This window comes from Protopterus annectens, chromosome 2.part2, assembly GCF_019279795.1.
Source record: "Protopterus annectens isolate FY-2018-M chromosome 2.part2, PAN1.0, whole genome shotgun sequence".
Lineage (NCBI taxonomy): Eukaryota > Metazoa > Chordata > Ceratodontiformes > Protopteridae > Protopterus > Protopterus annectens.
Genome location: NC_056730.1, coordinates 333015523 through 333087611, shown reverse-complemented (window position 1 = coordinate 333087611; position 72089 = coordinate 333015523).

The following is a 72089-nucleotide window of genomic DNA, read 5'->3' as shown; positions in this document are numbered from 1 at the left end:
TGGAGTTAAACCTGCATACATAGCATGGATTATGGAGAAGAGTGGGATTAATTAACTAATATTAACTATAAGCAACAGTTTTGATTGGTCTTCAAAGACATGGACACTGACATCCCAATATAGACCTTGTAAGCACAACCTCTGCTGAACAAAATAGGCTGCTTCATTGACCCTTGTCATCAATGCTGTTAATTTGCCATACCCTCCACCAGTCCATTCATGTAGTACCACCAATACTTGGGCATTTTCTTTTAGTAGTCAAACAAAATGACCATATCCCTATGCTTATTTTCCCCCTCAAAACCTGTAATATTTTCAACTACAGTTATACACCTTAGTGTTTATTATCGTTATATTAAAATAAATCTGGAAAAATTTAAAAAAGTAGTTGAAAGTAGGCGTGAGAACAAGACAAAAGCAAACACTTTTTCACTGAAAGAAAACCAAAAGCAAAACCTGTTTCATACATATGTAACAACTCATGATATGCTAAAAATCTCAGTCATGTTATGATAACATGTCATGTCATAAAGGTGGTGCCTCAATGAATCCTGGAAACTATCGCCCATAAGCCTGACTAGCTTGGTCTGCAAAGCTATGGAAAAGATCATCATGGACCTCATAAATAAAGATATTGGGGACCTACAAACACTGGATCCTACCCAGTTTGGCTTTGTTAAGGGCAGATCCTGCCTCTTAAACCTGGTTGATTTCTTTGAAACAGTCACCAAGGCCATTGACGAGGGGAAGGTGGTCCACACAGCCTACCTGGACCTCGCAAAAACCTCCGATACAATACCCCACTCGGGCATTATAGATAAGCTCACCAGCTTAAATATAAACCCCTATGTCACTAGATGGATTGCAAACTGGCTCAAGGACAGAACCCACATGGTTAGAATTGCTGGAGCCATGTCAGACTCCAAACCAGTTACAAGTGGTGTCCCACAAGGCTCAGTCCTGGGACCTCTCTTGTTCGGTATATATTTCTTGGAGGTACAGGCCAACACGGAAGGACTGTGGCTGACCAAGTTCGCAGATGACTGCAAACTGGGCGCCATAATCGACTCTCCAGCCGACACAAACATCCTCCAAAAGGGCCTCATAGAAACAGACAACTGGTGCCAGAGCCATGGCCTCAAGCTAAATGCCAAAAGTGTATAGTCATCCCTTTGGCAAAAACAAAGTGCCCACAAATTACCACATAGGTGGTAATCCATTAAGTACAGAAGAAGTAATTAGGGACCTGGGGACCCAAGTTGATAGCAATCTCTCATTTGACAACCACGTGGCCAAAGTGGTTAGAAAAACATTTTATATAGCCCACCTAATCATGAAGGGATTCACATCTAGATCAGGGGACATCATCGTGCCTCTTTACTCATCCCTCATCAGGCCCATAATTGAGTACAATGCCCCTTTTGGGATGTACCTTACCAGACACCTGCAGCAACTGGAAAGACCCCAAAAGTACCTCACCAAAAGGATCAAAGGACTCAAACAGATGCCATATGCTGCCCGGTTAAAGAAACTCCAGCTCTACTCAGTGGCATACCGCCTGTTCAGAGGCGATCTGTGCCTGACGTATAAAGCCATGTCCAACCCAGAATTAATGGACATGCTGCATGTCAGAAAATCCAAATCCCATCGAGCTACGCGCTCGAGAGACTTGAACCTCAGCACTGAAATAAATAGGACATGCTGGAGGGACAGATTCATAACCCAGAGGCTCCCTTCACTCTGGAATAAAATCCCAGTCCAGGTTAGGCAGAGTCCCTCATTGACTCTCTTCAAGAGGAATCTTGATGAGTGGATGGGAGATCGTAGGTTTACCCCGGGTATCACTTCTGTGTCACTGTTAGACAGAGGCACAGTATATTAACCTCGAAAAAGGGCATAGCAAAATAAATTTAAAATGGGTGGCGAAAGCCAAACACATTCTGGCTAGGCTTATAAATGCCCTAGGGCAGATAGCCTAGTATGAACCTATGAACCTATGATTACTATCTATGGATAACACCTTTGAAGTAAACAAAAAAAAATAAATGGGGAGAGGGAAGAAAAATATGGCAAGCAATAGGTTCCTGTGTCACAAGAAATTAATCTGTTAAGATTCATACTTGGGCTATGATATTTAGGTAAGTAAATAGTCATCTATATATATGATCTTGTCCAATTGTACCCAGCTCATTCCCACCTTTTATTGACAATACAACCCTCTTTATGCAGTTGCTGTATTACTTCAGTTCTTTCCCTTAATGTTTGATATCTTTTGAACTGGGAAAAAAACACAGTCTGTGGCCTTGTCCGTCCATCTCCTCTTGTTGCTGGGGCAAATCCTGTTCTTGTGGTGTTTCTTCTATGGAAAGAGTGGTGGTAATGATAGGGATTAACTTTTCCTCCAACCATTTTTATGTCTGTTATGCATCTTCGCTTGTCTCTACAGAAATACGTTTACAGGTTGCAGGGTATTGCAGATTTATCCTAATTCCCTTATAGGTTCATAGGTGTGCACTAGTCTAATGACCACAAGGGCATTTTTAAGCTTAGCCATGCATCCCAAATCTCTGACAAGTTCTGGTACCCTTTATGAGTGTAAGCAAGGGCTTGGGAGATGAAACGTTTGCAAGCAGGAGCCTGAGAGATGAACCATTTACTGTCTTGGCCAGTGTGATTACTGGCAAGAAAGTCACTTGGTTCTTCCTGGTTGCAGTGAAAAAATACTGGTCTATAAAGACCAATGTAGTACCATACTGCCACCATTACCAGGTTTCCACAAAAGGGAAATGCTTTCCTTTAATTTGTAAGTATTGAATCAAACTATAATTTGTTGCAGGTTATTGTGTTTCCTAGCATACCATGTCATCCCATTGGCCAGTTCAGTCTGGATTTCTGATTCCAGTATTGCACTCCACTCATGAAGAGCTTCACTATAAATATTTCACAGTCTCTCCCTTCTCCACCTTCTGGACTTCTGGTTAATAGAATATTGTTCTCTCCAGTCTATTTTGTTGATCTCAAAATATTTCCATCATATCCAGTCTAGCATCAGAAGCTTCTACAGAAAAATGCAGCTGGATTGAATTGACATGATTACTCTGAACATTTTCAGACTCATAGTTCAAGTTTGAGTCTGTGCCATAGTTTTTTCTAGGGTAGAGCTCACATTCTTTAATTTCTGTAGGTCATCCTTTAGAGTAATCTTTTCTGCACTGTCTTTCTCTGCTATGCTTCTCATGTTCTTGGACAGTGGCTCAGTTATTTCAAGTATCTGTGCGAGACTTTTAACTTTTCTCCTCTGTTTTCCCTCTTTTCATCTTCAAAGTGTTATAAAGAAACCCAATTTCTTATTTTCATCTTGTTGTGTTCTATCTTTCTTGCAATAGAAAGGTACGATACCCTTTTTTAATGTTATTAGTTATACTTTTCACAGAGCCAACATTGAGAATATGGTTTTCCACTATGGCGCCATACTGGAAGTCTCTATTTATGCAAAAGCTACGTGTCTACACATGCTTACCATGACTTATACATACTGACTAGAGATACCCAAACTAAATGCTCCTAGGTCTTTGACACTTTCAGGTACAGTGTTACCAACATTTTTATTCATAAAGCTTTTTACACAAATTTCCTTCTACTATCTGGTAACACTCTATCTTAATATCTTAAGTCTGTGCATAATTCTTTTACCAGATGTACTGCAGCCCTTCACAATGTATATACTCTTACATTTAAAAACAACTAGGCACTTGAATCATAGCTTTTAAATGATCCTGATATCAGTTCCCTTAGTAATACTGTCATTTCCATTGCTACTTATTTTTAGTCATATGTCCCTCATTTCCTTGTATTATCTTTTAACAAATAATGTTAACTATCAACTTCCCCCCAAGAGGATACGTGAAAAAATATAAATTTGCCTCACAAATATAGTTGTTTGAAATCCCTTGTAACGTTAAAAAAATAACTTTTCTTGCAAGAAATCATACATATGCTTATGTGTAAAGAAATCTAGTTGTAATCATTGTGTAGTGTTTACAAGTGGTAACAATTTTTACCATAACTGATTTTGAACATGTATCACAAATTATCGCTACATTGACTAATATCCTTTGCAAGAATGAAGATTTTCATATAGTCCATAGTCCCTCTAATGTTGGAATTCCTTGTTTTGTCTTATATTAAACTACTTTCTATAACTTTCTGACACATTAACCTTAAACTAAGATGTCACTAATTGAATTTTACTATGTAGTAGAATATATTAAGTTCCATATGTGTCAAATTAGCGAGTGCTAGTTACACAAGAGTCAAACCGGGAATCTTCTGAGTAATAGAGTTAAACATAATCCATTATTGTAAATCTAAAATATACTTTATATTATTTGATGCCCTAGCAGTACAATAGCTTGTTTTTGTTTAATTGTTCAGATTCTTGTATAATGTAAAAAAGTAAATATTAGTCAGAGAAGATTGCTTAGTTAAAATTTAAAATCGTGTGAAAGTATGCTGATACGTTCCTTACTGCATTCAGGACTACTGTTTTAACTGTCTTGTATGTCAATATGTTACCCAGAACTCACCTATTTTTCATAGTCAATGTCCATATCTGTTATACCTAACTTTACAAAATTATTACAACTGATGACATTTTTATATACTTCCACTCTAGATGTTCTGTGTATCCTAATTATACTGTCTTAATGGATCTTAGCATGTTGCAAGTCTGTAACCCAAAAATCCTTCTCTTTTTGGAGTCAGCAAGTGCAAATTTACTGTATAATTATCACATAAACCTTGCTACTGGATAGACTCAATGTCATCTTTTCAGTGGAAAAGCAGAAAATAACTGCAAACTAATATCTGTTTTATGTTTAGCGTTCTTAAAGGTATACTCTATCTAAAATGGTATTGTAGGGAATGGTGCTTATTGCTGTGTCATTGCTGAAAGATGCAGGTTATATGTTAGAAACAACTTGCTTTGTGTTTTCAATACATCTTATTTAGAATACACCTCAAGGTCTATTTGCTGTCCTTGTCCAATTGTTTTTGAAACACTAGCGACTCATTTGTTCTGCTCGTTCCCTTTCAAGGAACGTGTATGTGATACAACCTGTGTAGAAACAATTTAAGTTTGATTTAATGTTCTGTTATAAGGTTTTATAAACACTAGCGACAATGTGTTTTTAGAAACGCTAGCGATCACCTGTATTGTTTGTAGTCCTATCAGGTATGTGTTTTTAGTATAACCAGTGTAGGCAACATTTAAGTTAATTTCAGGTCTGGGGCTTTGAAGCTTTTATAAGCGTTAGCGACTACTTCATTCATACCACCTATAACCAGTGTAGGCAACATTTAAGTTAATTTCAGGTCTGGGGCTTTGAGGCTTTTACAAGCGTTAGCGACTACTTCATTCGTACCGCCTCCCACATGGACCGTGGTTGCGCAGTTGTTGAATTGTGAAGCTCTGCTCCTTCACTGTGCATGACTTGTCCACTCATTTATTATTTACTTGGTTTACACTGTTAAGCCCCTCTTTATCCCACCCTTTTCTCATGATATAGATTACAAATGTCACTAATAATTATCCTACATGCAAATCTGACAAGTGCTTATATTTAGCCCATTTGTGCTTTATTTTATGCTATCCCGCCCATTAGCTCATCCGTCTATACACTGAGCACTACCTTACTATAAACTCTCTATGGTGTGCCTACCCCTAACTCTGTATTGCTAGCACGGCTCGACGAGTACTTTAATTTAATGGATTTCCTAACATATCATTGAAAGGTGTCCTTCGCTACATCCTTAGCAGAAACCATATACTTTTTCACCCAACTATGGAATGTAAGCAGTCGTAATTAGTGCTTGGGAGATACTTAATAACCCTAATAGCTCCTATTAAGCAGTATCTTGCCTACCCTCTGTTGGACTTACTATCAATATACCAAGTTGCTGTTCGTGCTTTTATGAGCCTCCCTAGGCATTTACCTCACACAAGTGCTATTACGGATTGTGTTTTTTTTATGATATTTGTAACCTGTTGATGTCTACATTGATGAATTTGCTGTTATAACTTTTGCAATACATTAGCCATTGCTAACTCCTTTGCACTGATTTCCACTGTTAAACTTCATATTTTATTATATCCCATGTCTGTACCTGTGTTTACAGTTCTATGATAGGGATTGCATTACTGACTAAACGCCCTAACCTAGCTTTTTTAGTACAGATGACTAATGTTCACAGATGTATATTACTACTATTCTAATGATGCATTAATAGTTTTGTAGTTTATTGTTTCCTATACTGTTGGAATTTCTATTCTAATTAGTTACTAGAGCTACTTAATTTTGCCTCATCATATTAACACCCTCTCCTTACCTTATTACCCTCCTAGCTATCTGTCCACTACTCTGAACTAAGGAACCTACCTGGCCACTAAGAATACCATCATCTTCATCAAGCCCTGCCTATTTGGATCTACTTTTGTGCTGTCCAAAGACTTTAATACTGCTTGAGCAGCATTTTACAAAGTACGTTTATATCTTAACACTGTTGATAGCCACTCTCAGCTCTGCTTGATAATTTGTACTAAATTTTGGCCTCTGGATCAGGAACGCTAGCAGCCAGACTCCTCTCCATGACCAGTAAATTCTAATACTTTCTCTCCCATCCCACCTAACGTATTCCTTCCTAACCTGTTTTCTTCTGCCCTTAATCACCTGTTGCAATACCCCCTCTGAACACTAGGTGGCAGTCTAACAGGCCTTAACCCCTACCCTCCTTCTACTCTTACTATTTTTTTCTCCTCCCATGTCTGGTTGCCCAGCTAATTCCCCTAGCTCTGTCTGCCCCTAACCGGCACTCCTACCTCCTTCTACCCTTAGACTAGTAATTCATCTATTTTTCACCTTCCCAACCTTGTCTTAAACTTACCTACTCCCCTTGAAGCTACTCACCTGCTTACCTTCCCTAACTGGGTTGCACTGCTCACTGATTGTCTCCTTCACTACTTGCTCTATCCCACTCCATTCGCCCTGCGGGCTCACTCCGCTCCCCTACCCTACCCTCAAATCCCACACACCCCCAGTGTCCCTATCCTTATACTTGCCAAGCCACACCCCCAACCTATACACCTCCTATCATATTTCCTGCCTCATTCACACATTCTAGCACTCCACTCCCATCTCAGGACCACACCCCACTTCCCACCATCCTAGTACTACGAATTATCAACCTTGCCAAATTACCAAACCGAGTATGACCTTGGCTTTTAAGCTACTCTACTTATTGCTACTCTTCAATATCCTTCTTATATACTACGCCCTTACTTCCTATGAAAACCATATCCTTAGCAGATCTCCTAGTATAGCCAAACACACAAACACTGTCCCTCTTCTAGCTGAACAAACCTGTATTAACCTCCTGTCATCCTGCCCTTACCTTCCCCCGCACTATCACAGAGTACTCCATAACAGGTATCACATTACTAGAAAGCTTTACCTAATACCCTCTAAAACCTCAAAAAGATATCCACTCCCACAAACACTCTTGCTAATACACGAGGGCATTCACCCCAACCCAGGTCCTGACAATTCCCTTCTCCACACCCTCTCAGACCAATCTACTAACAATTTAAGGTCACCTTTCTCTTCCAACTCCCTCTCAATAGCACACCTAAATATTCGTAGTATTAACAATAAAATCACACAGCTCCATGCATTAATTGACCTCTACTCATTTGATATCCTCTGTCTTACTGAAACCTGGCTTAAACCAAGTACCAAGAACAATGAAATTACTCCTCCAGGATATAGCATTTTAAGGCATGATTGTCTAAACAAAAAGGGTGGAGGAGTTACATTACTTTATAAATCAGAACTGCAGGTAGCCTCAATTAACTCCCTGCCTCCTTCCCCTGCCAATGCTGAAATACTCTGTAGCAAATTCCAAGTAAATAAAAGCAAAGCCATATACATAATATGTTGTTATATCCCTCCTGGCAATAACGTATATACACTTGAAAACATCCTTAGCTGGCTCTCATCTACCTTTCCTCAGGAAACCATAGTCTTAGGGGACTTCAACATTGATGGGAACTCCTGCATATTACTTTTCAACAAACCATAAACTCCCCAACTAGGATATACAAATCTACCAATAAACAGACCATCTTGGACTGGATATTGGTCAACAATAATCCCCTCTCATATAAAACTGGTATACTCCCAGACAATATCAGTGACCATCTTCTTATCTATATCACTAAACATAAAAACAGTAACCACAAACAGGCTAACTATCATACTATACAGAACAAAAAAAAACTTCATCCTTCAAAACTTCCTTGATGAACTCAAAGGATGTAACTGGTCAGCCCTAAAATATCTTCCACTTGATCAAACAGTTACCCATTTCAACAACGCATTCCTCCAGATTCTTGACCATCACGCCCCTTCTCAATTAATTAGAACAGGATCCAAAGCTGCACTTTGGCTTTCTAAAGAAACCAAGCGCACAATGCTACTAAGGAACAAACTATGGACAAAATGGAGAACTACAAAAAACCCAACTGACCATCAAAACTTCAAGTATCTTAGAAACACTACAAAAAACTTACCCTTCTCGATAAAAAGAATTTCTACCTCCAATATCAACAAAATCAAAGTCATAACCCCCAAAAATTTTGGTCAGGAATCAATAAACTGCTCCATCCTGGGAATTCCAACACCCACTCCAGGTAACTTAGCTCAGACCCCTTCCAACATAATAGCCAATACATTCAACAATTTCTTTTCTGATACAGTCGCATCTCTAGCAAACACTATGGTTCCCCCCACTTCCCTTCCAAATACCACTCCGCATAACAACACCCTCACTCTAAAATTTAGTACAGTCTCTACAACCTATATTCATAAGCTACTCTCAAAACTTAAACCATGTACTCCTTCACCCGACCAGCTACCAGCTGAATATCTGCAGCTAGCAGCAGCAGTACTAGCATACCCAGTCTCCATCCTAATTAACAGAACTATAACCGAATCTACTATTCCTTCCCTCTGGAAAGTTTCCCATATCATTCCACTGCATAAAGTTGGAAACACTAATGAACTTTCTAATTTCCGCCCTATAGCCTTACTATCACCGCTATCTAAAATTATGGAACATTGCATACACCATCAACTTTTACATCATCTTCTACATAATTCATAGGTTCATAGGTTCATACTAGGCTATCTGCCCTAGGGCATTTATAAGCCTAGCCCAGAGTTTTGTGGCTTTCGCCACCCCTTTAGTTTGAAGGAAACTATGCCCATTATTTTGCTGTGCCTCTGTCAAGCAGTGACACTCAGGTTATCCCTGGGGTATACCTGCGATCTCCCATCCATTGGTCAAGATTTTTCTTGAACAAGGCCAGTGAGTTGCTCTGCCTCACATGAACCGGGATTTTATTCCACAGCATAGGGAGTCTCTGGGTGATGAATCTGTCCCTCCAGCACGTCCTATTAATAGCCGTGTCGAGGTTTAAGTCTCTTGCCCTTGTAGTTCTGATGGATTTAGATTTTCTGAGGTGAAGCATGTTCATTAATTCCGGGTTGGACATGGCCTTGTATGTCAGGCACAGGTCACCTCTGAGCAGTCGGTAAGCGACTGAATAGAGCTGGAGTTCCTTCAGTTGGGCAGCATAAGACATATTTTTGAGACCCTTTATCCTTTTAGTGAGGAACGTTTGGGGCCTTTCCAATTGCTGCAGGTGTCGGGTCAGATACATTCCAAATGGGGCATTGTACTCACTCATTGGTCTGATGAGTGATGAGTACAGGGGAACGATGACCTCCCTTGATCTAGATGTGAATCCCTTCATGATCAGGTGGGCAGTGTAGAAGGTCTTCCTAACTACTTTGGTAACGTGAGTGTCAAATGAAAGGTTACTGTCAACCTGGGTCCCCAGATCCCTGATAACCTCTTCTGTGCTTAGTGGATTGCCACCTATATGGTAACTAGGGGTAACCTTGTTTTTCCCGAAGGGAATGACTATGCATTTTTTGGCGTTTAACTTTAGGCCATGGCTCTGGCACCAGTTATCCGTTTCTATGAGACCCTTCTGAAGGATGTCTGTGTCAGATGGGTTTTCAACTATGGTGCCCAGTTTGCAGTCATCTGCAAACTTTGTCAGCCATAATCCTCCTGTGTTTGCCTGTACTTCTGAAAAGTAAATGCCGAACAAGAGTGGGCCCAGGACTGAGCCCTGTGGCACACCACCTGTGACAGGCTTGGAGTCTGACATGGCGCCAGCAACTCTGACCCTGTGGGTTCTGTCACTTAGCCAGTTTGCAACCCATCTTGTGACGTATGGGTTTATGTTTAGGCTGGTGAGTTTTTCAATGATACCCGAGTGGGGTATTGTGTCGAAAGCCTTTGCCAGGTCAAGGTAGGCTGTGTGGACTGCCTTGCCCTCGTCAATGGCCTTGGTGACTGTTTCGAAAAAGTCAACCAAGTTTAAAAGGCATGATCTGCCCTTGACAAAGCCAAACTGGGTTGGATCCAACGTCTGTAAGTCCCCCCCTCCTTTCTTGGTGTTGTCTGGATTTTGGGGCCGGAATGCATGATATGAGGTAAAACCTGATAGTGCCGGGGTGCTCTCAGGAGCCTTGAACCAGGTTTCAGTCACAGCACAGACATCGATGTTCTCCATACTGAGAAGGGCTTCGAGTGCGTGCATCTTGAGGTTGAGACTTCTGGCATTGAGCAGCATTACCCTTAGTTTTTTTCCTTTTTTGTGTTCTAGGGTGGTAGGTTTAGAATTTGAGCCCTGCCTAAAAAAGGCACAATGGGGGTGGTAAGAGCCTTTGCCAAAATCCGGAAGCCCAGGGGTGACAGGTGCAAGCCGTCCCTTGCGAAGCAGCGTGGCTTGTCCAGCATGTCATTCCAGGCAGACAGACATTGGATCCCCTTTGAATGACACCATAGTTTAAGCCAATTATTAAAGCAGATCATCTTGTCTTCGTATTGTGGCATCATTCTTGGTGAAGGTAGGATACTGCTCAAGGTCAGGGTCATACCTGCCTGGGCTACATAATCAGAGAGCTCCTCTATGTCTCTTTTCATGTAGTCCAGGGAGTGCGTCTCAGGTCATTCACACCAGCATGGACAATGACTGAGTCATACTTGTACCTGCAGTTGAGTGACCTGAGTGCTTGCGTTATGTGGCGGATTCTAGCGCCCGATAGGCAGCTTACTGTGACCTTCTCCTTACTCAATCTGGTGAGCGGGACGTCAGTGTGTCTGACTATGGAGTCACCAATGACGAGTGTGTCTGGCATTGTGTTTGGCCTTAAGGGCTGTGACTGTTTGGCACACTGACTCTGTGGTCTATGTGTTGCATGTGCTGTGCCCTGTGGAGGCAGTTGTTTGGGTGTCTGCTTTGTTGGCCTCTGCTGTTTTGGTAGGTTTTTGATCAGAGCCTCCGAGTATGTCTTTGTGTGTTTATGTGTATGATTTGAAGTTGTGATAGTGCTATGTGAGACTGGGTTTGTGGTGTGTGTGGTTACCTTCTCCTCCTGTCTGGTCTTGCCAGTCCTATGTTGAGAGAGCTCAGCCTCCAGTTTGGCTATATATTTGCATCTCTCATAATCATAATCATAATCTCATAATCTACTGGCAGACACCCAACATGGTTTTAGACCTTTCCATAGCACGTCCACTGCTCTTCTCTCTTTTACAGACTCCATTAACAAAAATCACAATAACAACCTATTCTCCTCTGCTTTATTTCTCGATCTCTCTACAGCCTTTGATATGGTCAACCACCACCTTCTGCTGGACACTTTGAAATCTCTTTCTCTTGATTCTTTGGCATTGCGCTGGTTTAACTCCTATTTGAAAGATAGAAAACAATCAGTCCTTTGGGGCAACCATCTATCCTCTCTGCTCCCTGTCACAATCGGAGTCCCCCAAGGATCCATCTTAGGTCCCCTTCTCTTCTCCATATTTATAAATAACCTATTTCCCTCCCAACATCCACATGTATTCAGTATGCAGATGATTCAACACTCATCTGTACTGCTGCATCTCCAGCTGAACTCCATTCTTCCACCCAAAAAGTCTTTACAGCAGTAGAAAACTGGTTTCAACAAATCTGTCTCCTCCTCAATCCCAAAAAAAACAAATCATTACTTTTTTCTCCAACCCTTAAGTCTGCCCCTTTCTCCTTTTCTATTGTCTCTTACAATGGCACTATCATTACACCTGACTGTTCCACTAAACTGCTAGGGTTTACAATAGATAATCAAGTAAACTTTGATTCCCACATTGACCTAACCATCAAAGCAGTTAATAAAAAGATAGGTGCCCTCTAAAGACTTAAGCCCTTTCTTACAGCAACTACCAGGGTGTCTCTAGCCCAAACTCATCTCATCTCTACATTATTGTATGCCTCTCCATCTTTTATCAACTTATCAAAATCTAACCTTTATAAACTAGCCACATCCTACCATAGCATTGCTAGGTTTGCCACAGGTTCCCCATTTCGTACCCATCATTGTGTTAATCTCAAAAACCCTGGCTGGCTTGAACTTCAAAATCTTATTTTTCTACATCAATTAGTTATCACCCATAAAATTCTCTACTACCCCACTAATACACCCATACTGAACAACCTTGTAGCCCCTTACAGGAATCTTACTTCCCTTCGCTCAGCTAACAAACTGCTAGTAGCAACTCTCAAATCTCACAATAAATCTGGTGACTCCTTGTTCACAAATGTTGTTGGCTCATACTGGAATAAATTTCCCTCAGAACTTACTACTTTAGTCTCATCTCAACTTTTCAAGAAACATTTAAAGGACCATTTCAAAACTCACTGGCTTTGCCCTTGCTCAAATCCCGACTGACCCCAGCATCCAACTTATATATTATACTTCTCTTCCAGTAAAGTTCTCTCAATTCCCTACTGTTATACATCCATCTCTTCTACTTGTCTCTCTCAATATTACTTCTCCTCATCTGTAGCTCACCTGGCATCTACTTGGACATTACTATTCCTACATCTGTCTCTTTCTCTCTATACTTGATATATTACTCCAACCTGTCATCTCATCTACTATCTAAACCTTGTTTGTTACTTCTTACTGTGTAATTCTGGGTCTTATAACTATTTGCTCATGCACAAAATGCTCATCATATTTGTTAATACTGTAAATATTGTATAGACTCTAGTGTTTGTTTATTTTTTATTTCTGCATCCAAATTCCTGCATCACTCAGATTGTAGGGTTAGGGATCCTCGTTGTATTTTTTTTCTGTTAAATTGATTCCATGCTGTTGTTATGCTACTTTTAAATAGTTCTGTAGCTTCTTATAATTTGTTGTTTTATGTCAGTTACTAGTATATATTAGTGGAGCTTTTCTCCTCGGGCCTCTGCTGAAAATGGACATATATCCAACCAGACTAGCCCGGTCAACAAATGTAAAATAAAATAAAAAAAAATAATGCACACAAATAAATTGTTCCTTCCTTGTAGTGCAGGTCCTTAGAAAAAAAAATGTTTTTATAATGTTTAGTAAGCATGGATTCAGGATCACAGTACCTCAAAATGCATATTATATCAGTCATAGTCTGTAAATCCATTTCCCTTTAAAACTCCAGTAAGTACCCGTATTGTCATTGTTCTTAAAATCTCAACTGTATTTTGCCACTAAGAATCTTCAACTTGATCTGCATATTAGCATACTCTGTGATGCCGTTAAACTTCATAAAGCACTTCTCACAATATGTCTGAACTGTTCTTACTCCTTTTAAGCTTGGGTTCAAAACTCCATGAACATTATAAGAACTTGTGTAGATCAGCTGTGTAATTGCACATCTGAAATAATCACGTGCATTAGTATGCACTTGTATATCCATTGCTGTGTCAGATCTACATTTGTCAAAGCAGAAAAAATCAGTTCATGTATTTATCAAGATATACAGCTTTAAATGTCACTTCTTTAAAAAAAGGTACTTTTCCATTATTGGGGCAACAGTTCTAAAGCGCTAGCATACACTGATCGCACAGCTGTTAGCCATGAAGCGGTTGTTAAAGAAAGAAAGAAATGAAAAAGAACATGGGGATGTATAACCTAGATGAAAGATATGGTGAAATGGTACCACACAAGAAATACACACAGTGAGCACTCTGATCACAAAACAAATGATTGCCCTCCAATAGTCATCAGTCAACTTAATTGCACTTCTTTTTGAATGTTAACTTCATTGTTTAACATGACCCGCAAACCCTTGTCTGTGATTATCCTGTGGAGCTTTTGCCCCTTGGTCACCTGTATAAAAAGAAGACTAATTCTTTTCAGATTTGGCATGCCAAAAGCTGAACGTGATAAACGCACAAACAGCTAACGAAATAGCACATTTAGTTGAGTGTATGTATAAAGATTACAAGGTAGAATGGATCACTGATTTCCGATATATGACTTTAGATGATGCAAGTGGACTTTGTGTTATTTTGGCAGTGGGCATAAATTTAAATATAGATAATTCATGGCTAAATAAAATACAGTATACACAGGAGCCAAGAAAAAATGTCACATATGTAACCATGCATTCACATTGGAAATGACAGATAACATCTCCCTCCCACAATCCCCTTAGCAATGCAGGCTTGTTCAAGGCAACATGTCAGTAGTAATTTATAATGTCCACAACTTGAAGATACCATTCTTCAAAGTACAAGGTAACTTCAAATGCTAGCTGCCTTGCTCACTTGTATAATTTCTGACCTTCTGTAGCTGGGGAGGTAAGGCAATGGCTGGTGCTGATGTGCACTTGCGCTTATATGTATGCATAAAGACGTTGTCGTCTGCAACATCTTCATAGTCCTATAGTGGGGGTATTTTACCAAAAAGTGAGTTTCAGCAAAACATGACAAGCCCGCAAAGGGTCGTGATTCCTGTCTGTTCTACAATGTTTGCTGCTTCTATTGATGCACATTATTATATGAATGAGCCTTAGAACTGTTGCCCCAATAATGGAAAAGTACCAAAAAAAAAAAACACACAGACTAACATACAATAACACTGTTTTAAGAAGAAAAATTCCAATGTATTGACGTTCTGTAGCTTTATTACTGTGTTTATGTCTGGGGGAGGGGACCATGTTGAATAAACTCCATGGATTGTTTGTTTTGTCCTGACCTGTGTGCTATTACCCTTAGAATCTGTTATGCTGAACTATATACTGGATTAGACAACACTGTACTATCTTCATTGTCTTTCAAATACCACAAAATATAAATGTTATTGGTTTTTTCCCCCCTAAAACTCAGAATCAACATAAACAGTTGTATGCATAGAAATATAATTTCTTGTTGGTACTTCTAGAAGAAATGTGCATGTAATCCACACAAGTAATTCTGCTGGAAAACTGTTATATTAGTTTATGCAGAAATACTAAAACTGTCATTCATTTTGCGGTGGTGCAGCAGTAGCGTTGTCGCCTCACAGCAAGAGGCTCTCCTGTTCGATTCTCGGCTGGAGCGCCTTCTGTGTGGAGTCTGCATGTTCTCCCCGCGGTCGAGTGGCATTCAAAAGACATGCGTGAATGGGCGTGCCTTCGTTGAAGGTTGGGCATCGGGCTGGCAACTCAGCACCATAAAAATCTACTGCCAATCATTAGCGAACCGGAGTTCCGCTGTGGTGACCCCTAACCAAGAAAAGCTCTAAGAAAAACAACTAAAACTGTCATTAACACATTCTTAATTGAAATGTACTTCTGCAGAGTATTGTGTATTGTCCCAAAGCTTTTCTAAACTTGAATTTAAATGTGTGATATGGAAATTACTGAATAACAATATATATATATATATATATATATATATATATATATATATATATAAAATGTTTAGATTTTTCCTTACGAGAGACACTGTGAATATTAAAAATAGTAAAAAGTATGTTTCTGTAATGCCTAATTAATTTCCATTTGATAGCTACCAAAACATTGCTAGTTGCACAGAAAAGCAGTACAAATTTACAACTATTAGTAGTTCTCAAAATATTTACCTTGAAAATTACATGAATACATACTTCTTATAACATTTACTTCTGAAAATGAATATAGATAGATAAATAAATAGATAGATAGATAGACAGATAGATAGATAAAGTCATTATTGTGATAGGCTTGTGTTTGGAACCTATTGTCTGTCCTCTTTCAATCTAAATTTTGCTGTAACAAAAAAAATAAAATAAAAGAGGAGAAATCCAGCCATAATTGTATCTTAGAAGAAGAATGGTGTCTTTTTCTGTCTCCCTTTTTCTTTTCCTTGCCTAGAGATGCTATATTGTTCCTGGTATACAGTTATGAAGAGCATAAATCATGAAGCTCATTTACCTTCAAGGAGAAATGATTGCATCACCCAGACTGTCTGAAAAATATCTTCATAGTATGTATGCAAACCTCTGAAATCAGGTCACTTAAGAATAAGGATTTTATTCATTCATTTCAGGAAGTTATCTGTCTTCTTTCCTCTGGTAAAACAGGTGTAAACAGAAATCACACATTGCCCATTAATGTCACTATGTTAACTCTTTGTATACAGTTTTAGCTTCAAAGGACATGTACTCAGTTTTGGTTTGTGCCAAAGGTGCCATTAAAGTAATAAACAAAAAAAGTTATTTTCAGTTATCTGATGTTTTTACTGGACACCACAAATCATCTCTATGCAGCACAGATATGTGTCCAACAGCAGGTGATGAGATGTCATTCTAACTTTTTTTCTTTCTTTTTGCAGTCTCCAACCATTCCACGAAACTGAAGTATGTCACAGATACTTAGAACTTTCCTGGAATTCAGTTTACTGCCATTCAATTTTTATACTCAGTTTCAGCCTTTAGCATACTGTTTTGAAAAATGAAAAATTCTGGATGTATTGTTGAACATTTTATCTCATCTCATTCTTTCCTGAAACATTCCTTTAGCTAAGGAATGAAGCTATAATTTTGCAAAAGCAGGCACTTGAAATTTATATTTCACTTCAGCCATTCTTAGTGTATTCATGTGAAGATCAGAAGTGTGCTTGCTATGCATATACCTCAGACTCCATAGACACCGTTTATTTTATAACTGCATCTTCTGCTAAACTAAAGGGAGTAGCATAATGGTTAAGGTGCTTATCTCATAGACAAAAGGTACAGGGTTTGATTTTCACTACGGGAAAATGCCTAGGCTTAAAATGGCCCACAATGGCAGCTAGCCTAGTACTTACCTATGAACTAACAGGTACATTAGCCTAATTTATAACACATCTCACTTAATTTGTTTCTTCTGAAAGTTTCTTATGGAGTTTTGATAGCATACATGTTTCATTAACTTTACATTTCTTTACAACACAAATGCTTTGTAACCTATTATTAATATCATCCATGCAGAATATTGCAAAAATAAACTAATCACCCTAACCCCTAACAAACATTCATATTATTATACAACCTGCACAATCCCTGTACTGTCTTAGTACACTACACTAGTCCTGTAAATTATCAACAATGTCACTAATCCAACTAATAACAGAGTGGCCAAATTACATGGGCTGAAATTTGCACCAATTGATGTCATTGGCAGAAGTATACAAAAAAGATTAATGTCTAGTATAGCTGAAATTCCCTGTGTCACTTGGAATTGTCTCTAGTCAGAAACACTGCTGAAACCAAGAGACCTAGATAAACCATTTTCTCTACCAAACTAATATGATTAAGTGTAACAGTCTGCATAGAAGTAGAAAGCTAAGTAAAACAATGGCAAGGATTCAAGCATAAAAAACAATAAAGTGACAAGCTAACAGTTCCTTATTAATGCTATAACAACAGGCAGATAGAATAAAAATCCTTTACTGGGACATCCTTACCTGCTTCCTGTCAGACACACATATTATCCCATAATCCAGAATGTAATTCATATTTATGAATATAAAATCTGGTTCAGCTAACCTACTTTCATTTGCCTATGCATATATCCCCATAAGGCTGCATCTGTTGCTAAGTATGCCTTACACTGGCTCTAAAAAAATGCCAAGTCGTGCTTATAATTATTGGCGATTTTAGCAGAGACTAGAATTGGCTCCAGCATCATCCTGCTCTCCACCTTTTGCTCAGATCATTATTCTACAATAATAGGTGAGGTTAAGAAGGTGGATATTTGTCAGTAACTCCAAAAAAATCCAGTCTCATTGGTAGCCATATTCCAATTTTTATGGAATGGACTTTGGCAAAAGTCAGTAAATGCAAATGTTATAATTCTGTAAAAATACAAAAAAAATCATATCTGATGCTTTCAGTAAAGCCTACAAAGCTATTAACTGAACAAATCAGTTTCATACTTCAACTTGGTTTCCACTGATAACCTGAACAAATTTGCCTGTATACATAAAATAAAAATTAAGCTTGCAACCATCTCCTAGATCTCTTTCTCTGTTAGAAACATGATGTCCCATAGGTGCCATCTATTGGTTACCTATCATAAACCCAAAGATACAGTGACCTTATCGAATTCAAAGAAGCTTGTGATCAGGTAAAAGCTACCATTCTACCAGAAAAAAGCTTACTGTCAAAATTGATTAGTAATGCATGTGAATAGCCTGCAGAAATTCTGGAAATCATTAGAACAGATTCATCAACCATGACACTTTCAAGCTTCTTTGCCCTTTACCCAGCTAGAAACTATGAGACTGCTCAAGAATATGTTCGTTTTCATAACCGAGTTCTCATACTTATTTCAAATAATCAAAAACCTACCTTCTTTATGCATGCTAGTCAAAACCTAGAATGTTGTTCCACCCAAGGAAGCTAAAACCAAGTTCTGTACCTACTGAAAATCCTTTCCCCCACAATTCTTAAGTATTGCTACCAATACCATCTGTGTCCCATAATTATATTTAATAGTTGCATTATACAAGGGACCCGCGGTAGTGGTGCTGCGGTAGCGTTGTCGCCTCACAGCAAGACATTGTCCCATTCGATTCTCAGCTAGAGCGCCTTCTGTGTGGAGACATGCATGAATGGGCGTGCCTTCGTTGAAGGTTGTGCATCAGGGCTGGTAACTCGGCACGTAAAAATCCACTACCAAACATTAGTGGACCAGAGTTCTGCTGTGGCAACCCCTAAGCCGAAAGACACAACAACAAGTTGCATTATACAAGGATGGGAATTGACACGCTGGAAACAAGCTAATTCTTCCTTTACATAAAGGAGACGCCTCAATTGCACTGGCTAACTGTAGGCAATCGTCCTGCTTTCTAGTATCTCCAAAGTATTGCAGACATTAGTACACAAACAGTGCTTCGATCACTTTATCAATGGCACCATAATCTCAGACTCAAAATGGTTTCAGGTCACATCATAGGAAAGACACCACACTTCTTGACTAGTGGAATATCTTCAGTCATCTTGATAAAGGCAGAATTTTTGGCACCACACTGATAATTCTGTTCAAAATCTTTGCACAGTCTGTCATTTTAGGCTAATGGACACGCTACACTGCTTAGGTCTCATAAGCACAACAATCTGGTAATGAACTGCCTAGCTAATTGCACGCTAGCTGTCATATGGAATATTGCTACCTACTTCTTTTCACCCAGTAGATGTTAGAAGTACCTTAGGGGTCTGTGGTAGTGCTTATGTAATTCAAAATTACTTGTGAGTGACATGGATAATAATTATAGAAAGTCTAAAATCATTCCTTATACAAATAACAGTCTAAAATCATTCCTTATACAAATAACAGCATAACTGCCTTGGCAGATTATTCACTTGACTCTACCAATACAGACATTTAAATCTGCTTTTATTCCCTACAAAACTAGCCCTGATTTACAGGACTTCATGTCGGTGCTTCAAAGACAAACCTGATGCTATCCTCTCCCAAACCAACAATACTTGTGGCCCAAGACTTGGCCCATTCCAACCCAATTGGCAATCCATGACCTGTAACATATGTATCACTGGCACTGGATTCAGTAGTCATAAATTACCTCTGCTAAACTCTTCAGCTATATAACTAATAGGCAACTGAAGTCTGATCTACACATTAAAAATGTAGCTATGAAACCAACAGAGTATACTGTAATACTGTAATATAGGCATTGTAATAGTACCATTACACAGAGAAGGAAAGGTAAGTGTTTTCATTTCTTGATCAGATTTTAAATTAATTTTAACAGTCTGTATCTGCTTTAGCTAAGGTCTTTAACACTATATTAGTAATTCCAGTACACAGTTGCACTGCATTTTTGCTCTTTAAGTGGTCTAACTTGTTATTAAACTCTAGTTTCATTCTTATGTACAGTGTGCATGTCAGATTAATTCAGGACTTGTCTTTGCATTAAGGCAGTTCCAGGCCAGTCAGCTCAGAGCTAAGGGTCTAATTGTTTTTACCTTCTACTCAACCTGTTGTAGTTGGTTTCTTAAACCCACTGTATCTTTTGTTGCCTGGCCCTTACGATAATTTAACAACATAAATTCCTCACTCTCTCCGTTTATTAGCTGTTGACAATAGACACATATGTATCATTTTGCAAAGTCTCTCCCATTAACTCCCTCCACCTAATGGAACTGTGGAAGTCTGTACTGTAATTTCCACTGAGAGGAGCCTAAGCTTTTTGATAAAATCAAATTATGTCTTCATATTTCAAACAAATGTTCATATCTCTGGAATCACAGGTGTTACTAAATGAATGTAAATGGCAAACTCTTCAGCACAAGCTACTTTTATAGTAGTAGTATTTTTTAGGATCTAGGTTTTAAACTGGATTTTATAAGACACAATAAACACAGTAAGGATTACGTTTCTAATGTTTTGTAAACAGCTTGCAATATCTCAGCAACCACTCAAGTTATACACATACTGATAGCAATACTTTGTTCATCCAGCTGAATGCTTTCATATGAGCAGAGCCAGATCCAGCAGTAGACAACATAGGCAGTTGCCTAGGGCCCTGAGTCTGGGGGGGGGGGGTCCGACTCTGGCTAGGAGGCTTTACTGATTAAGAATTAAAAAATAAATAAATAAAAATAACTATTCCACTCATGAGCGTGGAGTGTGTTTACATCCACGGTGGCAGCGTCTTCTGCTTTAAGGAGGATCATGCGCCAACGCAGATGTAAACACATTCTGCACTTGCACCCAGCATTTAAACTAGCCGTTCCACTGAGAGAGAGAGTGTGTGTGTGTGTGTGTGTGTGTGTGTGTGTGTGTGTGTGTGTGTGTGTGTGTGCGTTGTGTGTATATATAAAGAGACAGCCCATTATTGTTTTTATTTTAGTAAAATAATAGAATATATCAGTTTACTGAGTATGTTCCTAACTTCAAGGCAACTTTGGTCCAATTAGTGCCAGAAAGTATTTTTTCATCAGATTACAGTTTAGATTGAATCAATTGTTGCTTGGTAGAGATACCAATATAAGCAGTTATGTCATGTTCTATGTATATGCTGTTTGAAGTCTTTTAGAGATGCCCGGCCCCTATGACACTAAAAACTACATTTTGAATAGTCATTACCTACATTACTGTTGCTTCCATAGTTCATATTGTACATAGGGCTTCTCTTCCACAGGCATTGTGTTTGTTTGAACTTTATAAGAGAGGCATTTCTGTATTGACAATGCATTGTTTTCACTTGACAGTTTGCTGAGGTAAATAATAGGCTACTAATCAATGGCTTGACATGCCTTTATGATCACATTAAACACTTTTATCTGTTATATATAAAGATACTCTCCAGGAATATATGTAGTTGAAAAATTCACTTGAATGTCTGTAATCCACAGCTGTCAGACATCTACCCCCAAAATGTGGAGCATTACCTTACCTTCTGTAATGAGGAACAAATGGGCAAACTGTGGAACAGTAACAATTTCAACCAGGGAAGTCACATGATGGTTAATGTTACTTTATAGTAATAGAAAGTAATTTCGGTGAATTGATATGATTTTGTATTATTTACTATGGGTGTTAGTTAAAAAAAATCTTTAAACCAAATTTGTAACAGAATAAGTGTGGAACAATTGTATGTGCCTCAGTGCTCGTGTGTGTGTGTGTGTGTATATGTGTGTGTGTGTGTGTGTGTTGAAGTGGGAACTGCCCTTTATTTTATACAAAACAAAAATTACTTTTATCTTAGTACTATCTTAAAGAAAATGGAATTATAGCTATACCATTCATTTTCACATTGAGAAATGGAAAAAAAATACACTTGTGAGATTGTGAGGATACAGAGTTATGCTAATGTACATAGATGACAGATTTTCTGTCAATCCACACACCTTGAAAATTGAAGACAGTCTACCTGTCCCATATATTATGTGACTTTTTTCTCTGAGCTTTCCCTCCTTCTGTAACCCAAGGCTAATGTTGATCTCTTGGTGCTCCAGTCAGAAAAATGAGAAGCCATTTTCTCTGTTTTCACAATAATTGTCCACCTTTTGCCTCACCCTCTCAGATTCAGGAAATGGTAGTAATTTGATATGTGTGTTAATCATTTTAAAAATCTGTGTACATTATGCAGTTTATTTTCAAGCACTCAAACCACACACACACACACACACACACACACACATTCAAACAGCTGATGCATCTTTAAAGATCTGGGACATTGTCAAGAAGCATTGCTTTATTTTTGCTCCAACAAAAGGGTGGTGGGGTCAAACAGATGCTGTATTACAAATAATGCAGTCATGTGATTATTTAAGAAATTAATTTTTAAATGTTTTAATCAAATAAAATGTATGTTTATTATACCAAAATGTTAGGCAGTGAGTTTATCCATTTTGTTTCATTGCTTACTGGAAGAATGTTCAAAACTACAAATTAAAAAAAAAAAACACTCTAACAAGTAAGTGGTCAACTGGATAGAAGGAACTTGCCAAAGAATCACACCGATTACTTGCTAAATGACTTTAATTTGAAACGCTTTTCATCTTGCTCTAAAGCAAGACTTCTTCAGATAACAAATACTCACAATATAATTAATTATATACAGATTAAATTAATCATGTGATTAACTTAAGACCAATAAAACCACACACACAACAACCCTCCCATATAATAGATTCTGACATTTAACCCTTCATTTCTTACTGAAAAGGTGTCATATAAAAAGTTCCTTTCCAGCTAATCACATATAAAACATATATTGTATACATTTTTTATATATTTCTTTACATTTTTTATATATTTTATGAAAACAGGTGCATACATATAGTGATGTTACTTGGACAAAGTCCAACTTTATCTGCTTAAACTTCTCAATTATTTGACACCAGTCATTTTATTGGGGGCATAGCTTGGTTAAGGGTGATCAAGCCTTTACAAGCTTTCTGTTTCTATTGGGCACATAGGTAGCAGACCATGAGTAAATGTATGGTCCCCCTTCACCTCATCCAAGTTACACTTGAATAAGTGCAGGGAGGAATTCTTCTTCACAAGGATGGAAAGCCTATTCCAGAGAAGGGGTAGTCTCAAAGATACATATTTGTCCCTCCAACAAGTTTTATTCATTTATTCATTTATTTATTTTATTTTTCCAACAAGTTTTACTTATGTTGCAAAATAGATTTAGATCTATAGATCAGATATTCCTAATGCCATTTGTTTTGTATATATGCATCAGGTCCATAAGAGCTGGATCAGAGGATCCAGATAGATAATGTTGCTCCTTTAGGAAGTCCAAAAGAGGGTGTCATAAACACAGAAAGCAGTATGGACACCCTACAAATTCTGCAACAACTGATGGGGGAACAGAATTACAAAAAGTGACAGACTTAATGGGCAAACAGAACTGCGAGAAGTGACAGACTTAATATATATTTTTGCGCATGAGTTAACTACTGATAAGAAAATTTTGTTAAAGAGTGCTGCTGCTGCATTTGAGAAAGCTGTAATGAAAGAGCTGCATTTTGGTCAATGTATACAATGTTTTGCTAGACAAAATCTTAACAATAAAGAACAGATGTCACAAATGTTTTTCATTTGATAAGAATATAGTAATTTATATCAGCCACAATATCTACATCTGCACCACGATATGTGAAGAAGATATTTGGATGATTGTTGGCTGGAATGGACATCAGACTGTATCTTTATTCAGGAATTTGTGGATTATTTAAACAGTAATAAGTGAGGCATAACTTTGAGTTTTGAAAGTCATCAGAACACTATGGCTTTTTTTGCTGTGCAGGTGACCAAAAATCAAAGTGGTACAGTAATAACATTATTTAGGAAATCATTCCATAAAAAATCTTTGTTGGAAGCTAATAGTGTGCACCTCAGATATGTTACAAACAATATTCCTTTTTCACAGTTCCTTAGAGTGAATTTTTCCCAACATTTGACACAAAGCTTTATACAAATGGGTTTTAAAACTAGTTTAGTTAAGGCAGCACATGAAAAGACTTATCAGAAAGTTAGGAGTGAGTTACTGGAATATACTGAAAACTCTAGTAAGTCTGAAACTACTGTTAGATTTGTTACCACTTTTGGATCAAATGATAAAGCACTAACATCTCTCATACATAAATATTGGGACATTCTTACTGTGGAACAAGGACTAGCAGAAATTTTACCTGCCTGTTGCAAATTTACATATAGAAAAGGAAAAGCTATTGGACAATGGTTTAATCATTATAAACAAGCTATTGATTATATGAAAGGTCCCAACCGGTTGAACTTCCAGGGAGAATCCTTAAGGGAGTGCCCACCATGGGACATCGTGCAGCCTGTAATGTAGTAAATAAAATAAAACATTTTTTCTTCTGGTAACACACCTGAAGTTTTTGATATTCATAGCTTGATTACATGTCAGAGTGAATGATGATTTATTTAGCTATGTACACATGTTCAGCATTCTAACTTCTAGACATTTTAAAACCAGAATCTATAAACATCATACTGACATTAGGGATTACTATCAAAATATCGAAGTTCAGAAAACTGAACGTTCAATACTACGAAAATGACATCAGACTTCTGGCATATTAATTAGGTTATAATGTCAAATCTGTTGATTAAATTCAACATATTCAACATTTATGTCGAAAATCGGCCATGATGGCAGTGTAGGTGCAAACGTAAGTGAAACACCTACACTGTCATCCATGTTTTAGCAGGGGGGGCAAGCCCCCCTGTACCCCCCACACCCCCTGCAAATTAAATATTCTAACTCTGAGATCACACTACAGTGAGGGAATGGATACATTTCCCTTTCTGCACTGTACCGCGACTCTACTCACAACATTGAGTTACTATCACCGAATGCACACTTGCATTCACTGATATGTAATGTCGATCTCCTAACATTCGACTTTCCCCTTTCACTGAACCAAATTTCAATATTTTGATAGTAAGCCCTGACATTAGATGTAATAAACAAACAAGCTCACTTTTCAAATGCTCTAAGCACCCTAATGCTTCTTTTAGGTTTACAGGAATAGACAGAATATCTATAAAAAGTCCAAATAAATTAGGCTGGGTAAAGATTTTGGGCAAAACAAATAAAATAACTTGTCATGTTGGGTACTTTGTTTACACCTGGTTTAAGTTAATATTTTTAAGGTTCATAAATTCATTTATAGTTTTAGTTGTACTTATCTCATGTATTTACACATGTTGCATTTATGCAGTGAAGTATTTATTTTGCTATTTATTTTTATACTTTGCACTTTATTTTGTATGTTTTGGCCACTGTTTGATGATGACATCATTAGTTAATTATATAAGGCAGTCTTTTTGGCCTGAACAGATTAGATACTGATGAAGGCATTGTGCCAAAATCACTTTATCTGTAAGACTATGCACCAAAAATAAAATCAGTTGCAATGTATATGAGTGCTGTGCTGTGTACTTAGGTGCCGCATACTGTTTTTGCTTTTGTTTGATTTCCAAGCACTTTACATGTCTGAGGAACTGCATTTATGAGCTTCTGTTTTTGGATTTATAACAATGTGTCATTTTCTGGCAAATTGTGGATTATGGTCATTAAATAATAGCAGACTTTATATCCTTTATAAAATATTTGCTAATGCAAAGCTTGTATTCTATTAACTTTCTAAGTAAAAGCAATAATTAAAAATCTGTCCCTGAGTATGCGTCATAGTGATTCTTGAGCTAAGAAGTTGAGGAAGTTGCAATGGTTATGTGTGGTTCTGACAACAGCAAGATGAAGTACATTCCTAGGCCATTATTTATTTATGTTTTTATGCATTTGTCTAATCTCAAGCATATGTTTAAGATATTCACAGTCATCCAAGTGGCTATAATTGCTGATCACGTATGTTTGAGCATACATGTGCAGATGGCATAGCTTTCAGCTGTTTCAGATTTTGCCTCATATTTTTGGTTTAATCCTCATAAAATTGTGACTTCCTGGCAAATTACTGTTGACTGCGGTTGCCAGAGAATGACAGACATGAGTTTCAGACATCATATCTTTCAGGAGATACTAATGCAAGACTTGTTGCACTAACAACTTTCTAATTGTTTATGAGTAATATTGAAAATCCATCCCTGATTTTGGGTCCTTACTTCTGATTCTTGATGCCAATCCTTAGCGGACCGGAGTTCCGCTGTGGCGATCCCCTAACCAGGAAAAGACGAAAGACACAATAACTTCTGATTCTTGAGCTAAGTGGTTAAGCTGACACGGGAGGCTCATTGGGTCACATTGTATGGTTTAGACAGTAGTGATATGAAATACATATACAATGGCCCAGAAATATAGTTATTCATTCATTTGATCACAAGCAAACATCTAAGGTACACACAGTCATACAATCATACAAATGGCTGCAACTGTGTGTGTGTGTGTGTGTGTGTGTGTGTGTGTGTGTGTGTGTCTGGATCTTCACCCTAGCTATGCAAATTTATACATATGCAAATTTTCAGTGCTCTGATTGTGAACCATCTGCTATAATTTTTGATGGGCCCATGCTATGACTTTGAAAACTGAGAGGATGAGAGGTATGCAGGATCCTCATCTAATCGGCATTCATTTTGTGAGCATCCTGTCTGTGCCAGGAAAAAAAACAATAATTTCACATATAAATATTGAATTAAATTATTATTTCTTGATTTAGAGTGTTTTTAGTGCATCATTGGTAAAGTACAGTTGTGTGAGATCTTACCATAGGTTCATAGGTGTGTACCAGGCTAATGGCCCTGGAGCCTTTACAAGCCTAGCCCATAGAAGTGCCTTGGCATCATACAGCCCAGCGTTAGTTCCCAGTACCTCTATCAAGTACAGCCACTGGAGTGATCCCCGGGGTGAACTTTCTATTTCCCATCCCCTCATCAAGATTTCTCTTGAAGAGGGCCAGTGAGGTGCTCTGCTTGACATGTATGGGAAGTCTATTCCAGAGCATGGGCAGTCTCTGGGTTATGAGCCTGTCCCTCCAGCATGTTCTGTTGATTGTGGTAATGAGGTTGAGGCCTCTGGAGCATGTGGTGCTGAGGGATTGGGATTTCTTTAGATGTAGTATTTCTAACAGAGCTGCATCAGACATGGCTTTGTAAGTCAAGCAGAGATAGCCTCTTAGTAGACGATATGAGACAGAGAATAGCTGGAGTTCTTTGAGACTGTCCATGTAGGACATGTGTTTAAGGCCTAGGATCTGCTTCGTGAGGTACTTTTGTGGCCTTTCCAGCTGTTGCATGTGTCTAGTGAGGTACATGTCAAATGGGGCATTATACTCAATGATTGGCCTAATGAGGGAAGAGTAGAGAGAGATGATGACCTTTTTCTTCCTGGATGCAAAACCCTTGCTAATGAGATGTGTGACATAGAAGGACTTTCTGACCACAGTGGCAATGTGGTGGTCGAAGGAGAGGTTGCTGTCAACCTGTGTCCCCAGATCTCTTATAACACCTTCAGTGTTCAGTGAGCTCCCATCGGTGTGGAAATTAGTGGGAACTGAGTTTTTCCCAAAGGGGATGACGACGCATTTTTTGGCATTAAGCTTAAGGCCATGGTTTCAACACCACTCATTGGTCTCAGTGAGCTATCTGTAGGATGTCTACATCATTTGGAGAGTTAATAATGGCTCCCAGCTTGCAATCGTCTGCAAACTCGGTCAGACAGAGTCCCTCCATGTTGGCCTAGACTTCTGAGATGTAGATGCCAAACAGGAAGGGACCCAGGACTGATCCCTGTGGAACTCCACTCGTGACTGGTCGACAGTCTGACTTGGAGTTCGCTACTTTCACACTGTGGGTTCTATCTGTGAGCCAGTTTGCAACCCACCTAGTGATATAGGGGTTGATGCCTAGTTTGGTGAATTTATCAATAATTCCTAAGTAGGGAATGGTATCAAAGGTCTTAGCCAGATCGAGGTAGGCTGTATGAAAGTACAGTTGTGTACACTTACCATAAATGTAGATGTTCAAGTGGATTCACTGGTGCAGTCAGCACACTTGGGTTGATTCCCAAAGCTGAGGAAGGTTGGAGGCAGTCAAGAAGTGTTGGGGCTGGCTAGCAGGCCTTGTAAGACTGCTGTAGCAAATCCAGCTCTGGATTTAGAAAAAAATAGGTAAGTGGTAATGCTTGGTGAAGGTGTGTACAGAACTCCAGGTTCTGGCTTCCAGGATGTCCCCGGTGGGGACCCCCCCTGAGAAATGCTGTAGAGGTTGAAGTAGTTCTAGTGGAATGAGTTCTGATCCCCAGAGAGGTAGGTTTTCCATGGTGCTTGTAGCAGAAAAGAATGCAGTGTGCTATCCATTTGGAAATGGTTTGCTTCGAAATGGCCCTGACCTCTGCCTATGTAGCAAAGCTGACTAGTAGCTGGTCAGATTTTCTGAAAGGCTTAGTCATGTTAAGGTAGAACCTGAGCTGTCTGTGCACATCCAGGGAGTGCAGGATCCTTTCCCCTCTATTCTGAGGATTAGGGAAAAAGGTTGGTAAATGGATAGATTAGTTTAAAGCCATACTGGATACCATCTTAGGCATAAAGGAAGGGTTAGTCCTGAAGGCAACCCTGTCAGCATGAAAAATAATGAAGGGCTTCACTGCCATTAGTGCCTGTAACTCAGACACTCTTCTTGCTGAAGTAATAGCTAGAAGTAAGGCTGTTTTCCGAGAGAGGAATTTTAACTCTGCTGAAGCAGCAGGTTCAAAAGGGGAAAGTGTGAGCTTTTCCAGTACAAAGTAAAGGTCCCAGGCTGGGGTGGGAGCTCTCCTAGGGGGCCTTAAATTTTTAGCTCCTCTCAGGAACTGCTTGATGAGAGGGTGAGAAAAGAGAGGAGGCTCAGTATTATAATGAGCCGAGATGGCAGAGGCATGAATCTTAATGGATGAGAAGGATAGGCCTCTGTGGAGCAGCTCTGCTAGATAATCAAGGATTAGAGGTAAGTTGGGCACAGCTGTGCCCTTTCCTTGAGACTGACTCCAAGAACAATATCTTTTCCACTTTTCAGCATAGTATTTCCTAGTACTAGGCCCTCTGACCTCAAGGATGACGTCCAGCACTGGTTTGCTGTGGGATGCCGGTGGTGTATTCATGGGATAAGCCAGGCTGCAAGGTTTAAGGTTTGCAGCAGTGGATGCAAAATCTGTCCCTCCTGCTGAGACAGCAGGGAAGGTGTCTGATGCAGGTGCTAGGGTGGCACTGCTGTCAAACTGCACAGGAGTGGGTACCAGTGCTAGTGTGGCCAGTCTGGTGCAATACAGATTGCCCTCGGCCTGTCTTGTTTGATCTTAAGTAGTACTTTTGAGAGGAGGGGCAGAGGAGGAAAGGCATAAATTGAGAGGTATTCCCATGTAAAGGATTAGGGTGTCCACCTTCCAGGCTCTGCTTTAAGGGGTCCTGGTGCAAAATTTGTTCAATTGGTGGTTTTGTGGGGAGGCCAAAAGTTCCACCTCCGGAGTTCCCCAACTCTGGGTTAGAAGTTTGAATGAGTTGGGTTCCAGTTTCCACTCGTGAGGGTCCAGTAGATTTCTGCTTAAGTCATCTGCCAGTGAATTTTGCTTGCCTGGCAGGAATTGAGCTTGTAGGTGCACTTGGATGCTCAAGGCTGTGTTCCACAGAGCCATGGCTAACCTGCAGAGTGGATAAGAATGAGTCCCGCCCTGCTTGCTTATGCACCAAATAACTGTGGTGTTGTCTGTCTTTATCAGGAGCTGTCCTGGAAGGATAAGGTATTTGAAGACTGTCAGAGCATTCTGTACATCTAGCATTTCTTTTAGATTGATATGCAGGGGAATTTGTTCTGGGCTCCATTTGCCTTGAATGCATTTGCCTGCCATGTGAGCCCTCCATGCATAGTCTGATGCATCTGTTGTCAGGGTTTGGGCGGCGAGGGGTTGAGTGAAAGGAAGTCTCTTGTTGCGGTTGCATGCTTCTGCCCACCAAAGGAACTCTGCCCTTAGACAAGGTATGATAGGAATCACTGTTTCCAGGTCATGAGAATGTTAACACCAGAGACTTTTTAAGTACCATTGAAGTTTCCTCATGTGCAGTCTTGCATATGTAATTAGCAGAATGCATGCGGCCATGAACCCTAGGGCTTGCAGTATTTTCCTTGCAGATAGCTGGGTTTTGTTGGCCATTAGTCTGAAATAGTTTGTCAAATGGACCTGCTTTTCTGGAGTGAGGAATGCCATCTGAGAAGTTATGTTCAAGCTTGCTCCCAGGAATACAATTTGTTGGCTGGGCACCAGTTGTGATTTATTTTCATTGATAGTGTATCCCAGTGAAGTTAGAAGTCTTTTTACAAATGCCAGGTGCTGAAGTAGCAATTCTTGACTGTCTGCCTGAATCAGGAAATCGTCCAAGTATGGGTAGATTTGAATATTTCTCTGCCTGCAGTATGCAATGGCTAGAGCCAGGCATTTTGTGAATACTCTGGGCTCAGTAAATAAGCCAAAGGGAAGTGCAGAGAACTGATGGGGATGTGCAGATAAGTTTCTTTTAAGTCTGGGGTGACTAACCAGGCATCCTTGGCTAGCATAGGAAGAAGCTGTTGCAGTGTAAGCATTTTGAATTTTGGGACCACCAGATAGGTGTTGATGACTGATAGATCCAAGATCGGGTGCCAAGAGCTCTCTTTTCTGGGCACCAGGAACAGTCTGGAGTATAAACCCTGTCCCCTTTGTTCTACTGGAACAGGTTGAATAGCCCTGATATGGGGAAGGGAAAGTACTTGCTTTTGAGCCTCAACCCACTGGTTTAGAGGAAGGTTTGGCAACCCACTTGGTGTTGGCAGTGAGTGGAAGTAGAATCTGTGTCCCTGGGATACAATGTTTAGAACCCATTGGTCCTGAGTAATGGACATCCAGTTTTTTGCATGAAGGGCGAGTTTTCCTCCTAGGGGCACAAGTACTTAGGCATGGCTGGGAAGGATAATTGGAAAGTCATTGTGAACTTTTTCCATGAGGGGGTGGCTCACCACTCCCTGGTTTTGAGGTGGAAACACTCCATTGTTTAGATCTCTGCATACCCTGAGACTGTAGCCTTGGTGGTCTGTTTCCCCTGGGTTTGGACTGAGAAGGCCTTAGAGGGTCTGGAAAGGACCAGTTTTTTGAAGGCCAATGCCTACTAAATCTAGGTGGCTGCACCTCTAAGAAATCTTTGACTGTTTGCATAGATTTAACTTTTTCTTCCATCTTTTTAAGAACTTCTTCTGCTTTTGTGCCAAACAAATGCTCCTGATTTAATGGAGCATCTAGTAATTTTGCTTTGACATGGTCAGGCAAGACATGTTCTTTTAGCCAAGCATGCCTTCTCAGTACAGACCCAGTGACAGCAGGCCTGCAAGATGCTTCTAAGGCATCAAACCCACATTGCAAAGTATGTTTACTAACTTGGTTTGCAGAACGCATTAACTCTTGTAAATCTTTATTTTCTGCACAATTTGAAAGTAACACCAGTTTTTGTTTAATTAGTTCCATAATATGTTGCTGGTACTTCAACATGTGAAACTGGCAATTCAAAGCCCTGATGGCAAGAGTTGCAGAGGTATATACCTTCTTACTCCATCTGTCTAAAGCTCTAGAATCCCTGTCTAAAGGGGTAAGGTTTCTGGCTGTAGTAGCCTTAATGCCTTTAGGTCCCTGGGAAATGGTCTCTGGATCCACAGTAGGATTTTTAAAGAGAAATTTGTGAGAATCAGGTACTCTATAGTACCTGTCAGGTTTTCTAGGAGCTGTTGGTAAGGTGTCAAGAGTAAGACTGGACTCCAAGAAGACATCATCTACAATATCCAGGACAGAAGGTATAGCTAGAGGCCTGTGCTGAGGCAAAACTAAAAATTCCCTGAGTCTCTTTTTGGACTGAGGATAGTCCTGGCATTCCCAACAGAAATGCTCTCTTAAGGTATGCAAGGTTTCACCAAAAGAGAAATCTCCTGGAGGGGAGGCAGAGGGAATGGATTCCTCTGCATCTGAATTCTCATAGGTAGATAAGGTTATGTCCTGGTAATCAGAAAGGTCAGAGTCCTCAGACTCCTGATCTGTAGAATCAGAAGGAAATTCAATTCTTTGTCTTTTGGCATGGGAAGGCTGGCTTCCCCTAATTAGAGTAATAAGGTCTTCAGCCATTCTAAGCATTTGTTTTTGTGACATGGGAGGATGAGCATGCACTTTTGATGGCAGTTTTCTAGGCGTAGTGCAAACTCTGGGCCTGAGAAACTCTGTAGTTTTAGTAGGAAATAAAGTTGTCTGTTTAATATGAGTATCAGTAGGTCAGAATACACCCTCAGAAGCCAGTGCCTGCACAGCAGCTCTGGATCTATGCAAGGTAGAGACATCCGCAGGTTCCATAGTCGAAGAAGCATGTTGTGGCATACCGGACTCCGAATGGGTCTCAGCAGAGGCCTGAAAATCTGTAGAAGTGGACATCAGGGGCTGCAAAGGCACCTCACTGAGTACCAGTGAACTGGCGACAAGCTTAACGGAAGCGTCATCGGCAGTTTTTGACCTATGCGGTCTGTCTCTGTCTTTGTCTTTGCGCTTTTTTGGAAGATTGGTAGTTGGATGGCTTACTGAAGCCATTTTGGAATACGGAGAACGAGAGCGAAAGAATTAGCCCAACGACGAATGGTTCGGGCGTTAAACAAGGCACACAACCAATAGCTAGGGACGTCATGGTCTGGGCCTAAACAGGTGACACAGTAAGAATGAAAATCTCTGTGAGGTATTTGCTTTCCACAGGCAAGACAATTGTTAATTTTTTCTGACATCGGTTAGAGCAAGAAAAAAGAATCCCCAATGGGGTACTTAGCTTTAGAAGACTTTAGGTATGAAACTCAAAAAAAAATGAACATTTCAGGTAGCGGCCAACTGGCACTTGTGAACTGCTTCTGCTTCAGGCTCCTTCTTGGCAAGAAAGACTGATGTAATGGCATCGGCTGCATGTTTTATACCTCTGAAGACCTGACATCATGGAAGAGGCGACAGCATCCAAAGCAGAAATCCCAAGACTCTGGTATTTGGGCCGACTGAGGGTTACCTGCAGGCAGATAACCCAAGTGTGATGACTGCAACAGTGAAACATGAACAACATCTGCCTTGCCCTCATCCACAGCTCTGGTGACTGACTCAAAGAAGTCAACCAGGTTGAGCAGGCATGATCTACCTTTCAGAAAACCAAATTGTGTGTTATCTAGAATTTGGAGATTCCCTATATCCTTGTTAATTAGGTCCATGATGATGTGCTCCATAGCCTTACATATCAGACTCGTCAGGCTAATGGGGCAATAATTCCCAGGGTCTGTAGTCGCTCCCCCTTTATAGAGAGGGATGACTGTAGCAGTGCACCATTCTGTAAGGACAAAGCCTGATGTGAGGCTGAGACTGAACAGGGCACACAGATGTGGTGCCAGTTCACTTTGTATGTAGTTCATGTAGAACCCATCCAGGTATATTGTTGGGTCCCATGGAAGCTGTATTCTTGGCCTTGGACAACGCAGCTTTAACCTGTGCTGCAGTAAAGCTAGGTACCTGGCATTCCTTCAGTATTCTTATTGGTCCTTTAGGGGGGAGAGAGGCGTAAACTTGGCACTGAATCTGTCGGCCAGTATGTTGGCAATATCTGTTGGCTCAGTATAGGAGGTACCATTATGCAGTAACTCAGAGCAAACCTGGGTATTGCTGTGGAGATTCTTGATATAACTATAGAAAGCTTTGTGGTTGTTTTTAGTGTCTGCCACAATTCTGCCTTCATAGGTGGCTTTAGAGGTTTTGATGAGGGATCTCAACTGTTTATTGAGGCTAATAAGGGAGTTTTTCCAGTCTTTGGACTTAACCTTTTTCTGCAATAGTTTCTTCCTTCTGTTGTAGAGTTTATTAATTGCAGGGGACTACCAGATTGGCTTCCTTTTTTTTGGAGGAGAGCATCTTGGTTCTATTGGGTATGGCTAGTTCCATGCATTTGTGTACGTGTTTGTAAAGTGCATTGGTGTATGATTCGGCAGTCAAGCATCTATTTTCCATTAACATGGGTGCCATGAAGTTATCCACCTCTGTTTTTAGGAGCTCAAAGTCAGCTTTGGAGAAGTTTTTCATGGTGGTTACCTTTGCAGGGGGTGTGGGTGAGATGTAGATTTCCATGGTGATTAGTTTGTGGTTGGATCTAACCAGGGAGGAATTGACTGTTGGTGTAGAGCAACGGTTGACCATGTTAGTAATAACCAGGTCAAGGATGTTGCTTTCTCTAGTGGGGGTAAGAATGAGCTGGTCCAGGGCAATGGAACTGATGAATTCCAGGAAGTGTTGGGCCAGTGAATTGGTGTATGAGTAGTTTTCCCAGTTGATGGAAGGGTAGTTGAAGTCACTTAGTATGAGAGTGTTGGGTTGGACCCTAATAGTTTCCAGGGTGCTTAGGAACTTGGAGTGAGAGTCTTGGGACATGGTTGGGGACCTATAGCAGGCTATGACCTGAATCACCATCTTACCCAGTGTTAGTTGTACCTGAAGTATCTCAGATGCATTATGCTGGGCTACTAGTCTGGAGGTGTGCATATCCTTTATGAATATGAAGACACCACTGCCTTTGGAGCTTTGATCCATGTTCTGGGGCCGAAAGGTGTGGAATAAGTTATAGCCTGGTAATGCAAAGGGGTGCTTTCATGCTTTAAACCAGATCTCTGTTGCAGCACAAATGTTGATGTTCTCCATTTTGAGTGTTCGAGCAAGTGCCTCATGAAATTTAGACTTCTAGCGTTGAGTAGCATGACCCTCAGACTGCATTTATTTATAGCTGTTATGGTGGTAATTTGGTCTTTGGAACATCACCTAAAAAAAGGCACTGTAGGAGTGGAAAAAGCCTTAGCCAGTATCCAAAAACCCAGGGGTGACAGATGCAGGCTATCTCTGGCAAAGTATCAAGGTCTGTCAATCAAGTCATCCCAAGCAGACAGATACTGTATCCCATTAGAATGACACCAGAAACTTAGCCAATTGTTTAAGTCAATTGATTTTCTGCTTGTACCACGGTATCATTCTGGGTGATGGTAGGATGCTGCTCAGGGCTATTAGATGTCCTCCTTTTCGCTGTTGGAGTATTCTTCACCTAAGGGATCTCCTGCCAAGAATAGCCCAACATTTGGCCAGTATACCAAAGCCTTCAGTTCTTATAGGTGCTGTACATCACATGTATGCTCCCTGCACATGATGTAGGGCATAAAGGTGATGTACGAACGCAAACACTTAGAACTGAAAAAGCCTTAGGAGGAACAAGATACCCTCAGGAACACAGATGAACATGTGCACCAAGAAGGAAAAACTAAAGATGGAAGAAGGGAAAGGGGCCCTTTGGCTAGGAGAGAAACAAAACCAAGGGCAAGAGTCAGGACAGAGGGGAAGGAAGGAGGGAGCAAATACTTCAACAGTGAAAAGAAGGACACCTACTGTTATGGTAAGATCTTACACAACTGTACTATGTCCTTCTGTATCACTGTTTCAGTATTCTTCACTTAAGTGAGAGTAGAAGAGCTCAAAAGGAAGCCTTGGAGGAAGAAGAAAACACAGAGGAACCCTCCACAAACTCACACAGAATAGCTCTGGCAAAGCCCGCTCTGACCCTGGAAATGACACCCAACTTGTAATGTTTAGTGAAACTATGAGCACAGAACCAAGTATCAGCCTCAAGGATAGAAATAGTACCTAGACCCTTGAAAAAGATACCAGAGGAGGCAGTTGCCATAGTAGAATGTCTCTTTGCAGATGAGGAAAGACATTTCCCATAAAAATAACAACAAAAGGAAATGGCCTTAGAAATTCAAGAGGAGTTGATTTGCTTAGAAACAGATGAACCCAAGGTCTTGGGATGAAAAGAAACAAAAAGCTGCTCATATTTGTGAATAACTTTAGTTTTATCCATATAATGTCTGAGCTGTCTATGCATATCCAAGGTGTGAAGGACCTTCTCACTGGCAAACTATAGAGAAGGGAAAAAAGGGAGGAAGATGAATGGACTGATTGAGGAACAACTCATTGACCACCTTAGGCATAAAAGAAGGATTAGTATGAAGAGACATCCTGTCTGTGGAAAACAAAGAAATGAGGAACAGCCACGAGTGCCTGAAGTTCAGACACTCTCTTGGCAGAAGCGCCAAATGAAGAACAGTCTTCCAAGTACAATATTGTAAGGAAGCTAAAGAGGAAGGCTCAAGAAGAGGCCTGGGTCAATTTTTCAAGTACAAAATCGAGGTCCTGAGAAGGTGAAATAGGCTTCCTGGGGGATCTGATATGATGGATGCATTTAAGAAATTGCTTGACCTCAAACCTAGAGGCCAGATGAGGTTAAAAGGGCAGACAAGCAGAAATTGCTGACAGGTGAGCTTTAAATGAAGAATATGCCCACCCAGAAAGGAGCAATTCACACAATAAGAGAGAACCAGAAGAACTTTCACAAATAGGAGAGTGGCACCAGACAAAAAAAAGTCTTCCATTTGGACATACAGGATTTTCTGATAGTGGGTTTTATGGCTTCCTGCAGAACCTAGAGCATGTTCTCAGAAAAGAGGCATCTAAAAGGGATAAAAACCCTATCACTGACAGTGTTAGATGAAGATTGTACAGGTGAGGATGGAGAAGAGATCCCTTGTCTTGTGTGAGAAAATCCACCTGGTGAGGTAACTTGTGATAACTGCCCCTGGCCAAATGAAAACGAATGGGGAACCAATGCTGTCTGGGGCAAAAGGGAGTCACCAGCAAGATTTTGGGAGAGTTCTGCCTGATTTTGTGCAGAACCCATGATACTAGAGGAAGGGAGGGAAATCATATAGAAACATCCCCTTCCAAGGAAAAGACAGGGTATCCACTTTCCAAGTCAAAGGACTTGAGACTCTGGAACAGAGTAGAGGATGATGTCTGTTCTGAGGAGGGGCAAAGGGATCTACCTGAGGAATACCCCAACAATGGACAGTGTCCAGGAATATATCTCTGCAAAGTATCCATTCGTGAGCTTGATTTCTGGATCTGCTCAAAGAGTCTGCCACTAGATTGTGCTCTGAAGGAATGTAAACTGCCTGAATAATCACCTGATACTGGATATTTAGATCCCAGACCTGAACAAACAGTCTGCAATGAAGACAGGACCTCATGATCCCTGCATGGTGAAATAGCACATCACTGCGGTATTGCCAATGAAGACTTTGAGGGGCCTTGGATGAAATAGGGAATGAAAAGCTTGTACAACCAAAAGCAGAGCTCTCAGCTCTTTTATATTGATATGATCCAACCTCTGGTGAGAAGGCCAGAGACCTTGGACCTTCAGGGGGCCACATGAGGTACCCCACCCTCTGTCTGAGATGCTTGTAAAAAGCTGCTGAGTGTGAACTAGAGCTTGGAAGGGAAGGTCTGGATTAAGAGAGAGACAGAGTTGATGAATCCACCTCTGAAGCACTAGCTTGAGACAAGGAAGAACAGGAACAGAGAACTCCAGGGGCTTGCAGTGTTGAAGCCACACTGATTTAAATTACCACTGAAATTTCCGTGTGGAGTCTAGCAAGAGGGATCATGGTAATGGTGGAAGCCATACATAAATCCCAGGACCCTGAGAAATTCCCTTGCCATGACAAGAGGACAAAGGAAAAAGAGAATGGAAAAAGGATGTCAGAGACAGAGCCTTGGGGTCAGGGATAGATCCCAGCATGAAAATGGTATGAAGCCTGCATCCAAAGAAAACATGATTCTGGGAGACCATCAAAACTGATTTCTGGAGGTTTATGGTGAACCCCAGACTGTTTAAACAGAGGTGGTGAACTGGATGTCCTGTAACAGTATGGTGGGAGGAGGAGCTTGAATAAGCAGATCATCTAGATAAGGAAAGATCTGTATACCTCAAAGCCTGCAAAAAGCAATGATAGGATCTAGCATTTGGGGAACACCCTGTGGGCAGTAGAAAGGCCAAACGGAAAAGCAGAGAACTAAAAATGCAAGGAAGAGACAGAGAAATACAAACATTTCCTGGAAAGAGGATGAATAGGGATGTCAAAGTATGCATCCTTGAGATCCAGAGACACCAAAAAGGCCTGAATAAGTAGAAGAGGAAATAATGTCTGAAGGGACAACATTCAAAAACAAGGAATCTTGAGATGTGTCGAGCATAGAAAGATCCAAAATTTGTCTCCATGATCCTCCTTCTGCGGAACCAAAAACATCCTGGAGTAAAACCTCTTCCCCATCAGGGTAGGAGAAACAGGCAAAATGGTGCCCTTATCCCAAAGAGACAGAAGAACCTCTTGGAAATGAGGAGCTGTTCACGAGGAGGTTGGGGAATGCCTGAAAAGGGAGGAAGGGATTTCCAATCCATGGAATATTATTGACAGATAATTGACAGAAACCAAGAGTTTGAGGTGATCTGATGCTAATTCAGAACAGACAAGGAGAGGCAGAGAGACAAAGGGACTTGGCCAAGGTGAAGAGAAAGCCAAACATCAAATAGAACCAGGCTTATCCTGAAAAGAAAGTTTCTGGGAGGAAGGTGTCTGAGTAGACTTAGCAGGATGAACATGTCTAGAAGCCTTTTTACACTTAGGAGGGGGGTGGTGAGTCTCTCTATGAACAAAGGCAGACTTGGAAGGATAGTTACTCTGAAACTTGGGAAGAGGGTAAACAAAAACATGCTTAAGTTCTTGCAAGGCCTTACCCTTATCCTGAAGAGACTTAAAAAGTCACCAGCAGTTCCAAAAAGACCTCTGTTATCCAGAGGAGCATCCAAAAGTTTGGCCTTGATATCATCCTGCAAAGCCTGAGGATGTAGCCAGGAATAATGCCTCATCACTGAACCAAAGGCAGCAGCCCTGAAAGAGGTATCCGATGCATCATAGCTGCATTTTATTGAGTGACAGGCAATTTGAGAAGTGAACCCTAACAAGGACAGAGCAGAAGCATTCCATTCAGAACGGGGGAAGTCATATACCTCCTTCAAACATGGGAATGGAGGGCCAAAACATACTTAGTCATATGAGTCTGGTAGTTAATGGCCTTAAAGGACAAGGTGGCAACAATATAAACCTTTTTGGCCAATTTGTTTTCTATAGCTCGAATAACCTTATCAGAAGGAAGCAGTTTAGTAGATGGCAGCAACTTATGAGGGTTTATCAGAAGAAACTGATACCACTTAAGGATCAGCAGAAGAGCACCTATAAAGAAATTTACAGTCATCAAGCAACTTGTAGGACTTATTGGGCATCTCTGGTGCAGGGAGCTGAGAGTCAAGAGCTACAGAGACTGCAGAGAAAGTATCCAAAAGGGCAGCCAGAATAGGAGGGACAGCTGATGGTTTGGCAGACTCCATCTGCAGGAGCTCATAATACCTCTTTTGAATGTCCAAAACTAGGAACAGTCCCACTTAAAATAGTCCATCATGTGGACAATAGTATCCTTTAAGGACAACTCTTCCAAAGGGGAGTCTGAACTCAAGGAATCTGCTTCCTTCAAACCATAGTCCAGGGGGGATGGTTGGGAAGAGTAAGTCAGATTCTTCTCCATTATCCAAATTCTCATCTGAGGAATCTAATTCCATAGGCCTCTTAACAGGAGTGGAATACCAGGGAGGAGCAGGGACAGACACCCCTTGAGGGCCTTCAAGGCCATTAAAGCATTAAACAAACCCTGACTGAAATACTACCATTCACAGTGGGGATTCTTAACAAGGTAAATATGTTTAGTCTTCAACGAAAAAACCTCATAGCGTCAGACCCTTGATGTAACTCAGTGGTGGTAGGAATTTCCTCCTCCACTAAAATCTGAGGAATGCCCCTCAGTTCCTTGGATATTATCAGCTGAGGCTCCCCCTTAATGTCAGGTGCAGACAATGGAAATATTTCAGAGGATGTGCGATAATTTGGATCCATGCTGGCCTCCGATAGGGTTGTGGCAGTGGAATCAAAAGCAAGCACTGGAAAGGTCCTCAGAGATTTCAATAGTGTCTAGAGGGACATCTGAAGAGAGGCTGCATAGCAACTGGATCTGGCCTAACTTTTTGGCCACCTTCTTGATAGACACATGGCCCTCAGGATGAGACAATTCCACCATAGAACCCTGAACTAACAGCTTAAGTCATTGGTTCTAAATCTATATGGACAAAGAGGAGCGGTGACTACATAGGGTCTTACACACAAATAATATAGATAGAAAATGATGTATGATCATGGGAAACACCCAAGCAAAAAATGCACTGATCATGATGGTCTTTATGTGGAATCTGCCTCCCACACTGACATTTTCTCTTCCTGGATGAGATGAACACAATACCAGACAATAGTAAAAAAGAAGAGAAAAAACCCAATGGGACACTTATCTGAAAAAAATGGCTTGATAACCAGCTCAGCAGAAGGGCGTTCATACCAACATATGTTAGTGGTGCTTGGACTGGTGGCAAAGTTCTGGGTGTTTGCATCTATATGTCACATTTGTGCCCTGTGTCTTGTGCAGGAGCATATGTGTGACGTACGGTGCCTAGAAGAGTTAAAGGCTATGGCATACTTGCTAGACGTTGGGCTATCCTTGGTAGGAGATCCCTTAGGTGAAGAATACTCCAACAGTGGCATGGAAGGACATCTACCCAGCAGCATTTTGTTTTGGTTCATGGTCAAGTGAATATATTTTGCATTGTGGTTTACATACTAAATTTCTGCCTATTTTAAAAATGGTCTTAATATTACATAAGAATCAACTTTCCCTCTTATGTCCTTACACAGTAAAAGCATCAAAGATGTTAGTTCTACAGAGGGGAACATCAATTTATGTAAGATCATTGGTAATAACCAGTTTTCACCCATAAGAAAATTATGAGTATAAAAATAAATTACAGTATGACAGTTACTTTGTTTCCAGTGCATATACAGAAAAAGGAACCTAAAAGTGTGGACATTGTGAGGCTTGTTGGACCCAACATGTACTTTGAATATTTGAGAAAAAGCACACTGGACCAAATACAGATAAGACTGTCAATCAGTGAGTGTGGTTTGTGTATATCAATGTTCCCAATGTACAGCATTTTACGTAGATATGACCATGAGAAAATTGAAAGAGAGAGTTAAAGAGCACTTATATTCTATTACACATGGTGACTGTAATAATGTACATTTTAAACATTCCCAAATATGCAATGGTTTTAAAAAGCTTTTATTTTTTATTTTAAATAATTTATCATTTTACATTAAAGGAGTAGATTATAAAAGTCTCATAGAAACTAGTCATTGTGGTAGCTCAGGTTAGAGGGAGATAAGAATCCCAATTAAATGAACACATTCATATCAAATGTGTTTTAAATGGAAGGAGGTTACTGAAAATATGAAAATGAGCTGGCTGGCATCAAATATATATATATATTTTTTATTTTGTGACATCATATTATTGTATTATAGTTCTTATATGTTTTTTATAATGATGTGCAAATTATATGACTTGTTAGATTATGTGATGAATTTTATTTGGAATCTTTCTATTATGTGATTTATGTTAGATCATAGACAACAAAATCCCCTGCACGAGAGCTGATGCACGGCTCCAAAAATTGAACCCGAAAACACACAAGAAAAAAGAGCCAGCAAACAGTGACTGGATACCATAATGTATTAAAAATACATAACAGCAAACAGTCCGGTTTCGGCTGGTAGCACTTTACACAGCCTTCTTCAGTGTATACAAATCAATCAAATCAAAGCTGTTTAAATAACATGAAGTCAGAACCCATTGGTGGATGCCCATAAATATTCATTTAATCCAGGGGGAAACAAGCCACCAAGTTTGATGATCCATTTCTTTTCTTTACCATTTAGTCAAGGGAGCCCGCAGGATTTTTTGCAGGGGGGTGCAAACCCAGAGCCCCACCCACATAGCTCACCCCGCCCCCTGCCAACACAGCCCCGCCCAAGTCCACCCACCCCCAAGCCCCGCCCACACAACCATTCCAGTGTCCCATTACTTGGCTATTTCTCCCCATTTACTGTAGACACTGTTCAAATCTGTGTGCATACTGTTTTATGCTTTAGTTCTGCAATGATTACAGGCAGTTGGATTTAATTTACAACTTTTATTTCAAACATTATAGCCCAAACACTGAGACATTTACTAAACCTAAACAAAGCAATAGTCTTACAATGAAAACAGACTTGGCATTAAAGCTTCTCTACTTTTGAAACTCACATTCAATGAAACAGCATTGAAACCCACATTCAAAGAAAATGCATCTGGCCAGTGGCAGGTTATTTACCTTTGAACTGTTTTCAAGCAATAGGCTCATTGCACACCGTTAGGGCCATGCAAAAGTTATTTGATTTACCTGATTGTATTAATTATAATATATAATTGAATTATATCCCTTGTATTATACAGCAGCACTTGTTTGAGTGACTCTGCTGAAGTAAAAGTAATCTGAATAATTCCACATTAAAGATATCTGAAACTAATGAAGATGTTGTTGCTAGAAAACAACTGTATATTTCAGTGTTTCATCTACAAATTCAGTGCCTGTTGTCAAAGAATAAATTGCCTATGTTAAATTAAAAATGGTAAGCTGGTATATTGCAATAGAAAATGGATGACAAGCTGAAAAACAGGTTCATAGTTATTAGGCATCTCATCCAAAGGAGGACATCCTGAGGACTGCAGCATACAAATGTATATGCTGTAGGAATAGAACCTCAAGCCTTTACATTAAGATGCAAGTATTCTACTTGTGGTGCTACTAACATAGCTTTAAAACTTTATACCACAATAGAGATACCATTTGCTAAACAAAACAGTTGCACATTGTAAATAGACTTGGCATGAGCAGCAGTGAACTTAGCTTCCTTAAAACTCACAGTTCCTTGAAAATGCACTTGAAAATTCCACCTGTTAACTAACTTGGGCATTTCACTTTCTCACAAACATACCACACCCTCAAGGCCTCAACCTTAGTGCAAGAAATCTGGACAAAGCCTAAAATAAATAGGGACAGATTATAAATATGGCTCTCAGAAACTTAGAAAATTGCAAGAGTAACAGGATTTGTGTTGGTATGCATTTTCTAAATGACATGACATCTAAAACTGAAATGTCTCATTTAGCAACTTCAATCCTTTTTAGGAGGAATATGGGGCAAAAATCTGGACAGCTGAGGGTATGCTACCTCCCTCTTATACACACACCAAATAATTCTGGTCAGACAAATTAGTTCTGGGAAGGTTGCACTGAACGGCACCGTGCTTGAGCTGAAGTGGGTGAAATCCTGGTAGCCAGTGATAACTGATCTGCAGCTCAGCAATGTGGAGCATTAAAGCATTTTTAGCAGAGCATTGTTTCATCACTACCTATTGTGTTTGCACATAAGCTGTAGTTATTTTAAACATTTGCCTTTTTTGATTACTACAGAGTACATTTACCTACCAGAGCTATTGTGTTTTGACTTCAGTGTGGAGCTAGTTGTTGCAGGGCTTGGCTTTTAAATAAGGTAGCAATGCTTATTTACCATATACCATTAAAGCCACCCTGACCCAACTACAAGTGTACTAACACACAGACACTGCTACAAGACACTGGTCTGCAATAAAATGTAATGAGCTTCTGAAAATACTGTAATCCTGTCCTTTTATTATAATGAATATAAAATACTTTGAAATAAGGTAGTGAGGCTCATAATCTTAGACCGACAAAACTACTTTTCCACACTTCAAAATAATAAAATCAAACCCTCAGAAATTTTGGAAAGGTATCTCTACTCTACTTAACCCCAGCAAACCAGATACCCCTACCCCAGACCCAAACGCTCCTGACCAAGACTTGGCTACCCAATTTAACTCTTTTCATTGAATCCATTTCCAAATTAACGCCATCTTTCTCCAACACCACTACATTCTCCAAAACTCCCTTACCATCCCCAACCATCTCTACCCCACTCTGCTACTACTTCCTCATTCCCATCTACTAACTCCCATCCCTCCACTCCTCCTACTACTTCATTCATCAGCTTCATCTGCCCCTAATTCTCCCTCTTCACACTCCTTTTTTCTCATTTAAACCTATACCCACTTCTACTATAAAGAAATTCCTTATGAAACTGAAGCCATGCACCAATGCTCCTGATAACATCCCTTCTTACTTTCTTAGCAAAGCTGCTGAAGCAATCGCTTACCCTATTAGCATTTTAATCAACTGCTCTATCCAAGAATGTATAGTACCCCAAGTCTGGAAAAGGGCCTTTATCATACCTCTACATAAAAGGTGGCAACAACAATGTTACTAATTATCGCTATTCTGTCCCCCATCTCTAAACTCCTAGAAAAGTGTATCCAACTACAACTCCTTCCACATCTCTTAGATAATCACCTACTAACTCCCACACATGGAGTCAGACCACATCATAGCACTATGACCGCCCTCCTCTCCTTCCTTGAAACTGTAAATAAAGCCCGCGACTCTGGACAAATTGTTTCTACCCTACTACTCGACCTCTCTAAGGCCTTTGACACACTCTCACAGCCTGCTACTAACTAAACTTTCTAAACTTAACCTATCTCCCTCCTCCTTGAACTGGTTCTCCAGCTACTTATCTAACAGATCTCAAGCAGTCAAATGGAAAAGGCCACCTCCTCATTTCTAAATACTCCTACTGGGGTACCCCAGGGCTCTATACTGAGTCCCCTTCTCTTCAATATATTTATAAATGATTTAACTCTATCCCATTCTCAGACATCATCCAATATGCCAATGATTCTGCTATTATCTGCGCTGCCACCTCTATCCCTCACTCCTAAAACTGACTCAAGATGCTTTTACAACAACTGAGCAATGGATGAAAAGGAATCACCTAGCACTCAATGCCTCCAAATTAATGTTATTCACCCTCTAAGGCAAATTCTTTCAATATAAACACATTCCACATCTCTAGACAAAATAATCTACCCCTGGAACTGGTGTCCGAGACCAAGTTACTTGGGGTCCAAATTGATAACCACCTCAAATTCAACTCCCACCTACAGTTAAATATCAAGAAAACCCGGTATGCTTTACCGACAAAATCATTACCTTACACCTGCTACCAAAAATCACCCTCTACCTCATTTCTTATCCCCTCCCTTCTCTATGGAGCTCCACTCCTAACTAATCTACAGACCTCTCTAAAAACACAACTTTCCTCTTGCTACAACAACAAAATTGCCAAGTTCGCTACCAACCACAGGTCCTCCACCCACCACTGTTCCTCTCTCCAAAAACTAAAAATGGCTAGAGCTACCCAGTTATCTCACATACTCAACTAAATCTTGCACATAAGCTCATTTTCAACCCCTCCCTTTGTCCCTCCCTTTCATCAGCCTTTAAAATGCACCTTCCTGCAAGAGTATTAAGGTCCAACAATCAAAATCTATTAGAAGTATATAAACCAACTAGTCCCCCAGGCAAAAATCTTCTGTCTTATAGCCTTGCATGCCTTTGGAACTCCCTACCACCTTCCATTCGCACCACCCCCAACCATTTTATATTTAAAAGATCTCTTCACTCACATCTAGTATCCCAGTGGGAATGCTCTTGCTCCCACCCCACATAACTAACACTTGCAAACTCCATCTTCTTTCTTCCTCTGTTTCCTCCTGCAACTTTCCTAATTACCCACCCTAACTCATACATATTATTATTCCTACAATAATCAGAAAGAATATACTAGGCCACACTTCCCAAGTATTGCTTCCCTAATACGTTATTGCTTCTCAGTACTTTTGTGCATTGCTTCCTAATATGTTATTATTCCTCAATATTGTCATGAAATGCTTCCAAATATGTTATTTCTCAGTGCTTTTGTGCTAAATTTCCCTTTAGTCTGTATTACCTATTAATTTCATCACTAGATTGTACTCGCTCTAGTTGTATTATTTTCAAATTGTTATTTCTTGTATGATTAACTTCTGTGTAATTGTATAATTTGTATATCTATTAATAACCTACTTAGTTTTGGAGCTTTTCTCCCAGGACTCCATTGAAAACGGGTTCATTTGGCCCAATGGACTATCCTGGCAAACCAACTGCAAATAAAATAAATAAAACTGTCATATGCATTTCAATACCCAAGGCTTATACATTATCTAGTCATGTAAATATTCTCTGCATGGCAACAACGAAAAGGCTTTCAATGCTGGTAATTCTTTAACAATATACTTACTAAAGCTTACTTGCATCTTACAATATCCGACAAGCTTACTAAAGCTTACTTGCATCTTACAATCTCCGACAAGCTTACCTGATGTTCATTAAACCATGGCTACTTAAACAAACAGAGCAACAGGGCACTGTGACAGCATACAGTTCCAGAATAAGAAGCATAAATCAACAGTACAAAAATCTGATAGAAAACCAGAACATTTTGCAAAATCAAGGACAGATGAAAAGCCACGGTCGATTTGTGATCTACTTTGGATGGGGGAATACTCTGCACACTTACACTGCATAACTGCTCCTTGCCTTCCATGGACACATCCAGAGCCACTACAATGGGGAGTGGGGTGCAATAAGTAGGTCACAATTTGAAATGTCTCTGGCTGACAGTGATGGATCTGACACTCATACCTCTCAACTTCAGAGCAAGAAATCTGGACAAAGCCATACATAGAACTAGAAGTGTGACAAGCCCAAAAATAAGGCCAATTTTTAAATATTGCTCTTATAACTTAAATAGAACAGGTAGATCTTGCATTAGTACAAGTTTTCTGAAGGGTATGAAATCTGAAACTCAAATGTCTGCCATTATTTTCTAACTTCAATCTTTAATGACTTGCCACTAATTTGCCAGAAAACCACAATTTTATGAAAAACGGACCAAAATGTGATGCAAAAATACCTGTCAAAAAGGGACACCTTTTAATATTAACAGTTAACTTGAAGCAGCTAACAAAATAAGAGCATCCACATGCATTTCTGAAATAAAGGTAATCTATAAGTGATCATTACAGTTATATATAATTGTAAACCCTCCACATTTTCTTACAAAATTGCCATTTTGGAGGAGGGATTATTTGGGGAGAGCAACATTTTGAGCCAGAATTGGGGACAATTGAGATGTTTGGATATTCCTAATCTACAAAGTGATTTGCATGTACCTCTCAACCTCTTAATGCAGGAAATCTGAACAAGGCCAAATATATTGGGGAACATACAAACACTACTAAAAATTGCTCTTGTATAAACGTAAAGACAGTCTTGCATTAGCATGCATTTTTCTGAAGGTTATGACATCTGAAACTCAATGTCTGTCATTTAATGGCTTCATTCCTAAATGATTTGCTAGAAAATCACAAATTTGAGAACAAACCAAAAATAAGCAGCAAATATCTATTCATTCTGCAAAGATATGGACAACTGAGAGGTATAGTTCAACCGGGGCTGTCTGAGCTTGCTACCTCCCCTCACAAAATCATGGTCAAATGGAGCCTCCCCCCTGCAGCCATTCCAATGTCCCATTCCTTGGTTATTTTGCCCCATTTATCATAAACACTAATGTGCATACTGCTTTACTTCATGATGATTTAGGATTTCATTTGAAAGTTTTATTTTGCATTTTACAGCACAAACCCTAATACATATCTGTTAAAGCAATGCAGTCTCACAATGAAAATAGACCAACATTAAAACCTCTGCTCTTGAAACTCGCATGCATTGAAACAGCACTGAAACCCACTTTCAGAGAAAATACATTTTGCCAGTGGCAAATATTAACTCTGGGCTGTCTACAAAATCATAGGCCCCTCGAACATAACATACACGTGCTCTTTGATACACCTTCCTGACTGTATTACATTATATTCCTTGTACAATACAGTAGAGTTGTTAGAGGGCATTTTAAATTTATTGTTTTGAACATTTTTCCAGTAAACAATGAAACAAAAAGCATCCACTAATGACAAAACTGCCCAATTCAGAACATTTCCATCATAAAAAGTCTACTCAAGTCCACCAGTATCAGTAAAAAATACACAATCTCTGAAGTAGTAAACTCCACATTGAAAAATTTGTAACTAATAAAGAGGTTGCTGCTAGCAAACACTTTATATGTCATTGTTTAATCTACAAATAAAGTGCCTGTTACTCTTGAAGAATAAATTGCTTTGTTGCATGCAATAAAAAATGAAAAGCTAGTAATACCGCAATAGGGAATGGATAGCAAACTGTTAACAGGTTCATAGTTACTAGGTATCTTTGCCAAAAAGACTGCAGCATCCACCTCCTTTACAACACAATACAGCATCAGCAATGCATTTACCTACTGTGGGAGTAGAACCCACAGCCTTCAGCATCTAAAGCAAGTACACTATCTGTTGTGCTATTAACAATGCAAGCAGACTAAACACAAGCAGCACTAAACTTTTGCTCCCCTGCAGCTCTCAGCTCCTTGTAAAATCTACTCGACACTCGGCTGTATCTCTGAACTTTTCAGCACAAGAAATCTGGAAAAAGCCAAAATTTATTGGGGGACAAAAGGCCAAAACCAGGGACACATTTTAAACATTGCTTGTATAATGTTTGAAAGTTGCTAGAATAAAATGCTGCGTTACCACCATACATTTCACTGCCACGTCTTGAACCCAGGGGACCCGTGCAAAACAGTCAGAGCAACATACCACTACGCCAAATCAACTGTTTTGTGAAATAGGAAGACTGAAACTTAAATAGCTACCATTTAGTGAATTCAGTTCTCACCATAGCACAGCTGTCAGCCTCTTAGCACAAAAGACCTGAACAAAGTCAATAATGGGTGACTACTACAACCACCAAACATTCAGTGAATTCACTTCTCACCATAGCTCTCAACCTCTTAGCAAATAACACCCGGACAAAGCCAGTAATGGGAGAATATAGCCCCAAACATATTCAGTGAAATCAGTTCTTACCATAGCTCTCAACATTAGCAAAAAACCTGGATGAAGCCAATAAATACCTGAACAAAGCCAAGACTGGGTGAATACAGCCCTCAAACATATTCAGTGAATTCAGTTCTTACCATAACTCTCAACCCTAGCACAAAACCTGGATGAAGCCAATAATGGGGGGAATACAGTCCCACACACTACCTAAACAAAGCCAATACTGGGTGAATACAGCCCCCAAACATATTCAGTGAATTCAGTTCTTACCATAACTCTCAACCGTAGCACAAAACCTGGACGAAGCCAATAATGGGGGGGGGGATACAGTCCCAAACACAGGGATACATTTCAAATATCCATCTTGTACACTTAGAAAATTGCTAGAATAAAAGCTTTTGTTACCATGCACTTTCTGAAGAATATGAAGTCTGACAAGTGTGTCCATTTTTTTTAACTTTTGTTAACCAGGAAAGTCTGACTTTGGAAAAAAAAAAAGCTAAGTTTTAGCAGAGGCCCAGGGAGAAACACTCCAGACAGCCAAGAATAAAACCAGAGAACTTGTAGCTGTCAGGCAACAAGGACACAAATGCAGAAACCACAGATTTTATGAGGAACAGAAAAAGTATGAGGGAAAATCCTGCAACATTTTTACAAATGGTGGTGGGTAGGGAATTCAAGCTCTTGCCACTTGGGCCCAAGGTACAGGGTTCAAGCCTTATTCACTACCCACCACCATGTACACCTGGGGCATTACACACACACACACACACACACACACACACACACACACACACACACACACACACACACACACACACACACACACACACACACACCTCTACCTGAAAGTGCCCCATCTTCCTTCCGTTCGTTTCAGCTCCCGCTGCCGCTTGCTAAGTGTTCGGTCGTCCCATCTTCCTTCCTTCCGTTCATTTCAGCTCCCGCTGCCGCTTGCTAAGTGTTCAGTCGTTCCATCTTCCTTCCTTCCGTTCGTTTCAGCTCCCGCTTGCTAAGTGTCAGGTCCCGCTCCCATCTTCCGTTTGTTTGAGTTCCCGCTCACAAACCTCTAACTGACAGCGATGATGTCAGCACGCCTGTGACTGGACTATTTGGACTTCTTTCTTCTTAAAGGAGAATGTACGTAAAAAAAAAAAAAAAAAACCTTTCTTTGTAATTCTCTAGCCGTAGCCGATTCCAGGGGGGTGCAAGTGCACCCCCTTGCACCTGCCTGCGGGTGCCCTTGCATTTAGTATAGTATGCCAACCTGTTTTATTAGAACGATTACCATATACCATATCAATAATAGTGAACATAAACTTAGCTGTGGGGTGTGCCATATGATGTTTATATAAAGCATTATTTATTCTTGACTTAAATAGATTACTTAGATCATTACGAGCAAATGTTTGGCACAGTAAACTCTTCAAAGCCTATCAGGCTGCTGATATTACTCCTAGGGGTTTACGTATACGTATCATTCCTCATATGACCAATGCCGACGAGGAGCTGAATAAACAATGGCTTAAAATACAACAGGAAGCCACTATGGCTTTTGTTGTGGAACTATATAAATTTCATAATCGTGCTGTTGACAGGGGACTGGATGAAATTAGTATTATAGCAAACAAATTAAAAACTTTGGAACAGGAGCCTTCGTTTGGGGGTCAGCTTAACAAAGCGGCCTCCGATTTAAAAAAGTTTGATGCTGAACTTAAGGCAAGAAAAATGAAGAAATTCTCCAGAGATCAGGAGGATTACTCCCGAGGGAGTCCCTTTACACATCAGACCAAACATGTCAGATTCACCAGTTCTCCTGCCCCTTCCAACAAGAGGAAGAGACCACGGTCCATTCTGCGTAAGCGCAGTATTGATACAACCTCATCTATTGAGGATACATCCTCTGGAACTGACAATGAATCCCTGGCGGTATCAGGGTCTCCATCCCCAAAAAGAACTCCTGGGGTTGTCCCTTTAGGACTAAATACAAGCGGGGGGGGGCGCAAACACAAAAGAGGTTCACAATATTCAAGGGTTATTGGAAATGGCATTGAAGAATTGAATGAATGTTTTAGCACTAATGTTTTGAATCTGTCCAACTTTGACTTGTGTCCATCACATATTAATGTCCTAAATAAAGGGTTAACATTCATACCTGGTTTTACGGTTTCTGAAGATTTATTAGCACAGGACTTAATGAGTTTCTGTAGAAATTTGAATTTGAAATTGTTCTTTGGTGAATCTGATAGTAATTTTGATGTTGGAAAATTTACATATCACAAATCCAGTTTTTCTCCACCTATGCACCCTATAGTTCATCAGTTCCAGAATAGTGTTCTTAAAGATCTACATTTCTTCAGTTCTGATGTGGTGTATAAACACAATAACATTATGTATGCTGAAAAGCAGGCTATTCTGGAACTACAAAGCAATAAGGACATTGTAATTTTTTCAGCTGATAAGGGTGGGGCTGTTGTCATTCTAAACTGGATTGATTATGATAATGAGGCTAAAAAACAACTATTTGATGCCAGATATTACTCACACATGTCTGTAGATCCTACATTCAGATTCACTCAACGGATAGAACAATTTCTAATTCACTCAACGGATAGATCAATTTCTAACAGAAGCCAAAGATCGGGCGATCATTACTAATGAAACTGCACATCAACTTCTCATCAAGGATTCCACTATCCAGTACATTTATTTCCTCCCTAAAATTCATAAGGATGCCACACATCCACCAGGTAGACCAATAGTTTCTGGGAGGGGATATATCACTGAGCCACTTTCATTATTCTTGACGAAGTATCTTAGACCATTGTTACCCTTTATACGTTCCCGTTTACAGGACACAACCCACTTTCTACAAATAATTTCTGATATGCAACTGGAATCTGATTGGTATTTATGTACACTTGATGTTAGTGCATTATACACTAAATAAAAATGTGTAACAGAACGTCCAAAAAAACAAATTGAAGATAAGGAAACCAGGAACCACAATGAGACAGTATTTTGAGCGCTTTCTTTCACTTTAATGTAGTGAACTTCTTCAGAAAAAGAAGAGACTTCCCATACTCTTCTTTTATAATTACAATAAAGGAAATGATGTCATAAACCTAATTAATCAATTAAAGTGTTAAAACTTAATATATACATATATAAATACATGAAATGTTTAAAACTCTTGTATACTTATATAATACATCTTTTAAATACTTGTTACACAAAAGTGACATAATTTCAAGCTGTGTTTCATGTGTCACTTTTGTGTATATGGGTATAAATTCATTTCACTTAGGCTTTACTAATGTTCACCAACCTTCTTTCTAAAAGAACAACAAATACTAATTCAATAAATTTGTGTATGTTTTTTGTGTACAAATGCCCTTACTTTCGTAACCATGTTACAGTTAATACTTTGACGTTCAACATGTTTCATAAATTTTATAATTTTATGAACATTTGTATATATAAACGTATTAATGTGTGAATCTCCTACACTTGTCCTATATACCCGAGTGAAAGTGATGAAAGTTCAATACAATAATCCGGACTCAAAGTATAATTGACTACATAGGTGTCCAATTTAATGAAACAAATGTTACTGTTGTTGCTATAGTAGATGTATGTGTACAAAACCTATGCACATATATGTGTGTATGTCTGTGTGCATATGTAATGAATGTACACTAGTCAATGAAATAAATTAATTGATCCTATTTCTATGAAAAAATATATATATATATATGTGCGTATGTTACTAATTTGATGCTTAATAATCTACCTATCTACCAAAAAACATTTTAAATTAATCATCTCATTTAAGCCAGGTGGATGGCCTGCCCCCAACAAAAGTTGCCACAGAGCCTCTCTTTGCTCCAATTTGTTGTTTAAATCACCAAGGAACATTCCCTGATCTAACTGTTCTAAAATAAAAAATTCAAACTTTTTGAAATTTTCACATTCTAAAGCATGTCTAGCTAAAGCATTATTTTTATCCTTTTTCTTAATAGCCAGACAATGCTCGCAACTGTAGTAACTGCAAACAATGTAGGTTTATTAGCAACAGCTCCTTTGTTAAAATTAAACATCTTGGCAGGATTATGTGGGCTTCTAAATATTACAATTGCAATAGTCAATTTGTGGTTTACTTGGCAATCTGTTCTACGTGTCAATGTTATTATATCGGAAAGACCAAGAGACTATTGAAACGTAGAATATATGAGCATTGTCTGGCTATTAAGAAAAGGATAAAAATAATGCTTTAGCTAGACATGCTTTAGAATGTGAAAATTTCAAAAAGTTTGAATTTTTTATTTTAGAACAGTTAGATCAGGGAATGTTCCTTGGTGATTTAAACAACAAATTGGAGCAAAGAGAGGCTCTGTGGCAACTTTTGTTGGGGGCAGACCATCCACCTGGCTTAAATGAGATGATTAATTTAAAATGTTTTTTGGTAGATAGGTAGATTATTAAGCATCAAATTAGTAACATACGCACACATATATATATATATATATATTTTTTCATAGAAATAGGATCAATTAATTAATTTCATTGACTAGTGTACATTCATTACATATGCACACAGACATACACACATATATGTGCATAGGTTTTGTACACATACATCTACTATAGCAACAACAGTAACATTTGTTTCATTAAATTGGACACCTATGTAGTCAATTATACTTTGAGTCTGGATTATTGTATTGAACTTTCATCACTTTCACTCGGGTATATAGGACAAGTGTAGGAGATTCACACATTAATACGTTTATATATACAAATGTTCATAAAATTATAAAATTTATGAAACATGTTGAACGTCAAAGTATTAACTGTAACATGGTTACGAAAGTAAGGGCATTTGTACACAAAAAAACATATACAAATTTATTGAATTAGTATTTGTTGTTCTTTTAGAAAGAAGGTTGGTGAACATTAGTAAAGCCTAAGTGAAATGAATTTATACCCATATACACAAAAGTGACACATGAAACAGCTTGAAATTATGTCACTTTTGTGTAACAAGTATTTAAAAGATGTATTATATAAGTATACAAGAGTTTTAAACATTTCATGTATTTATATATGTATATATTAAGTTTTAACACTTTAATTGATTAATTAGGTTTATGACATCATTTCCTTTATTGTAATTATAAAAGAAGAGTATGGGAAGTCTCTTCTTTTTCTGAAGAAGTTCACTACATTAAAGTGAAAGAAAGCGCTCAAAATACTGTCTCATTGTGGTTCCTGGTTTCCTTATCTTCAATTTGCATTATACACTAACATTCCACACCAGGCAGGCTTGGACGCATTAGCTTATTGGCTTGAAATAACCAACTTATATAGTTTGGATTTCAACTCCTTCCTGGTGGGTCTGGCACAACATGTTCTTACAAGCAACGTCTTCTATTACAAGGATCTTTGTTTTTGGCAAACAAAAGGGACTGCAATGGGGGAATCCTTTGCCCCCGTATATGCAGATCTCTTTATGGCCTATGTAGAGATACATATCATTTATGATCCTTCTAGAAACTTATTTTTACCCAATATTGATATATGGAGGCATTACTTGGATGACGTATGGCTTGTTTGGAAGGGTACTGAAACTGGACTTACAGAATTTGTTTCTTATCTTAACAATAATGAATGGGGGGTTAGTTTTTACTGAACATCATGATCTGAATAGTATTACATTTCTAGATGTCCTATTAAATAGGCTCCCTGATGATACACTGGGGACAGAAATGTACAGAAAATTCCCACAGTACAATTCCATTTTACATGCTTCCAGTTTCCACCCTCCACATATAGCACAGAACATCCCTAAGGCCCAATTCATCCGGGCCAAACGTATATGTTCAGAACATGCCACATTTTGTAGGAATCAGGTTGATTTGACCAACAGATTCAAACATAGGGGTTACAAGGTGGGTGATATTTCAGTTGCCAAGCATCAAGTCAATTGTATGGAGAGATCTGATTTATTAAGATATAGAGACCATTCCAATATATCACCCCAACCTCTTAGATTTACCACCACCTTCTCCAGGAATTCCAATTGTCTGATTCACAGTGTTCATAAACACTGGAATATTCTACAGTGTGACCAGGACATTTCTAATATCATTCCAGCCAGATGTCTCTTTTCATATAGGAAAGGTAAAAATTTGAATTCATATTTTAATCATTATAAACATAGTGACACCAGATACATTGAGTATGTCCAGACAACCTTATCAGGGGACATCTTATGTGGATGTTTCCCTTGTGGTCATTGCACTAACTGTCAATATATCAATAAATCCAAGGAATTTTCCAGTAGGAATTGCCCCCACGTTTTTGATCTTCGCTTTTTTGCTAACTGCAGCAGCGATTGGATTATTTATTTAGCCACTTGCAACTGTGGAGCATTCTATGTGGGGCAAACTTCGCGTCCCATGAGAATACGTATCTCAGAACATATTAGCAATATTAAACAAAAAAGAAATAATGCTTTATATAAACATCATATGGCACACCCCACAGCTAAGTTTATGTTCACTATTATTGATATGGTATATGGTAATCGTTCTAATAAAACAGGTTGGCATACTATACTAAATGGTAAAGAAAAGAAATGGATCATCAAACTTGGTGGCTTGTTTCCCCCTGGATTAAATGAATATTTACGAGCATCCACCAATGGGTTCTGACTTCATGTTATTTAAACAGCTTTGATTTGATTGATTTGTATACACTGAAGAAGGCTGTGTAAAGTGCTACCAGCCGAAACCAGTCTGTTTGCTGTTATGTATTTTTAATACAACATTATGGTATCCAGTCACTGTTTGCTGGCTCTTTTTTCTTGTGTGTTTTATGTTAGATCATGTAATGAATTTTAGCTTTGTAAGGAAGGTTTTTAATTGTTTTGCTCATTCAGAAGAAGTCTGGTGAGTGTTACCAGATGAAAGCATTAAATTAAAGAGTGTTGCACTAGTGTTACAAATATTTTTTCCACAGAGTTTTAACATTTTGTGTTTTGGTTTGGACTTTGAATTACACCATCATTGGAATATAGGATCTGTATTTGTTCTTCACATTACACATGTGATGATCTTAAATATATATTAACATTACCTCCCTTTGCCAGTACTTTAAAGACAATTATTTAGATTTTTCATTTTTGCATTGCATGACTTTCCATCTACAAGGCTATATGTTATAAAGCTAGTACTTATGAAATGAAATAGTGTCATAAAAAATTAGTTATTTTTGGTTTGTGAAAGAACACATACACCACACCCTTGTGAAGCAAAATTTTGTAATTCAGCAGGCATCTCATAAATACATTCAATAAAGGACCCCATGGATCCAGAGTGCATTTATTGTCTATATTCTATACCATTGTAGATTTTTATCAATGTTTTTAAGTATGGGTGCTGCACTTGGTATATTTGTTGTGTAATTTTTTTAACAGTTTAAAGAGATCTAGTCTAACGTTCAAACTTGAATTACCTTCATGACAAATAAAACAGTACCTGTAGGGAGATCTAATACTGACAGATTTATCACATCCACTGTAAGATTATTAGTTTTGCCTTTCTCCACAACTGATCAGGAGTCTCTGCCTTTTGAAATAACTAAAGCATTTGGTGCATTCCACCCATTAGATAAAGCTGAAGATGGTTATCCAATGAATGCTGCTGCCAAAACAGATGCTGACATGTCTCATCCCCTGTGACATGAACTGAATGTAAGCTACATCTGCCTAAATAAACATTTAAGTTCCGGTTCTTAAAGAGAAAAAAGTTATAGTACCAAAATAATTTATAGCATGCTTAGCTTACACTGTTTTTTCTAATTAAATACAACACAGTCTTCAGATAATAAGTGGACACCATCTGAAAACAGTTCAGATAAAGATCAGTGTGTGTGACACTCAGTACATTACAGATAGTAATATATTACTGGGAGTAATATTCCACCAACATGACCATTTCAAAGAAAATTCTTATGTAACTTGAGTTTCATCTAATGTGGATGGATTTAAAAATGAGTACAATTATTTATAAGCTTTATTTTAAAACGTTATTTCGAGCCATAATGCTTTCTGCACCTTTATTCGTATGACGTTTTTTAGGACTCTTTCCTCCATCACTGTGAAAGAACTGGGATCCTTGTTTGGGTAAGCATTCCTTTCTCTATTATGGATACCTAAAAAAATGTTTCTTTTTCAGATCTGCATTTCCTCAACATTTTCTAATCACACCCATCCATTTTTGGCTTAAAAATCCCTCCCTTTCCCTGGTCTTGTGGTACAGAGGGATAATGCCCTGACTGCTCCCCGATGACCCATATTTGAGTAGCAGCATGGCACTCATGTTACTCTCCCCGATGACCCATATTTGAGTAGCAGCATGGCACTCATGTTACTGCTCCCCGATGACCCATATTTGAGTAGCAGCATGGCACTCATGTTACTGCTCCCTGATGACCCATATTTGAGTAGCAGCATGGCACTCATGTTACTGCTCCCCGATGACCCATATTTGAGTAGCAGCATGGCACTCATGTTACTGCTCCCCGATGACCCATATTTGAGTAGCAGCATGGCACTCATGTTACTGCTCCCCAATGACCCATATTTGAGTAGCAGCATGGCACTCATGTTACTGCTCCCTGATGACCCATATTTGAGTAGCAGCATGGCACTCATGTTACTGCTCCCCAATGACCCATATTTGAGTAGCAGCATGGCACTCATGTTACTGCTCCCTGATGACCCATATTTGAGTAGCAGCATGTCACTCGTGTTACTGCTCCCCGATGACCCATATTTGAGTAGCAGTATGGCACTCATGTTACTGGGTAGGGAACAATGGAATTGAGCAGCTTGCACTTGCTTGCACATCCTGTGAGAAGGGATGGAGGGAGGCTGTTTGGCTTGCTGCATTGGTGACCTCTGCAGGAATGTAAGTGCATTATCAACAGCAAGTACAGTCTAGCATGCCCTGCCCAGGCTACAATATGTATGCCACTGGGTCAGGATGTTTATTCTATTTACATTTGTTTACCAAATAGGTCCAATTAGGCAGAGCCTTTTTTCAATGAAAACCTGGGGAGAAGAACATCCCAAAAATGTGTTAAAGGCAACAGTGAAAACAATAATAGTACAAGCTTGAACCCCTCCCCCCCCACACACAGAACAAATTGTACAGGTGCAATAGTTAGGTTATAGCACAGAATTGTTACATGGTTGATGAAAAGTATAACAGCTTCATTACAGCACAGAAATATTACAAGAGTTTTAACAGGTTGAATAAGAAATTTCTAAGCAATACAGGTGTGGATAAAATTGCTTAACAACTCTTTCAAGATGTGTTATCCAGGTAGAAGAAAATGAGATATGTTAGACTACTGGAGAGTAAAACAAGATGGTGGCAGAAACAGTGTACAGGAGAAGAGATATGAATCATTAGAAGGAATGAAAAAAGTCTAGGTAGTGACAGGTTGAGTAGAGAAGAAAATAGTTGCAGATTTATTTAGGGAGGAGAGAACAGGAGGGATGGGGAAATGGAGGGGATAGTGATGTGATGGGTTTTATGGGCCACATTTGTTTGTTCATCTTACTCCTGAGGGCAGAAACCACAGAGCTTGCAAACTGCCAAATGAATGGATATAGCGCATTCCACAGGACTTGCAGACAGGCCCATTTACAGCACCTGACTCTTGCTTTCAGCTGGGAATGAATAGGCTGGAAGACATCCCGATACAGGAAAGAATGGGTCAATTGGATGTAGGAAGTGCTGTCATTGAGCCAATCATGCAGCCTAGGGGGAAAACCATTCTTTGCTTTCTCCCTTCTTGATAGGGCTAACTACATTATCCTGTGATCAGGGTCTTTAACTTTTCTAGCTATCCTGTTTCTAGTTGGTATACTTTTGTCTTTTTCCATGTTAATTTATTCTTCTTACATAACATACAGTTCTCTTCCCTTACAAGCATCTCATTTGATTATCACTGTGTTTTTCCTACCTTTACATTTGGATAACTAGTTTCACACATCGCCTTATTACTTCTGTGAAGGAAAGTTTGATGCATTCTCATTGTTTTTCTCTACTACGTTCATACTTAGGAGTGACACTGTGGCAATTAAAAGCCTGCCCTCCTGAAGCTGACTCCTTTTCAAATGACCATTCCAGAGGACTGCCCCCAAACAACTGTTTTAAGATACTTTTGCTGCTTGTATATAAATGCTTATTTTCAAAATGATTTAACAATTTTTTTTCATGAAAATTGCAAGGGACATTTCTGTTATAATGATTTATACAAATTTCTAGATAGGGCTCCTGCATTCAAAGGCAAAATAACACTTGTATCTTGGATTTTGATAAAAATATAATTTTGATGTCAGTTATAGGGCACAGCATATAAAATATCACTTATGCAGGAATATATACTCATTTTAGTCCTGATGTCACAACAAACATTTGTGATCTTGATATACATTCTCTTTTCACTCTGAAAAGTGCAACACTTACAGTTTTGCTGTCTTATTTATTTATAAACTAGTCTAAGGATCCTTTTTATGCATGACCCAGGCCTTGAATGCATTCCACAAAGTTTAATACAAGAAATGTAAAACAAATAGTATATGACAACAGTTTGGCCATATATGCATATACAGACAGATATACAGACACATTGAACAATATTAAAAGTACATTTCCATACCAGTGACAAATAAAATGAAATGTTTTCATATGTGGAAGACAGAAAGAAGTGAAGAGAGAGGATTATCTATTATTGAGACATTCAAACATGGAATTTGAGAGATCCGAAATAAAATCATGTGCAATAATAGGGACACATTACAAAGTGTAAGATTTTGTTAGAGAGAATTGTTGTGAGGCTGAAAGCAATGAGAGGTGGAAGGTGATGCAGTGGGAATACAAAACTAATGTGTGGGGGGGGAGTAGTGTGCAAAGTAGAGAAGAGGGAAAGAAAGATAATGGAAAACTATTTGAATAAACAGTATGTTATGCACTTACATTCAGATAGTGTTAGTAACAGAGTGTAGGAGGTGATTTTATCCAGGGGTATCATACCAAGCACATTGTGAGTTTTGTCTAAAATGTTTTACGAGTTGTATCCTAAAGCTTTGATCAGGTTCAGCTGTAATGTTTTCTGAAGTTGAGTTCCAGACTGAAAATGCAAGTTTGACAAATGAGTGGGTCTAGCTATAAGTTTCTTTGGGAGGGTGGCCTAATGGTTGAGGTGTTTGCCTTACAAACACAAGGTACATGGTTTGAATCTCACAGGGGATAATTGGCTAGGCTTAAAGTGGCTCGCAAGGGCAGTTAGCCTAGTACTACTCTATGAACCTATGAACAGAGAATAGGATCTGCTTTTGAAAAGAAACATGTTTTTTTTTTGGGGGGGGGGGGGGCAATGCTTGTCACAGGTTAACTTGAGTATGCCGAGGAGAAGAGATAGCCTGGAGTGAACTGAAAGGCCAGCTGGATTTTGAGATAGTGATTGATGTGTGAGATTTGAGGTGAACAAATCTAACGATTTTATTTTCTGTCTTGTAATACCTCTGCATTGCAAACGGAATGGGTAGCAATGACGGGCAGGCCATATTGTAGTCGTGTTAACTGTACATTTTTGGCAATAGATCATCTGCTGTCTAATGCAAGAAGGTGAGATATTTTACATGCCACTCTAAAATGGGTGAGGGCTGTATTGAGCTGACCATATCTGTGAGGTAGTAGAGACAGGATTTTGTCAAGTGTTATCCCTAAGTAGTTTTCTGATGTAATTACTGGCAAAGGGAGACCCTATGGGTTAATTATGTGCAGTGGAAGAATGCTAGCAAGTCTTTTACTTGTGCTAAATAACATGACAGCAGTGTTTTTTATCCATGTTTAGTGCTAACTTAGTAACCAGTTCCAGAGACTTTCAGTCTGTTTTGTATAGGCCTTTGAAGCTCAGTGACAGCGTTGGCTGGCCTAGTAAGAACAGCAGCTTAGTTGATATACATTCTGGGGCAGGTCATTAAAAAGCAGGGAAAAGAGGAGTTCAAATATGGAGCATTTTGGGACACCAGAAGTGGTGGCTCCTGATAGTTTATCAGTTTGGCTAGTACTAAGAGAAGATGATCTATTAAGGAGGATATTTGAGAAACAGAGACAGAGACAGCCTTCATCAGAAAGCTGACATTGTTTAAGTTTTCTGCCTTTTTAATTTCTCCAAATCTTTTGGGTTTCTAATACTGTGACAGGAATGGACCCCATTCTTAAGTCAAGTATGATTAAAGTTCATGAAATTAGTATTGTTTCAATCTTTGATGTTAGCAAGAAGTGCTCTTTGCAGCACCCACAATGTGCCCAGTAATGACTCCTTCTGCCATTCGTATAGAGTTACATGTATTGGTAATATATTTAAATATGATTATAGATTCTTTTTATAAGATCGTTGCTCCTACTACTGTTGGAACTAGCTAGGTATCTTTCTTCCACATTGCTCTTGTTTCTGCCTGCACATCTTGATATTTTATATCTTTGGGTCTCTCTGTATGCAAGACACTGTAGTCACTGGGTGTGGTGATTTCAATGATCAATGCTACTTTTGTCTTCCTTTTTTGGATCACTATATCCAGTTTTCTAGCATCTATCTTTTGAACTGTTGGCAACTGATGATCCCATGTAATGTAGACCATCATTTTCTATGATGCTTTGTGGCTCATGTTTCCAGTATTTTTCAGACACTTCAATACCATAATGTTTGCACAATCTCCAGTGCAACAGTCTCACCACATTATTATGCCTTTCAGTATACAATCCTTCTGCCATTAGTATGTTGCAACCAGCAATGAGGTGTGCAACTGTTTCCAACTCTGTTTTACAAAACCTACATTTGTCTATTTCTCCCACAAGTTCAATGGACTTTGTAAACCAACATGTGTGTAGCCCACTATCTTGTGCCTCCAATATTAACCTTTCATCTCTTGGTTTGAATTCACCTCTTCTTAATCATTCCTGTGTTCATTCCTGATCAACATGAGGTTCTTCTAGAAGTTTTCTATACTTGCAACTATATTTATGCACTTTCCACATTTCTTGCCTTTTCATCTGGTCCTTCACCTTATATTCTTTCTTTTGTTTTTTGGCACATTCAGTTGCTGCCTGATTTTTATCTACTTGTGGTTTCATTTTCATTTCTGCTTAACACCAATATGTTTCTGCTAGCCTAAGCAAGGACGTCATCTTAGATTTATTCTCCTTATGTTTCAAAACTTTCACTATATTTGGGTCTTGTGAGGTCAGCAGATACGTGTGGAGTCCCACGATTGCAGATCTATACATGTAATCAATTTCAAGGAGGCCCATCCCTCCTTCAGAGCGGGGAATATATAATCTTGGTATGCACTAATTTTTATAAATCATTTGGTGAGCATGAAGAATCCAATTTTTATAAATCATTTGGTGAGCATGAAGCATCCTTCTTGTTTTCCTATCTAATCTATCCAACACTTTTTGGGCCAGTCAGTCACTCCAAAACTGTAAGTTAGGACAGGAAGAGCAAATTGGTTTATAGCTTGGATTTTGTTCCTAGATGTCAACGCTGTTTTCAGGATTAATTTACAGTTTGTTGTTTTCTAGGAACCAAATTATAGCCATGGCCTAAGCTGTTAAAGTAGACAGCTTAATGGGTTAAGGGCAAGGCAGAATAGCAGCGGTGATAGACAGTCACCATGGAATATCCCTCTTTGAATTGTTATCCCTGGAATAATAATTTGTCCTTTATCATGGTTTAATTGCAAAGTGGTCTGCCACTGTTTCATGGTCACTGAAATGTAGAGTCGATCAATGTAGGGTGTATCTTACACATTTTTAAGCACTGTTTTAACCATATATGTGGGATACTATCAAATGCTTTTTTGTAGTCAATCCATGCCATGCTTAATTTTTTCCCCTTTTAACAGTTCTCCACTATGACTTTATTTAACAACAAATGATCCTTTGCTCCATATGACTTTCTTTTATTGTTCTATTGCCATAATTGAGTTTTCTTCTAAAGGACTATAAACTCTGTCAGCATCAATTCCAGTGTATAGTTTATACGTCATCGGAAGGCAAGTTATTGGTCAATAATTTTTTGGGTAGCTTGCAGGTTCACTTTTAAGTAGGAGCATTGTTTTTCTTGTTGTTAACCAGGGTGGTGTCTGTTTGGGGTGCGCATATAAATAATTCTTACTCATGGCTAAATCTTCGTGGAAAGATTTTAATGCTTTTAACCAGAAGTTAGGTACTGCATCTGGGCTTGGGATTTTACAATTAGAGGCTTTTCTTAACTTTGTTTCAGTCTCTCTGGCTGTTACTTTTTCCCATTTCATATCCTATTCCTTTAAACTTCTTATTCTTTCTTTTACTTCTTCTACCATTTAGTATCTTTGTTATGTTCCACAGGATCTTCAAAGATACTTCTCCAAAATGTATCTATTTCTTCTTTTTTGGTGGTCTTTCAATTCCTTTTTTCCTTCCTTCAATGATCAATGCTACTTTTGCCTTCTTTTCTTGGACCACTATATCTGGTTTTCTAGCATCTGTCTTTTGAACTGTTGGTAATGGATGATCCCATGTGATGTAGACCATCATTTTCTATGCTACTTTGTGGCTCATGTTTCCAGTGTTTTTCAGCTACTTCAACACCATAGTTTTTGCACAATCCCCAGTGCAACAGTCTTGCCACATTATTATGCATTTCAGTATACAGTCTTTCTGATATTAGCAAGTTTTCCTGTAAGGATGTCATGGTTAATTCAAAGGATCTTGCAAGATTTACAAATATCACACCTCTAAGCCTGTCATTTTCTATATTGGTATGGATTTGGATATTGAGTAATATGGCAGATGATGTGATCTTGCACTTTGTTCTGAATCCATGCCATCTTTTCGAGACTTTGTTATATTTAGCAAGGTCATCCAATGTCTGTAAATAAGAGTCTCAAGTAATTTGGCTATGGGGCCAAGGTTTGTTATAGGTCAGTAATCATCAGGAGTTTTAAGGTGGTATGTTTTGACAACAGGAATTACTGCATATTTAAAGAAATCCAGTACTAGACTTTGTGAGGGTAAGACTGAAGATTATGTGCTAGGGGGAAGAAAAGCAATTTTCATACAATTTTCAAAATATTAGTGTGAATGTTATATATGGTATGCTGTTTGCAGTGTGGAATTTTAAGTAAGCCTTTGACCTATATCCTACTTGTGGCTGAGAAATAGGAAAGGGGATAATCTAGAGTGGAATGTAGTGGTTTACCAGAGGTGGTTGTTGCTGGTGATGGTGCTTAAAATGGGTACTCAGGTGGGTTGCAGATATTGACCAATGTGTCGTGCAGGGTATTTAGTGAGATACGGTTTGTTGATTTGGAAAATAATGTATTGTTTCTATGGTCTTCAATGATTTACAAAATTTCTTAAGCTGGATTTTTTTTAGCATTCTGTAACAGGCAGTTCTGGTGTTGATTCTAATCCTTTTCTTACACCTACTTATGTTTCTTGATCTGAGACATTGCTTTTTTTCAATCCTGCCAAGCTTGATTCCTATCACTGACTTGCTGAGGGAGATGGTGTGTTAGACATAGGACTCTGGTGCCTTGTAGTCATCTCGATCCGGTATTGCCATGAGGGACTGAGGCATATTGTTACAGCTGTGCCTGAATTAGTGGAGGATCCACACAGAGAGGCTGTAGTAACATCTGTTTCCACAGCAGTGTGTTGTAACCAGACCAGGCAAAACTTTTTAACTACACTTGTAGCAGAAAGCAGTCCTGTAAGCCATTTGGATACAGTTTGTTTAGATCCTGTCAACCCTTCTTTTTCTGCAGCAAAGGAGAACTAGAACTGGTCAGGTTTTCTAATATCCTTGGTTCTGTCTAGGTAAAAAAGTTCTGCCTGTGTGCACCCAAGGAGTGCGAAATCCTTTCCCCACTGTTTTGAGGTTCTAGTAAAACAAGAAGTTGTACAGCTTGGTTCAAAGAAACCTCTGTCAGTATCTCTGGGATGGAAACAGGGGTTAGTCTGCAAGGTCACACTAACTTTGTGGAAACACAAAAAAGGCTGCTTACTCAACATAAGCACCCAGAAATTTGATTTTCTTCTAGCTGAAGTCATAGCTACTAAGAGGATAGACTTCCAGGTCAGAAATTTCAAATTCACAGTTGCTGTTGGTTCAAAGACAGGTAAAGTTAATTTATGTTGGGCAAAGTTTATTTCTCAAACTTGGGCAGTTCTTTTCCTTGATTGTCTAAAATAAAGGATGCCCATCTAGTAAATGGCAATAGGCTTAAAAGTAAGTGGCAGGTCCATAAGCAAATCTGTAGAAAGAGATGACAAGTGCATTTTGAGAGATACATATTACCCCTAAAGAAAAAAGTTCAGATACTACAGAAGTAAAGACACATTTTCTAATTTCAGAAACTTGTTCATTCTTTTAGTAGCAGAGAGAAAATCACCTCCATTTTGCTATTTAAGATGCCACGGACTGGACTTTGGAAATAAAGACATCAAGCAAGGGGAGATGCCTTACTGACCTTCTGTGTAGACTATCAGTGCAGACTTGGGAGTTAGCCCTTGAGTCTTACTCAAAGCAGCTTGTATCTCTTCAGATGACAGTTCTTTTGTGGGTCAATTAAATGGGGCAGTTGCAGACATGCCCAAACAAATGTCGCTCAGGAATTTCTTCAGAGATAGACCTACATTTTTTTTTTGAGCAAAAAAGCAGCTAAACAAATTTTGGTCTGGATCACCTCACAGGAAGGCTTGGACAGTGGATGCCTTCTCCCTGAACTAAAGAGGTTTGTTTCTGTATGCACTCCTTCCACATTTTCTGCTCTCCATGTAATTCAGAAAATAAAGAAGAGGACAGAAGTGATTTTTATTGCCACCTTCTAGCCAATACAGCACTTTTCTATCACCAGATTCAACTGATAAGACAGAAGCCTTTCCTGCTGCCTTAAAATGTACATCCCTTGATGTAGTGCAGAGGGTCTCTCAAACACCCTAATCTATCGAAATTGAGCTTAGAAGAAAAGTACAGTTGTGTACACTTACCATAAATGTAGATGTTCAAGTGTATTCACTGTTGCAGTCATCACACTTGGGTTATCTGCCTGCAGATAGCCCTCAGTCAGCCCGAATACCAGTGTCTTAGGATTTCTGCGTCAATTGCTGTTACTTCTTCCATGATGTCAGGTCGTCAGGGGTATAAAACAGGCAGCTGATGCAATTATATCAGTTTTTCTTGCCCCAAATGTCAGGAGCCCCCAAATAGGAAGCTAGTATATGCTGGGAGAACACTACCAGTAAAAAGTAAATACCGATGCCATTAGGAATGGCCATAGAGAGCAGAAGTAGAAAGATAAAGCCAGGGGGCTGGAGGGAGGGAAACCAGGACTGCAACAGTGAATACACTCAAAGATCTACATTTATGGTAAATGTACACAACTGTGCTATGTTCTTAGTGTTTCACTGTTGCAGACATCACACTTGGGTTAATTCCCAAAACTGAGGAAGGGTGGAGGCAGTCAAGAAGTGTTAGGACTGGCTAGTAGGCCTTGCAAGACTGCTGTAGAAAATCCAGCCCTGGATTTAGAAAAGATTGGTAAGTGGTAATGCTTGGTGAAGCTGTGAACAGAACTCCAGGTTGCAGCTTACAGAATGTCCCTTGTAGGAACTCCCCTGAGAAATGCTGTAGAGGTGGAAGTAGCCCTAGTGGAATGTGGTCTTATCCCCTGCAGGGTAGGTTTCCCATGGTGCTTGTAGCAGAAATGGATGCAGTGTGCTATCCATTTGGAAATAGTTTGCTTTGAAAAGGCCTTACCCTTTGCCCCTGTAGCAAAGCTGACTAGCAGCTGGTCAGATTTTCTGAAAGGTTTAGTCCTGAACCTGAGCTGTCTGTGCACGTCCAAGGAGGGCAGGATCCTTTCCCCTTTACTCTGAAGGTTAGGGTAGTAGGTTGGCAAATGGATGGATTGGTTTAGAGCCACACTGGACACCACCTTAGGCATAAAGAACAGGTTAGTCCTGAGGGAAACCCTGACAGCATGGAAAATAACAAAGGGTTCCACAGCCATTAGTGCCTGTAACTCAGACACTCTTCTTGCTGAAGTTATGGCTAAAAGCAAGGCTGTTTTCCAAGAGAGGAATTTTAACCCTGCTGAAGCTGCAGGTTCAAAAGGAGAAGTGTGAGCTTTTCCAGTACAAAGTTAAGGTCCCAGGCAGGGGTGGGAGCTCTCCTAGGGGGCCTTACATTGTTAGCCCCTCTCAGGAACTGTTTGATGATAGGATGAGAAAATAGAGGTGGCTCAGTATTATAATGAGCTGAGATGGCAGAGGCATAAATCTTAATAAAGAAGGATAGGCCTCTGTGGAGTAGTTCTGCTAGGTAATCCAGGATTAAAGGTAAGGAGGGCACTGCTGTGTCCTTCCCTAGAGACCGATTCCAAGAACAGTATCTTTTCCACTTTTCAGCATAGGATTTCCTAGTGCTAGGGATTGCAATTGTGGATGCAAAAATCTGTCTCTCCTGCTGGGACAGCAAGGTAGGAGTCTGATGAAGGTGCCAAGATGGCACTATAGTCAGACTGCACAAGAGTGGGAACCAGTGCTGGCATGGCCAGTCTGGGGCAATAAGAACTACCCTTCACCTGTCCTGTTTTATCTTGAGTAGTACTTTTGAGAGGAGGGGCAGAGGGGGAAAGGCATAAATTGAGAGGTTTCCCATTGAAAGGATAGGACATCCACCTTTCAGGCCCTGCTGTGAGGGTTCCTGGTGCAGAATTTGCTCAACTGGTGGTTCTTGGGAGAGTCAAATAGGTCCACCTCTGGTGTCCCCCACCTCTGGATCAGAAGGTTGAAGGTATTGGGCTCCAATTTCCACTCATGTGGGTCTAGGAGATTTCTGCTCAAGTCATCTGCCAGTGATTTTTTTTTTGCCTGGCAGGAATTGAGCTTGTAGATGCACTTGGTTGCTTGAGGCTGTGTTCCACAGGGCCATGGCTAACCTGCAGACTGGGTAAGAATGGGTTCCCCCCCTGCTTGTTTATGTACCACATAACTGTGGTGTTGTCTGTTTTTATAAGCAATTGTCCTGAAAGGCTTGGGTATTTCAAAGCTGTCAGAGCATTCTGTACAGCTAGCATCTCTTTTTGATTGATGTGCAGGAGAATCTGCGCTGGTCTCCAGTGGCCCTGAATACATTTGCCTGCCATGTGAGCCCACCATGCATAGTCTGATGCATCTGTTGTCAGGGTTTGGGCAACAAGGAATTGAGTGAAAAGCAGTCCCTTGTTGTGGTTGCATACTTCTGCCCACCAAAGGAACTCTACCCTTAGACAAGGTATGATTGGAATGACTGTTTCCAGGTCCTTTGAATGCTGGCACCAAAGACTTTTTAAGTACCACTGAAGTTTCCTCATATGCAGTCTTGCATATGGAATTAGCAGAAAACATGAGGCCATGAACCCTAGGGCTTGCAGTATTTTTCTTGAAGATAGCTGGGCTCTGGTGGCTATTTGTTTGAAGCAGTTTGTCAGATAGACCTGTTTTTCTGAAGTGAGAAATGCCATCTGGGAAGTTGTGTCTAAGCTTGCTCCCAGGAATACAATCTTTTGACTGGGCACCAATTGTGATTTCTTTTCATTGATGGTGTACCCCAATGAAGTGAGAATGCTTTTTACAAATGCCAGGTGCTGAAGTAGCAATTCCTGACTGTCCGCCTGAATCAGGCAGTCATCCAAGTATGGGAAAATTTGGATATTTCTCTGCATGCAGTATGCAATGGCTAGAGCCAGGCACTTTGTGAATACTCTCGGCGCAGTAGATAAGCCAAAGGAAAGTGCAGAGAACTGATAGTGCATAGAGCCTGCCCTGAAGTGTAGATATTTTCTGCATGACTCCCTTATGGGGATGTGCAGATAAGCTTCTTTTATGTCTGGAGTGACTAACCAGGCATCCTTGGCTTGCGTAGGGAGAAGCTGTTGCAGGGTAAGCCCTCTTGAATTTTGGCACCACCAGAAAGGTGTTGAGAGTTGATAGATCCAGGATAGGGCACCCCACACACCCTCTTTTCTGGGCACCAGGAAAAGTCTGGAGTAGAAACCCTGCCCCCTTTGTTCTACTGGAACAGGGTGAAGAGCACTGATATTGAGCAGGGAAAGTACTTGCTTTTAAGCCTCTGACCACTGGTTTGGAGGTAGGTCTGGAAACCCGCCTGGGGTTGGCAGAGTATGGAAGTAGAATCTGTACCCCTGGGATACAATGTTTAGAACCCATCTGTCCTGCGTAATAGACATCCAGTTTTTTTGCATGAAGGGCAAGCTTTCCTCCTAGGGGCACAAGTAATTGGGCAAAGCTGGGCAGGATAATTGACAAATCATTGTGAACTTTTTCCATAAGGGGGCAGCTTACCACTCCCTGTTTTAGAGATGGGGGCACTCCATTGTTTAGATATCTGCATACCCTGAGACTGTAGTCTGGGTGGCCTGTTTCCCCTGGGTTTGGTCTGAGAAGGCATGGAAGGGGCTGGAAAGGACCAGTTTTTAGAAGACCAATGCCTACTGAATCTAGGTGGTTGCACTTGTAAGAATTCTTTAACAGTTTGCATAGATTTTGCTTTTTCTTAATCTTTTTAAGAACCTCTTCTGCTTTGGTGACAAATGAACAGTCTTTATTTAAAGGAGCATCAAGTAATTTGGATTTGACATGATCTGGCAAGGTTTGTTCCTTCAGCCAAGCATGCCTTTTCAGTACAGACCCAGTGACTGCAGCCCTGCAAGATGCTTCTAGGGCATCAAAGCCGCACTACAAAGTATGCTTACTAACTTGGTTTGCAGAATGCATTAGCTCTTGTAAATCTTTATTTTCTGCACAATCTGGAAGTAACACCATTTTTTGTTTAATTAGTTCCATAATATGCTGCTGGTACTTCAACATGTGAAACTGGCAATTCAATGCCCTGATGGCAAGAGTTGCAGAGGTATATACCTTCTTACCCCATCTGCCTAAAGCTCTGGAATCCCTGTCTGAAGGGGTAGATTTTTGGCTGTGGTAGCCTTAATACCTTTAGGTCCCTGGGAAATGGTCTCTGGATCCACAGTAGGATTCTTGAAGAGAAATTTGTGGAAATCAGGTACTCTGTAGTACCTGTCAGGTTTCCTTGGGGCTGGGGTAAAGTATCTGGAGTAAGACTGGATTCCATAAAGACATTATCTACAACATCCAGGACAGGGGTATATAGCTAGATGCCTGTGCTGAGGCAACTCTAAAAATTCTCTTAGTCTCTTTTTGGACTGAGGGTAGTCCTGGCATTCCCAGTGGAAATGCTCTCTTAAAGTATGCAAGGTTTCACCAAAAGAAAAATCCTCTGGAGGGGAGGCAGTGGGAATGGATTCCTCTGCATCTGAATCCTCATAAGTAGATAAGGGCATATCCTGATAATCAGAAGGGTCAGAGTCATCGGACTCCTGGTCTGTAGAATCAGAATGAAACTCAATTATTTGTCTCTTAGCAGGGGAAGGCTGGCTTCCCCTAATTAGGGTAATAAGGTCTTCAGCCATTCTAAGCATTTGTTTTTGTGGCATGGGAACTTGAGCATGCACTTTGGTCGTCGGTTTTCTAGGCATAGTAAGTACTCTGGGCCTTAGAAACTCGGTAGTTTTAGCTAAAAACAAAGTTGTCAAACATTGGTAGGTCAGAATACGCCCTTAGAAGCTGGTGCCTGCACAGCGGCTCCCGACCCATCCAAGGTAGAGACATCCACAGGTTCTATAGTCAAAGAAGCATCTCGCGTCATACCGGACTCCGAATGGGTCTCAGCAGAGGCCTGCAAATCTGTAGAAGCGGGCATCAGGGTCTGCAAAGGTGCCTCACTGAGTACCGGTGGACTGGCGACTAGCTTAATGGAAGCATTGTTGGCAGTTTTGGACCTATGCAGTCTGTCTTTGTCTTTATCTTTATGTTTTTTCGGAAGATCGGTAGTCGGATGGCTTATCGAAGCCATTTCGGAATACGGAGAATGAGAGCGAAAGAATTTACTGACAAAGATAGCCCGACGATGAATGTTTTGGGTGTTAAACAAGGCACAAAACCGACAGTGAGGGACGTTGTGGTCTGGACCTAAACAGGTGACGCAGTAAGAATGAAAATCTCTGTGAGGTATTTGCTTTCCACAGGCAAGACAATTGTTAACTTTTTCTGACATTGGTTTAGAGCAAGAAAAAAGGATCCCCAATGGGGTACTTAGCTTTAGAAGACTTCAGGATTACAAAACTCGAAAAATAAAAATTTCAGGTAGCGGCCGACTGGCACTTGCGAACTGCTTCGGGCTCCCGCTCAGCAAGAAAGACTGATGTAATGGCATCGGCTGCCTGTTTTATACCCCTGACGACCTGATGTCATGGAAGACGCGACAGCAACCTATGCAGAAATCCTAAGACTCTGGTATTTGGGCTGACTGAGGGCTACCTGCAGGCAAATAACCCAAGTGTGATGACTGCAACAGTGAAACACGAAGAACATCAGCTTTACCTCCCTTTGGGCACCTATATTCAAGACGTTCTAAATATTTCAAGGCAGACTTGGAAGCCAACTACAAAAAATCCTAGCTAGCTAAATGGAAGCAATTTTTAATCTGGTGCCAAAGGAAGGAGCTGTACCCCAAGCAAAGAGATGCGGTACATGTTCTTCAACAGCACTCAGCTT